The 72,089-nt window shown below is 32.4% G+C and overlaps 7 protein-coding genes and 1 long non-coding RNA gene across 8 annotated transcripts; 3 read left to right on the top strand and 5 right to left on the bottom strand.

The window, feature by feature from the left end:
* Nucleotides 1-29,564: 29,564 nt before the first annotated feature.
* LOC107435358 (patellin-3) lies at nucleotides 29,565-32,258 on the bottom strand. Its single transcript, XM_016046956.4, has 4 exons — nucleotides 30,769-32,258; nucleotides 30,504-30,628; nucleotides 30,225-30,375; nucleotides 29,565-30,043 (listed from the first exon to the last, which is right to left on the bottom strand). The coding sequence occupies exons 1-4, from the start codon at nucleotides 32,035-32,037 to the stop codon at nucleotides 29,789-29,791; spliced, it is 1,800 nt and encodes a 599-aa protein (XP_015902442.2). The 5' UTR covers nucleotides 32,038-32,258; the 3' UTR covers nucleotides 29,565-29,788.
* A 1,132-nt stretch (nucleotides 32,259-33,390) lies between these two features.
* Nucleotides 33,391-37,823, top strand: LOC112489423 (MICOS complex subunit MIC10). Its single transcript, XM_025067908.3, has 3 exons — nucleotides 33,391-33,723; nucleotides 35,785-35,927; nucleotides 37,573-37,823. Exons 1-3 carry the CDS (start codon nucleotides 33,591-33,593, stop codon nucleotides 37,585-37,587), a joined length of 291 nt encoding a protein of 96 aa, XP_024923676.1. The 5' UTR covers nucleotides 33,391-33,590; the 3' UTR covers nucleotides 37,588-37,823.
* Nucleotides 37,824-39,325: 1,502 nt separating this feature from the next.
* Nucleotides 39,326-44,152, top strand: LOC107435573 (LRR receptor-like serine/threonine-protein kinase ERL2). Its single transcript, XM_060817318.1, has 7 exons — nucleotides 39,326-39,489; nucleotides 39,800-39,847; nucleotides 40,392-40,492; nucleotides 40,796-40,898; nucleotides 41,091-41,217; nucleotides 41,841-42,014; nucleotides 43,997-44,152. Exons 1-7 carry the CDS (start codon nucleotides 39,326-39,328, stop codon nucleotides 44,150-44,152), a joined length of 873 nt encoding a protein of 290 aa, XP_060673301.1.
* Nucleotides 44,153-45,148: 996 nt separating this feature from the next.
* On the top strand, nucleotides 45,149-49,246 carry LOC107435357 (G-type lectin S-receptor-like serine/threonine-protein kinase At5g35370). The gene has a single exon (XM_016046954.4). The coding sequence runs from the start codon at nucleotides 45,381-45,383 to the stop codon at nucleotides 47,895-47,897; it is 2,517 nt and encodes an 838-aa protein (XP_015902440.3). The 5' UTR covers nucleotides 45,149-45,380; the 3' UTR covers nucleotides 47,898-49,246.
* Nucleotides 49,247-49,382: 136 nt separating this feature from the next.
* On the bottom strand, nucleotides 49,383-52,145 carry LOC107435575 (putative pentatricopeptide repeat-containing protein At1g31840). Its single transcript, XM_016047209.4, has one exon. It carries the CDS (start codon nucleotides 51,931-51,933, stop codon nucleotides 49,438-49,440), a length of 2,496 nt encoding a protein of 831 aa, XP_015902695.3. The 5' UTR covers nucleotides 51,934-52,145; the 3' UTR covers nucleotides 49,383-49,437.
* A 606-nt stretch (nucleotides 52,146-52,751) lies between these two features.
* On the bottom strand, nucleotides 52,752-55,755 carry LOC107435355 (uncharacterized). The gene is made up of 3 exons (XM_016046952.4): nucleotides 55,259-55,755; nucleotides 53,671-53,954; nucleotides 52,752-53,424 (listed from the first exon to the last, which is right to left on the bottom strand). Exons 1-3 carry the CDS (start codon nucleotides 55,379-55,381, stop codon nucleotides 52,875-52,877), a joined length of 957 nt encoding a protein of 318 aa, XP_015902438.3. The 5' UTR covers nucleotides 55,382-55,755; the 3' UTR covers nucleotides 52,752-52,874.
* Nucleotides 55,756-60,703: 4,948 nt separating this feature from the next.
* On the bottom strand, nucleotides 60,704-64,035 carry LOC107435356 (uncharacterized). The gene is made up of 7 exons (XM_060816946.1): nucleotides 63,735-64,035; nucleotides 63,004-63,072; nucleotides 62,655-62,774; nucleotides 62,482-62,560; nucleotides 61,937-62,067; nucleotides 61,632-61,773; nucleotides 60,704-61,123 (listed from the first exon to the last, which is right to left on the bottom strand). Exons 1-7 carry the CDS (start codon nucleotides 63,975-63,977, stop codon nucleotides 60,963-60,965), a joined length of 945 nt encoding a protein of 314 aa, XP_060672929.1. The 5' UTR covers nucleotides 63,978-64,035; the 3' UTR covers nucleotides 60,704-60,962.
* Nucleotides 64,036-68,076: 4,041 nt separating this feature from the next.
* On the bottom strand, nucleotides 68,077-69,292 carry LOC132803875 (uncharacterized). Its single transcript, XR_009639122.1, has 2 exons — nucleotides 69,083-69,292; nucleotides 68,077-68,535 (listed from the first exon to the last, which is right to left on the bottom strand). It is a non-coding gene; the product is annotated as an uncharacterized LOC132803875 (long non-coding RNA).
* Between the last annotated feature and the right edge of the window lie 2,797 nt (nucleotides 69,293-72,089).

Below are 72,089 nucleotides of genomic sequence, written 5' to 3'. Positions count from 1 at the left end.
ATTAAGATGTTGATTTATAAAGGAATTGTGGAGAATTTACGGGTTTAATTGGATGCAATAAACCCGGTGGTACTTATGAAATTTTCGAGATTTTGAAAATGTATAAAATTTATGATTTTTAGATGCACCATACACGTACTGGTGTTCTGTATACGTGGATATGATTAGCGTGCAGGTGGATGTGATTAGTGTGTATGTGGGTGTGAGTAGCGCATGGGTGATTTATGGGGTTGTCCTGTGGTTGCCGTCGGACGAGGATAGGCTGCCTTTTCATGGTCAGGACACCTGTTTGCAGCGGCATAGTGGGACGCCATGCGACCATATGCCGGTTTCTCTTTTTAACCTCCTGTCTGGCGATGCTTGGGACACTGGATACCATTGACGCCACTGGTATATAGTTTGTGCATCAAATTGTTTTCATGACATGATTTTAAATTAAATGTATTTAATAATGTATTTAGTATTTATTTAAATTTAAAAGTTTTACACAAATTTTATGAAAATGTTATCGTGATTTTATTACCTTATTCTCATTAATGTTTTAAAAGGTATTTGCCTTGATTTTATCATTTAAATCGATTTGGTATTTTAAGATAAATTCTATTATATTTTTATCATTTATTTTAAATAGATGTGTAAATTGATTTTAAATATTCCTTTAATTATTTCATTGATTTAAATAATAAATTTTATAATTTATATATTGGGTTTATTTTTGTTTTTATACCAAATTTCTTTAATACAAGTTTATTTATGATTTTAGTTTATTTTATCTAAAGATATTTTATTTCCATTATAATTTTGGATCCTTAAATTCTTGTATTTTATTTGACTAATTATTTTCTAAATCTTGAGGCATAAAATATCGGGTTTTGTGAAAGGTTTTAAAAAGGGAACATTTCAAACTGAGTGAATCGTAAGGGTTTTGAGAGAAAATATTATTTTCAAATACTTAATAACTAATTAATTATTTATTATTGATTAATCAAGTTTATATTATTGTTATATTATTATTATTTATTTCCTTGATTAGTTGATTGTGTCACTCATTAAGATAATTAGCATCTCACGTTTTTAAATTCCGTTCCCTCAGGCCCAGGTTAGTCGACATTGATCGTTTGGGGGAGAGCTCGATGTCTTGGTTCATTGTCGAAAGTCCAAGAAGCTTTTCTTTTCCTTTCTATCTTGTATTATTTCTTTTTATCTTTTATTATATTAAATTTCATATTCAATTATACTGACAACACTCTGTATACTATTTGGACAATTATTTATTTAATTATGCACTGGTTCTTGTTAATTATTGAAATGCTGAAATTTGTGGTAATACTTTGTAGTAAGGTGGGAGGAATAAGGTGGTGTATATAGAAGTGTATTTTCTGTACAGAGAATTTTGTGGTAAGTTCTACCCTTAGAGGAGATGCTGCCAAATTTTTCCTTGGGAGATTCAATAGTGTTTCCCTGAAATTAGGGCTTGTCTAGGGTTTCAGTGAAGAATTTTGGATGGGTTCTAACAGAAACAACAACAGCTTGAAAAGTACAAGAAAAAAATATGTAAGAATAGTACTTATAATGGTTTAATGCAATTTCAAAACTGGCCAATTTATTTGAGGCACCACCTCAAGAACTTAAACCTTTTTGAGTTTGATGGTAGCTTAATTAGCATGGTTCAAATTTGCTGGTACTTGGAATATGCATTTTTATGATTGACCCTCTAAAATAAAAAGTCTAACCTATATCCAAGTTTGCAGGAGATGCTCTTCAAAGAGAGCATAAAACCTTCAAAACCATGACTATATCTTTATCTCCAAACGATCGAAATAATTCAGAGTTGAACGGTTCTACATAAAAGTGAAAAAAACATAATGAGTAAATAAATAAATAAAGCATTTAAAGTACCCTAAATGTAAAAACAAAAATGTCTGTGATGCAAAAAGTCTAAACTAGCACTCGGGAATATCTAGTAAGAATTGTAATCAGTATGCAAAAAATAAAACATAATCAGCAGTCAAGAATTAAAAAAATAAAAAATAAAAAATTAAATAAGTTAAAGAATTGCAAACTAAGATATTATGTCTCTTAATTATTCTTAAATAAAATCAACAATTTTTTTTTCTATTTCTTAGGCTAGTAATATAGACACTTTGCATGACAATGCTAAACAAAAGCATCCTATATGGTGTTTCTCACCAATATATACTGAAAAGCTAACAAAATTTATTTAGGAGCTTTATACACTTATCTACCAAACATGTCATAGCAGCCCAAAAGGAGATGTTTTTAAATCAGCTAGATGGACCCAATAGCTAGATTGACAATACTTAGTAGAGGAAAAGGAAGATTAGGCATATATTCAAAGAGCAAATAAGACAAAACAACAAAACAGAAGAAAATAATCACATAACCGGTGTAAATAAAAGAACAAAGAAAAAGTCACCAAATCTCGAGGTAAGTTCTACCAATGTATTTTAATTGCTATCCAAAAGTTAGCATACTTCACCTACCAAGGATTGCAGCCGCTGCTTCATTTCCCCCAATGTATTTTAATTGCTATCCAAAAGTTAGCATACTTCACCTACCAAGGATTGCAGCCGCTGCTTCATTTCCCCCAACTCCCCAGCTACCAATTCCAAACCCATTAATCATGACTGTGACACTATCAGTTTATAGAATGTCATCAATATTAAGGAAACACTTTCTAAATTATTTCAAAATAGGAAAGAAATAGAAGAAAAGAAATGCATGGCAGCCGAAACTTGACAACATGATTTACACATTCTTAACATGAGCAGTGATAGATAATAATGATGGATGATGATGATGATGATGATGATGATGATGATGATGATGATGATGATGATGATAAGAACCAAATGATAATGTAAATACCTTCCACCACATGTATCTATAACCCAATGCTCCTGCTGTAGCAGCTGGAACTAAAAGTTTCATTAAATTACAGGGCAAGTAAAAGGTAATAAATAAATAAAACAAAAAGAACAGCAAAGAAACTATCAAGGATTGAACCACATGCAATGGAAATATATATATATATATATATATATATATATATGTATATTTCAGCAAGTAGTTTATGACTGGCAACTTAAAAAACATATCAAGCATGTCTTTACAACACGAAGAATCTAATAGTTACATAGCCATAGCTGACATTCATAACAGGTATTAATTGTAAAAAGGCTAGTTGTCGAGCCATGGCTGCCAATTGATACACCTGACACATAGTCCAACAAATTTGTCGGAAGAACGACTTAAATCTTCCTTTATAGATGTAAGTGTCCGAGAAAATTATTATGATACAAGCAATAACATAATAATATACTACAACAAAAACTGAATTTTATAGCATACAGATATAGCATGCAATTACTAATATAAAACAATAGCATTTTTAATAAAATTTTTAGATGACATTATTTTTATTAAAAAAACATTAAATTGATTTAAATTATAATAATTATTATTATACTTTTTAGTAACATTTTGAAAATGGCCCTAAATCTTATTTTTTGGCATTTTTAAATTTTTATAATAAAATTAATATTTAAAATTCAATAGGATTTTATAATGTCATTAATAATTTTTTTAGACATTTTCAAATGTCACTAATCGATTAATTGTATTAATCTAATGATTTTTTAATGATATTTATAAATGTCATTATTTATCTTTTTAGTGATATTTTGAATTCTCACTAAAATTTTTAGTTACACTTTTCATGATATCTACAATAATTGTCACTAATTAATTAAATATCATTATAGTAAAACTTTAGTAACATTTTAAAGTGTCATAAATTTACTTTTTTGTTATTATGATATAACATTATCGAATGCTATAAAATCTACTTAAAATAGCATTTTCAAATTCTATGAAATGTATTTAAGATAGCTTAAATGCTATGATATGACATTTGTAACTATTTTGAAACATATAATAATATAAGACAAATGCTATTAAATGGTTATTTATAGCATTTAGCATAACATTTAAAAAATACTATAAAAAATAGGACTTTTTATAACATGAGCTGTCATGACATTTCTAAAAATGCAACCATATATCTTTTATAGCATTTTAAACATGCTATAAAAATTAATATATGTTGTAGTGAATATTCAAAATCACCTTCGAAATGATCTTCTGGTTTTTCCAATCATTTGACAATGACTGCCCACAAACTAGAAGTAACATGTCAGTTAAAGCAACTCATAATCTAATCTACTTCTTCGTTTTATATATTCTTATTAAAGATAACAAAACGATCCTAATTCTTCAATCTTCATGGTTCTTGTCGGCAGGCCTAGAAAGAGATAGCTTTTTATTTTATTTTCTTTTTCTAGTTGTTGATGGGTATTGAAATTAACAAGGAAAATATACTTAAAAAATTAAAGAAGAGAAGCATATCTTAGAAAAAATATTAAAGTACCTTCTTAATGAGTTCCTCTAGCATGACACTTAATGGCATAAAAGAAACAACAAATACATTAACCACAAAATATTATAATATAAAAAACTATAGCCAGACCACCACCACCACCGTTGAAACAAAGCCAAAAAAAATAAAAAAAAATCACGAAATTAGCTTTAGTCTATTTCGATCAAGGTGAATGATTTACTAAAAACAAACATCATGAAATTAGCTCTGTTACATAAAAAACCATAGAACAATTACTTGCAAAATTTCCAAAAATCCAAAACCAAGATAAACAATAATGCCTAAAACTAGATATGAAAGATAGGAGAGGACAAGCAAACATCTAAAAAATTCAATCTAAATAATAAATGCTAAAGAATACTGCAAATTAGAATTTGCATCAAAACGTAACACCCTACCTCCACTAGCTACCTTCATTGGTGGACCTGTCATTCTCAGCTGATATTATGCCTCATTTAGCCATCTCCCTCAGTATGGGGTTTCTTGTTGGATCTGTCACTCTCTATTGATTAGGTTTGACCAACTATTTCCTAGATCTTATCAACATGAGTTCACAAACTAACAACATACATAATTCTGAATCAAGGTCTAAAAGTTTTCGATTTATGAAATTTTAAACTAAAATATTTAACCAATGTCAAAATCAATACCAGTTTGTTCTAAAAGTTACCTTGATGAGTATAAATACCTAGGTAGGTGTTTGAATGTAAAGATCTAACAAAAAATCATCACAAAAAAAAAAAAAAAAACAATCAAACAAACAAACAAAAAAAACAAAACAAAATACACAAAAATTCCCAAGAAACCCATAAGCACCACCCCCTGCAGGACTAACCCACAACCCAATACCACCCTAACTGGATCTCGAAAAAACTCGATCTTGTTCCCATTGGAATTTTGTTACTTAAGCCATGCCCTTACATTGCCAACATGGAAACCAACAAACCATCAACAATTCTAACCAAACTATAGCTGAACATGCAATACCCTGATCTAAGAAAACGCTCCAAATTTGAATTTTTTTTATCAAGTTTGACAAGAGTTGATTAGGATTAACCTCGTAGGTCTCACAATTGAATTTTTAGCAAGGCTAGAATTTTGTTTTGACTAGGGCATCATCACGAAGTATGCATCACCATGAGGCCAAGGTTGACTTTTTATCTATATCAATTATGACTTTGACTTTTGTATCATCATATATTGCTTATCGATATGAGTCCATGTACTAGCAGCATCTCTAATTTGGATTTACTGTTGAAAAGTTATGGATATGTAAAGTTGCATTTATTTTTTTGAGATTGACTTTATTGGGTAGATTTTATCGAAAAGTGTGTAAAGGGATGTTTGAATATATCCTTGATGGTTGCCACATGTCACCAATCCATAGGTGACATGCGGCCTACATCTTTTTTTCTTTTTCTCTCTCCTCTCCCACGAAGGCTTCCTCTCTTTCTCTCTCTCTTTCCTTCTCTTTTGAATTTGGCCAAAATTGGCCATGTTCTAGCCACCTAACTACAACATGAGAAGAGCACCATGTAAGCCCACCTTAAGGCAGCCTTGGTCGCAAATTTTCTGGTCAGTTGGCTCGCAGATTTGCTAGGATTGGCGTTTAGAGACCGTCAGTTTGTTTTGTCTAGTTCGCTTGATTTTCGATGGTCTTTGGCCACAAGGCTGGTGTCTACACCCAAATTTCAACCTTTTAAGTCTGAAGATAGCCTCCATTCTTCCTAATTCCTTGCCGTTTAAGAGTTATGTTGAATTGAATTTTGGATAAATTTTCCCATCTATTTTCTAGCCACCGCCAACGAGATAAGCTAATTTGAGCTAAGTATCATTAATCCTTGTCGTACAAGCTTTCATTTGGTATATAATTACCAATTATGGTTGAGTACTTTAAACTTTACCATTTTTTAGCTAATTTCTATAATTACTGTAAAATTAATCTATTTTGGAATTTTTTTTTCTTGGGAATTAATTCTTATTGCATTTAGCATCCTATTACTAAAGGTTAATGAAATATTTAACTATATAAAATTGGGTATCAACAGGAAAATCCCAAATTTTTGAACAACAGGCCATTTGGACTCCCTTGGCGTCTAACTTTGGCAATCCAAAGTAGTAATAGTAAATTTTAAATATTTAGAGCATTCTAATATTATTGGATAATGTACTTGGTATCTAAATACTATTGATAGTATATGTTAAGCATCTAGCAAAACTTGAGGCGAACCCTGCAATAGAGCAAGGATGAGCAAATGTTAGTACTGTGAGCAATATATTTTATAAATTATATTTTGGGGTAATATATATATATATATTATATTAAATTTGGATTTGATATGTTATTTAACAAATTATTATTAATTGGGTATTTTATAAAATTTCAAAAGGTTTCGATGCTTGTGTTTAATTAAAATAATTGCATTCCTTGATTTGTTTTAAATGCTGATCTTTGGTTTTATGAACTTTAAATTATTGGTTTATGCTTATTCAAGTTTATCCAAGTATTTGCTTATATATGGATCTATAGATTTAAGTGATTTATACTGTTAGAGGAGCATTTTAATATGTTATGGTTTGCCCTATCCAGTTTATTAAAGTGCATTGATGGCATTGGTGTTCATATTCATAGAATGTGTAAATGTATTATCATATATTTTTATAAGTATAATTATTCTGTATAACAGTGAATATTTTATGAGATTGGATTGGAGAGGTTTTCATTTTCTTCTTAAAGTAATTTAGGCATAATTAAATGTTAAATTATTTATTCGGGATGATTGTAGAACAAAAGGGGGTATTATTTATATGGTTTCTTTTTAAATGCTTTAGTGCCTTAATTTTGGTATAAATATGTGTATGCGTTTATATGTGTAAGTCATACAAATATAAGTGGTATGTTATTTTCTAAATTATGTTAGAGTTTTGAAAACATTTACCATAAATTTTAATTTTGGTAAAATAATCATATTATTAGAACATGTTCCTATATATATATTTGTTTATTATTTATTAATTTGTGATTTTGTAAGATTATTTTTTTATTATTTATTAATTTATATATATCTATATGTGTATATATGTATATATATGTGTGTGCGTGTGTATATAAATAAATACATGTGATGATTTTGTAAGATTATTTGTTTATTATTTATTTATATATAGATCCTGTCTACGGTACGCACAGTCCGCATGCGGACTATAAGGATTACAATTTCTGAAAAAATCATCATCAATACTATCACAAAGAGATAGTATTGATGATTATTTTTTCAAAAATCGTCGTCAATACTCATGATCTGCATGCGGACTGTCTTCATCATAGAATTTTTCAATATTTATATATGTGTGTGAGTATATGTATATATATATATATATGTGTGTGTGTGTGTCTCTGTGTGTGTGTGTGTGGGCTTCTATAAATAAATACATGTGTATGATTTTGTAAGATTATTGTTTAATGTTTATTTATTTATGCAATCATTTATTTATTTACTTTAATTTAAAAGGATTGAGAGTTAGAAAAGGATTTAATATTAAGATGATTTTAACATGGTCTATTTTCTTAAAAATTATATTCAGGTTTCAAAATTTTTTTTTTTGGATTATTAATTTTTTGGTAATACTTAAATGGATAGAATTACATTTGATTTTATAGAATTTGTAAATTACTCATTATGTTTAATTTTTATTATTTTTATTTGTTTATTTTTTATATATTTATTTGTTCATTTATTTATTTACTTAAAGCATTTATTACAATTTTAAAATGTAATAATGGAAAATTGATTCTGTCGTTTTTCTATATTTATAGGTGACTAGTTGGTTTATAGATGCACCATATAGACTGGTGTTCTTGATATACATTTGATTAATATTAGCATGCAAGTTATATATAATCATCCTTGATGCGTTGTGATAAGTGAGGGTATGAGGTATTTTATAGTTATAGCATTAGCCACCCTCTCTATAGCTAAAGGATGACAAATTATATTAGCCACTTTATAGGACCTAAGATGAGTGAAGATAGGAAGGTACATTACAATGAGAGTGTTAGCTGTCCTCCCTTTAATTGTAGGATCTCAAGTTATTTAGCACTGATACCTTTGGGATTCTAAAGGGGATCATGTATAGGTTTCTTTTCTCCTCCCTCCTTCAATCAAATGGTGTAAGGAAAACCTAATAACACTTGATAACAATGGTATATAGTATGGTGCATTAGGTATCTTTTCGATATATTTTGTAATTAGGTGCATCATACAGTAAAATGGCAATGATCAACAGATGATTGGATATGAACTATGCCTATGAGTGGCCTATTATCGTATTTCTGCTGCTTATGAAATTGTTGGGTTGGATGATTATCATGGGCAACCATTCTTGACCATACTACTAGTATTAGTATACCATAAGCATTTGATATTTTGGGACTATATACTAATACATCATATGGTACATTAATACGTGTGTAACCTAGTTGAGTAGTGAGGAAGTTCGTACAATACCAATAATAGAAATCCAGGTTAGCCTTTGGCAAGTATTTCAGCCTTCCGACAGGTGTATCAGCTTGCAAGTATGTTATTCAAAACCTTCGGTGGACTGTATAGATATATATATATATATATATATACATTTATGTCATTTCTAGATGGTTGTGATGTTATCAAAATTATTGTTGTGATCTCAAGAATTCAATTTAAAGTATTATTTCTATATGTCTATTTTAATTATTTTACTAAACATATTTTACAACTTATTGTTTCTTAATAGCATAAATTAATATTTTTATATTACTTAGACTTTGAGATGTAAGTTGTATGATTTAGGGTCAGGAACCTAGGTTATCTTCATTTATTTTTATTATTATTATTATTACGAATATTGTTATGGTTGTACTCCCCATTACTAGATATATTTTGAACTCGAGGATGGTCTGTATTATTATTACTATTTTTTATATATATTTATATTCTGATACATTTATGGAGTGTTATAAATCTGTGGAATTTTTGTAAGTAGAAAGTATGGGTGGTTATGAATCTATGAAAGTATATGTCTTCTGCTAAGTTAAAACTTGGGGAAGAATCAGAGCCATCTTGGGGTTCTGGTAGGAAACTTCAGGAAAGGGTCCTGACACATGAAAGGTACTTATGATCTATTGTTCATTTATATTTATATTTTTACCTTTATGCTATTATTATCGAAGTCTTGAAAATTTGTGAAAATTTATAGTAAGGCCGATATATATTGTTCAAGAAAGTTAAATTTACATGGGGAATATTGTTTGATTTTCTGTAAAAATTTGGATGGAGTTTTCCCTAGTTGGGCTATCCTAGAGTTGTGGTAGGTAACTTTAGAAGGGTCCTAATAAAACACACTGTGATAGGCAGTTTGAAGCTCGTATTGGCATTCTGGTTAGTTCACTATAAATTCGGCCAATTTTGGTTCGTGTGACTACCCTTACCCATATATTTTAGACCCTCTTAATTCAATACGACATCTTTATCAACCTAATTCCTCACCACTTAGAAGATCTATCATCTTATTGTTTGGCTAAAATTTTTCATTCAATATTCAATGACCACACGCAATGAATGCTGAGATGAACATAATGTCATGTTATCCATTTCATGCACTTTAGATTGATATATGATGCCATTATAGTTCAATTTTATATCCATCTTAGAAATCCTTCTAGGAACCCTAAGTGGTTCGCCCGAACATTACTTATGAAAAGTCTAATGGAACCTCACTTATAATATAGACAAACCAAGCACATGCAAAGAAAATAACACTTCCATATATATAGATAAAACATCAACAGCATGCAAAGTTCACATACTACCAATCATACTGTAGCCCCTCACCACATGTACATATTACGATCACTACTATGTCCATAATTTGTTTTTAGTTTGAAACTCTCCATAAACAGTTATGACTCATATTTTCCTTCTCTTTTATTTATTTATTTATTTATTTATTTTTTTGCTTCCCCTGCAACAAACAAATATTGAGAAATTGAAATATGAAATTATAATTAGTAGATTAATTAAATTGGGAATTGAAAATAGCATAGCAATAAATGCATTTATTAAAAGTTTTATATAGAGAGTGAGTTTGGCACTCTACATTTGGATAGCCAAGCTCCAATATTTATTTTAATTTTTTTAATTTGGAGAGTTCAATGAGGTTATGAAAATGAAATATGGCTTTTTTAAAATAAAGAAGAGAAGGCTTTTAAAAACCTTGTTAGAAATGCTCTAATATGCCAATAAAAGATGAGTTGGGCATTTGGTATTGGGATGTATATATAAAAATTTCGCTTATAACCTTTTATATAACACTATGACCCAAGAAAATTCTCCAAATTTGAATTTTTTTACCAAGTTTGACCAAAGTTGTTTGGAGTTGATCGAGTGGATTCTATAGTTGACTTTTTGGCATTGCAAGAGTTTGGTTTTAACGAAGACGCCATTGCAAAGTATGCATTATAACAAGTTTGTAAACTAGCAGCACACCAAAATCAAAGTTGAGATCAAAAAGTTATGATCTAATCAAGGTGAGGCCCAGACTTATCAAGTGAGACTGAGATTGACTTTTTATTTGCATTAATTATGTCTTTAACTTCGATACCGTCATATGATGCTCATTACTATAAGTTCATAAACTAGTAGCATGCTTAATTTAAACCTACAATTGAAAAATTATGGATTTTTCGGCCAAATCAGTCTAACTATACCTCTTTTCCTCCATTTCTAGACCCTCTGAATCCATCCTGTGCTCACTTTGCTAGGATTCTTTACTGATTGAGAGATCTACATAGGGAAAGTTTTGCCGAGTTTTCCGAAGAAATTTTTAACCAGTTATGGCACTTTTCGACAAAGGTGAGACATCAATATATTCCTTATCTCTAGGGCTTTCTATTGATATAGAATTTATAAATTTTGGATGTCATTTGATAATTTTTTCATTTTTAAATTAATTAATTAAACACAAGATAAATTTGGACTATGTTTGGATAAAAATTGGTCAAATTGGATAAAATAGAAGTTGAATTAGTATAATTAGATATTAATAGGATTAATCGTAAGGTTCAATTTCATAAAATTGGCCTTCGAGTGAAAAGCCTCAATTTTGGGTATTGGATCATAAAGGTTTGCAATATAATTGAACCGCTCGGTGTCTAATTTATGTTATTTTATAGTTGTATGAATTATTTTAAGACATTTGGTACACACCAATGTCTCGTTGTTAGAGCCTGATGAATATTTTGTTGTATTACAGACATCTGTATTAAGTCGGAAGGCGACCCCGCAAAAGAGCAAAAGTAGCATTAGTAGTATTTGTGAATGGTTATATTTTTAAATAATTTGGTGCATTCTTGTGCAATATATATGGTTTGGATGTTTCATATATATTTGGTTCAATTTAAACGTTTATTTTATGCATGTATGAATATTAGTTTTCACATATATGTGTTATCATTTCATGTGACTTTTAATAAGATTTTTAATAGTTTCTAATTCTAATGAGTTCACTATGAACCCGTGAATATTGATATTAAAATATTTTGATAATTTAATTATTATTTTAGCCCTTCTGAAAAATAATTAATTTTAAAAAATTAGATCAAAAATTATATATTTTTTAGCATGTTTAAGTGTTTTATATTTGTAAGTGTCTAAAAATAGTTTATGGTGATGTATATTTTATTGTTGGTATTTATATTTTGGCATAAAATGATGATTTGGAGTTTTTGGAATCTTTGAATAAATGGTTAGATGTGAATATTAAATTATGCTTTATAGTATAATATTGTTTGGAAAAGTATTAATGATCTTACAAAGATTATTTATAGATATTGTATTGTTATTTTAAATTGGTATATCTTATACTACCAGTATCTCTGTAATAATATATTATAACGCCATGATACCTGTAGTACACTAAAGGCCATGAGGTGGATTCATCATATAAGTTTATTATCGTTACGATACATTTTGTATACTATGGGTCATGAGTGGGTTTATCGCACAGGTTTGTATTGTCACAATGTCTTTAGGATGCTAAGGGTCGTGAAGTGGATTCATCGCATAGGTTCCTCTCTTTTTTGTCCGGTGATATTTCGGGATGCCATGCATCACTTGGCAGCACTAGGTATATTGTATGGTATATTGTTTATGTTTCTAAGGATATTATCTGTTTCCTGATACTTATGGTTTTCCTGTACTTTTCATAATTATTTTATAAAATTATGTTTAAATTATTTTTTACTCAATATTTAAATTATGATTAATCAAATTTAAAATATTTTAACTGTCATTAACTTATACTATTTAAGCATCAATTTTATGATATTGATTTGGAATACAAGTTTTGGTTTTATGAAATGATTTTTAATTAGGAAACTTTTCAAATGAGTGAAACGAAAGATTTTAAGATAAAGGTGTATAGAAATAAAATAATATTTTCCTTTTGTACTATGTCATTCACTCAGATATCTTTATCTTATATTTTATTTGTTTTTAATTCATTACTGTAGATACAGGCAGTTAGCAAGTAGTCTACCTTGCACATCATTTGTTGTTCCACGTTTTCCATAGCAGCAGCAATATTTATCTTTTCCTCTTCAATTTTATTTGCTTAGACTTATTCATATCAGTTATATTATATAATTCTATAAATGCTCTTAAAGTGCTCTGACCTAAATTATGAACATGATAGTAATCCTATTATATATGTGTAAAAATAACTTGTTGTATGATGGGTTGTAGATATTGACTATAGTTGTAGACTTGCATGCTGTTGTAGCTCTATCTTTATATACTAAAGTATTATTTTATATTTGCATGTGTTTGTTTGTCTATAGTGAGATAAGATTCCATTGGATTTTCTCTATGGATTGTTGTGTGAGACTTCCCTAGGCAAGACCACCAAGGAGTCTTGGGAAGGTTCTAGGAACAAGTCCTATCAATAGTCACTTATCTTACTAGTATAGCTTGCCATATCTGTTGATTGTATTTCCATACATAGTTAGGGTAGTATCTTGTATTGTGTATGTATATTTTACTATCTTGTATTGTGTATATATATTATGTATCAGTGAATATGAATTTTAGCATTCATTTAGTATACACTTTCTTTTATATTTCTTATTTTCTATTTTCCCTTTCATGATATCAGAGCCATAATTGACTAACGTCATGGCTATCATGCCTATAAACTCACCAATTCCATAACTCATCCAAGTAAGTTTGCCAACGTACAATTTTTTACTCAAGCTTAGAATGAACAATTACTTGATCTGGGTTGACAAATACAACCAACAATTGTAGCAAACAACCTAGAAGGCTTTATTAATGGTGACATATAGCCACCATTGAAACTGATTCAAAAACTATCAAATGGCCAAACAGGAAACAATTCGAGTTCTCAAGCGGTTCCAAACCAAGAATATAGTTTGTGGTGAAGATTGGACAATGCCTTATTAGGATGAATGCACTTTGGAATTACGTCATAGTTACAAACCCCAATATCTAAATGTTCGATGTCCTTTCAATTGAATTCAGTACAGGACAAAACTCATACAGTTGAAGCTTTAAATCACGTTAACCAAGAAGGACTCACTATCAATGGCAACATATTTCTCAAAATTAAAGAAATAGCAAACAACCTGGCTTTGTCAGGAGCATTAGTATCTGAAGATGATTTCATAATGTTTGTCTTACAAGGTATTTCTTTAGAATATGCTGCTTTAGTTACTAATATTAATTCACAACCTATACCTTTAGACATTGAAGAAGTGCAGGCCTACTTCTTGCTTAAGAAATACAAATTTAGAGTGCAACCTAAAGGAGCACACCTTCAGCCCACTTAGCATACAAGAATAATTGTTCAAAGAAAATAGATGTTCAAAACAATGGAATTAAAAGATGGCATGGGTAGGGATGGTATAAGAGGGGGTCATGGTCGTGGGAGAGGAGGTGGTAGATCTAGTCCAAAACTCTTTTATCAATTGTGTATAACACCAAGACATACCACAAGAAGATGCTTTCATAGGTTTGATTAAAACTATCATGAATTGCCACCTAATAACCAGGACACAACGTCATATTATGTATCTCTTGATTTGGTTTCTCGTCCATATTGGATAATGGATACTAGAGCCACCAAACATGTCATAGTGAGCAAGCAAACATCCATAATCAAAATGAATATAACGGTGGTGAAAAACTCATAGTAGGCAATGGTCAAGGTTTGAGAATTCACAAAACTAGCTTTTCATTTTTAAGTTCATCCTTAAATTAAAAGAAATTTGTCAAGTATTTCTATAATCACCTCAGATAATATATGTTATTGTTGAATTTGACAATAATTAGTGTATATGAAAGACAAAGCTACGAGGAGAATACTTATGCAAGGCATGCATAAGAACAGGTTGTACGTGGTGACATTAACTAATGGTCAGCCATTCACCATTATTGACACTTCAAAGACAAAGTCAAATAGTTTCCAAAATTTGAGTTCCATTTTGTCATTAAATAAGTTGTGGCACCTTATATTAGGCCACCTATCTTTGTCTATTTTAAGTCATGTTGCTAAATAATGTAATAAGGTATCTATTTTATATTTTGAGAATAATTTTTGTGAGACATGTTAGTTAGGCAAGGCTCATCACTAGTGTGCTTCCCTTTCATCTACTAAAAGTAGTTTTCCTTTAGAACTCATACCTTCAAATGTGTGGAGACCTACCTCAACTTTTTGCAATCAAAGTTACAGATACTACATTACTTTTGTAGATGATTATTCTAGGTTCACATGGGCATAACTTATGAAACTTAAGTTTGAAGTGACACAAACATCTTTGAATTTTAAAAATATGGCTGAAAATCAATTGCATACTAAAATTAAAAAATTTCAATCATGCTGGGATGGAGAGTTTAAACCTCTTCAAAGTAATTTTTGTTACTTTGGAATTGTTTTTCAACACTCCTACCCATACACAAATAATTAAAATGGTAGAGTGGAGAGAAAACACATACACGTTACTGAAATTGCACTCTCACTATTAGCTAACAATTCATTAACTTTAAAATTTTTGTGGCATGCATGTGCAACAACAGCATTTCTATAAACAGGTTGCCAACAAAGGTTCTCAATTTTAAATCTCCATGTCAAAAAATTTTTAAGAGGAATTTTGATTTTACTTTCTTAAAAACCTTTGGTGTGAATACTATCCTTTCTTGAGACCATATCATACTAAGAAATTCTCATTTCACTCTAAAAGTTGTCTTTCTTTAGTATACTTCAAGTCATGAAGGATATTATGTTTTAGCATGACAAATGGAAAATTTTGCATTAACTTTAATATTGTGTTCGATGATAATTCTTTCCCTTATTGCAAAAATAATATTGAACTCTCACAGTAATCTAATGAGTATTTTATTCTAGTTTTTCTTTCCAAATAGATGACAAATGGTTAACTCATGATGTACAACCCACTAATGGCAATGCAATGCATGGTATCTCCTCATCTCTGGACATATCATCAGAAGGCAATGCATTCTTATTCAAAGACATGTCTCCCCATCCCACTCACAAACCTGATAAACATAAAAATCATTCCAACATGTCTCAATCTCTTCAATTGTAATACCCTATCACGATAAATGCTTGAATTTTGAAATTTACACCCCGTCCTAATAATTATCTGAATTTCCTGATGAATACCTAAATTTTGAAATTTTGGCCAAGTTTGACTAGCTGGATCATTTGCATGTCCTAGGTTTGAACTTTTGTATTGACAAGATTTTGGTTTGACTGGTATGTCATTGCATAAAGCTTGTTGATATGAATTTATAAACTAGCGGCAAGTAATGCCTACCTCCAATAGCAAATCCATCACTCTCTACTTTGCTTCTAATTTAGCCACCACACTCGATATGGGATTTTTTGTTCAGGCTTTCCAAGAGGTCACCCATAGTCCTACTTGAGCATGCTTAACTAAAGAGTTCTTTCGAACACTAAAGCTAATTGCTATGACAAAAGCCTCAGTATTATGGGATTATCTATCATTACATTTAAACTATCCCTAATTTTACACCCAGACCATGTGAGATTAGACACCAAGTAAGCTGCTAATACCTCTTACACTCGCCCACACTGGTCCTAATAATCTACTCATTTGGGGCTTAGCATCCTCGTTGGCACACTTTTGGCTAGATACAGACTTTGATACCATATGTAACACCTTACCTCTACTAATGGACCTATTAGTCTTTGTTGATATTATCCACAATTTTGTTCAGACTTCTTAAGAGGTCACTCATCCTTCCTCTAAAGCACACTTAATTGCAAAGTTCTTTTAGACACTGAAGCCAACCTATGACATCTGCCACTAGCGGACTTGTCACTCTTTGTCAATATTGTCTCCAATTTAACCACCGCATTCGGTATGGGTTTTTTTTTTCAAAGCATCCCAGGAGGTCACCCATTCTATGATTGCTTTTATCTGAGCATGCTTAACTTTTGGATTCTTTCAAACCCAAAAGCCAACCCTTTTAAAAAAAGACTTGACATTATGAAAGTGACTATCATTACATTTGAATCATCCCCTTATCTACACCAAGATGATATGGGATTGGATACCATGTAGTCTGGCAGTGCCTCGTATCCACCCACACTGGTTGTCATAATCCATCCCGTTAGGGCTCAGGGTCCTCATTGGCTTATTTCTGACCAAGTACAGGCTTTGATACCATTTATAACACCCCACCTTCACTGGCTGACCTATCCAGGAGATCACCTATCCTAAGATTAGTCTCTCCTGAACAAGCTTAACTTTGGAGTTCTTTTGAATCTTGAAGCCCACTACTCTGAAAAAGCCTTGGCGTTTTAAGAGTGACTATCATTACATTTGAATCATCCCTTTATTTAACCCAAACAATATGGGATTGGATAACATGTTTCGTGCCAGTGCCCCACACTCACCTATACTAGTCATCACATAACTGCTCTGAAAGAATCTTGGCGTTATGAGAGTAATTACCATTATATTTAATTTTATCCCCCATTCCACTCCTAAATGATGTGGGATTTGACACTTGGTAGCTTTCTAGTGCCTCTTGCACCTACCCACATTCGTTGTCACATGGCATGTTTCATTTCGAGTTACAGTTGGAAAGTTATGGTTCTAAGAAGTTTCATGTATGCTTTAGGGAGTGTGCCTTCATTAAAGAATTGTAAAAATATCCAATAAGTCACTAAAACCCCTATAGACCCCTATCACTCATGGACTGAGCGATGACCCATTTCCTATACAAACCAGCTCAATAATGATTGAACACTTTTTCTGCCACCAACTACCAGATGCATTGGATGACTAGGGACCACATCGTCACTGGCCAGCCATAAGAATTTTAGTCGGAACCTTAGTCGATCGTGCTTAATTCAAGCCTCCGACGTCAGCGATGGTCTCAGTTCCTTTTTCGATGATTTGGCCATTTTTTAGCCAATCTAACTTAACCCATACCTCTCTCCACCCCTAATCAAACCCTTTTAGCTCAAATTCAATCTCCATTTATCAAAATTCTTCATGGTTTGAAAGATTCATCAACATCAAATTTAACCAAAATTTTCGCATGTTCTATGGCCATTGGTGAGACTTTTGGACTAAAATGAATACACAAATGCATTTTCAGCAAAATATAATTTGTGAATTTTGGACATCGTTTGAATATATTTCCATTTTTGGATCAATTTGTTAATTATAGGATAAAATTAAACTATGTTGCGACAACTTAAGACCAAATTGGAGTTGATTTTGTGTAATTAGATGTTAACAGGAAACTTTGGAAAGATTTTTTTTTTTTTTTTTTTGGTTCATAAAATTGACCTTCAAGTGAAAAACCCAATTTTGGGTATCACATTCAAAGGGTTTGTAGTATAATTGGACCATTTGGTGTCCAATGTATATCGTTGTATAATTTTTTTAAGGTATTTGGTACACACCAATATTTTCTGGTCGATTTTTAAATTTTGAGGAATATTGTATTATATTATAAGCATATGTACTGTGCTTGAAGGCTACCCTGCAAAGAAGCAAGAATGATCATCAGCTGTTTCATGAGTAGTTTATATTTTAAAATATGTTAGGCATATTAGGACAATACATAAATGGTTTGAATATTCTATTGATATATGGTTTAAGTCTTGCCACGATGCCTTTAGGATGTTAAGGGTTGTAAGATTGGTTCACCTCATGCTTTCTATTTCTATTTCTCTTCCATTATTGTTTTGTGGTGCTCTATGTTGTCGTGCACTACTTCGCAGCACTAGATATATCATATGGTACATCATTTGTTTTTCAGAGTACATTATTGGTTTCCTATCATATTTGACTTCCCACAATTATTTTGTGCAATTATATTTATATTATCTTATGCCCAATATTTAGTTATGATTGATATGTTTTATGATGATTTAATGGCTATTGATTTATTATATTTAAGCACCGATTTTATGATATTGATTTGGGTTATAGATTGGGTTTCGTAAAATGAATTTTAAAAAGGGAACTTTTCAAAATAATGGAATGAGATGTCTTAAGAGAAAGGTTTACAAAAATAAAACATAATTCCTATTGTACTATGTCACTCATGGAATATCTTTCTTTCACCTTTTACTATTTTAAATTTGTTCTCTTAAGTTCAGGCAGTTAGCGAATAGTCTATATTGCACATTTCTTATCATTTGCATAGTTTTTCACAACTATGGCAATACCTTATCTTTTCTTGTTTTGTCTTTATCTTTCTATATTTGTTCAGATCATCTATATTACCTATATTTATATTTATCTTGGAATACTCTTATATAAAGTATAGACATAGTAATAGCCTAGTATATATGTGTAGAATGGCCTACAGTATGACTAGTTATAACTGTTGATAGTAGATGTGGACTTGCATGTTGTTGTAGCTCTATTTTTTGTATATTGAGATATTATTTTTATATTAAATATGTATGTTGTCCATGGTTAGGGTAAAGATTCACTAAGCTTTCCCTTAAAAGTTGGTCAATGGGACTTTCTTAGGTGGGGCCACCCCGAAGTCCTAGAAGGGTTCTTAGGTCGAATCCTATCATTAGGTCTACCTCCAATCCAATTCCTATTACACCTCAATCTAATCCTCAATCTATACCCATCACTTCCTCACTTGAAAAGTTCAAGTCAAACTGTGATGACAAACAACATGTGCCAAGTTCCTAAATGCATCATGATAGCCAAAATCTACCTAATATTGAACTTCATGTTTATCTGTCATTACCACAACCTAAGTCCACTCATCCCACGGTCACTAGGTCCCAAAAAGGTATTTTTAAAAATAAGATATTTTTGTGTGAAATTGTCTCTTTTATTCAAGAAGAACCATAACTAATGCTAAGGCATTATCTTCACCACCATGGGTTACGACTATGAATGAAGAATATCTAGCACTCATGAGGAATAAAACTTGGATTCTTGCACAACCTGATCCCAAAAGAATGTGGTACGAAATAAATGGGCTTTTAAATTATATGATGGTTCTATTCACAAGTACAATGCAAGACTTGTAGCCAAAGGCTTTCATCAAACTTGAAGAATTCACTTTACAAAGACATTTAACCTAGTTATTAAACCATCTACAATCAAAGTTATTCTTTCTCTTGTCGTGTCTCACAATTAACCCATTAGACAAGTTGATGTCAACAACATGATTTTAAATGGAGTTCTAAAATAATGTTTATATAACATAAGCACCAGGGTTCGTTCATGTTACCAAATCCAATTACATTTGTAAACTTCAGAAGTCTCTATGGCTTTAATCAAGCACCCAAAGCTTGGTATGATCAATTATGTGCTACCCTTTATAAATGGGGCTTTTATAAATTTTAACAGGATAGCTTGTTGTTCTTTCTCTACACAAAGGTCGAATTTTTATGGGTGCTCATCTATGTGGATGATATTTGGGTAACTAGAATTAACGCTAGCTTAGTAAATATTTTCATCTCATAATCCAATAAAAAAATTTCACTTAAAGATTTGGGTCCCATGTCATTTTTCCTGGGCATAGAGGCTGTTTGTGATGCCATAGGTTTTCATCTCACTCAAACCAAGTATATTACTGAGCTTCTTAAACAAGCCCAAATGGATGGATCCCAAACTAACCCTAGACCGACGTGTTCCATAATTCAACTCAGCAAAGACATTAGCTAACCATTCAAAGATGTTTAGCTCTAGCACAACACAATAGGTTCCTTACAATACCTATCTCTCACACATCTAAAGTTGTCATTCATTGTGAATAAGTTAAGCTAACTCATGCAATGACCCACCATTGCTCATTGGACTGCATGTATGAGGATTCTTTGTTATTTGAAAGGCACCTTGCACCTTGGCCTAGATATTCAACCTTCCTCTCATCAACATCTATCTGGCTATACCAATGCTGATTGTGTATCAAGCTTGAGGATAGGAGATCAAGAGGGGAGATATTGCATTTGTCTTGGAGATAATCTCATTTCTTGCTCTTCAAAAAAGCAACCCTGTTGTTGCTCAATATAGCACAGAGTTAGAATATCAAGCATTACCTAATGCTGCTACTAAAGTTATATGGCTTCAATCACTCATTCAAGAATTACATGTAAAGCTATCTTAAATGCCAATTTTTTGGTGTGACAATATGAGTGCAAGACATCTTGCTACTAATCTTGTATTACATGCAAGAATTAAGCACCTTAAAGTAAATTGCATTTTGTTGATGATCGTATCCTTCAAAATAGATTAGAAGTCCAATTTGTCCCTTCCTTTGATCGTATAGAAGACATCTTGACAAATACACTACCTAGTACAAGATTTATCCATCTAAGGTCCAAGCTCAACTTGAAAGAATCTCCTTTGAGCTTTCTGAGGAATGTTAGGATAAATAAGTCGTTATCTAAAGGAAAACAATTTTTGCATCTTTCATATCTTTCTATTTCGGCAACTTGTCAAAGGTAACGTAATAGTCACATAGCTCACTAATACAGCTTGCCATATTTAACGTGATAGTCACATAGCTCACTAACATAGCTTGCCATATTTGTCGATTGTATTCATAGCTTGCCATATTTGTCGATTGTATTTCCATACATAGTCAGAGTGGTATGTTGTACTGTGTGTGTATATATATTTGTGAACTGGTGAATATCAATTGTAGCACTCATTTCAGTGTGATAGACCCTCTTTTTATATTTTTCTATTTTCTATTTTTCTTTTAATGAGGAACAATTACCCATAGTCATCAAATCACAAAAAATATAAAATTGTTACAGCTGTGCTATCACTCACAATTCCTCTCCATAAATTTTTTACCATATAAAAACTGATATATATATATATATATATATATATGGATATTCTACAATGCAAACCATCCACATGCGGATCGCACCAAAAGTCAACGCTTTTTGAAAAAAAAACATTGGTTTTGTTGTGTACGCTGTGTTCAAAAAGCGTCGGCTTTTGGTGCAGTTCCCATCCGGACGGTCCGCATCGTAGAACTACTCTCTCTCTATATATATATATATATATATATATTATAATCATTTAGCACTACGTGTGCAATTTGAGCTAAAGTTCAAAGGAGGTCAATATTTTGATAAGAAAGGGAAATTGAAAGAAATGATGTTAAAACTGAAAACACAAAAAATAAATAATGTTTCTAGACCCAAAAGTTTGAGTATATAAACCCAAATATTTAAAAGGGCTACAGTAACCCTTAAAAGAAGTAGAATTCAAGGTCCAAACTATCATGGTCCATCTTTGAAGTTATAATGAAGTAAGTATATCAAACGTTATCAAAAAAATAATATTGAAAAGTAAATCTTTTTTGGTGAAACATTGAAAAGTAAATCTTTCATACATTTTTCTGTAATTTTGAAAATGTTAGGAATTGATTTTAGAATTACTTTAAAATGGGATTTGAAATTGTAAAATTCCATTTTTCCAGTATTTTGGATTATGCATGTCCAACTCTTAATTATTGTAGTGTAAGAAACCGAAAGACTAGTAGCATTGTGACTGCTTATAATACCCAAAACTATTTTTGATCCGAAATATAAAACAATAATAACTAAAGCAATATATCCTCATAGTTTATTGTCCTTAAAAATTTACAAGTAATTTATTATCACCACATACAACTCAACTATCTACATATATGTATATATAGTCGGGTTTAAATCTGCTTTCTAATATCAAAATTAACATTAGGATTTTTATTTTTAGGATTTAAACTTGTATTTATTAATCGTCAAGTTTGACAGAGTCTGTTTTCTTTAAATAGGATTTTAGCATATCAATGAACCCATATTCACTACTTTTTAAAGTTTAAATTCTAAATCTTGATGCAATCCAATAGTTGATAAAGAAATACCCGATGTTAAAACATTATATCTTTCCGATGTCTAATTGAAATATATTATATAACTGTATATGTTAAAAAATAATAATAATCAAACTATTTATATGCTCTATTTTATTCTATGCTTAGGAGATATATACATGACTAACTTTATTGAATTCATGTTAAACAAAAGAAATTATTACTAATAAAAAATTTTAAAAAAATGTTGCATAAAGAAAAAGAGAATAAAAGAAGAAGCAAAATTAATTCGTCTAATATAACTGCATGAGTACTAAAATAATTAATTATTTGATAGATATACATAAATTAGGAGAGCAATTAAATTTGCTGTTTAATTAATTTGGGGGAAAATGAGAAACATAAGATAATTTGAAAATATTTAACTAGCCAAGTTTTATATTGTACACAAAAGGCTTGTAAGAGATGCAAAAATATTATAAATTTCCAAACTGGATTGCAAGCGTAAATGATTTTTTCTTATTCTATGGAAAAAGGTAGATAATATATATTTCTAGATGATATGCCATGAAGATATATAATATTTTACAATTATTGTTTGATTTGAAGAAAAATATACATCAATTTTACTAATGGTCTTGGATTTCCCTATTTGGCGAATACAATTTGGAAAAGAAGTAAATCTTATATATGTAACATAATAGAATCCAATAAAATCTGATCTAAGTAACGATATTCAACACCTTTGCTACAATATTAAAAGGAAAAAGTAAACAAAATATACATAAATAACTGAATTGATGCTTTTTTATTTTCTTTTACCTACCCTTGACTTATATAAATGTTTTGATTAGGTACAAGCCAAGCTCTTAATTTTCTCTGTAGAAATCCAACTTATAAGCAGAGAGCCAAAAATTAGCAACCTAATTAGTAAGTAAGGATCACTTAAAACAAAAATAAAATTCAAAAAAATGCTTCATTGATAGCTAGGTTTACCAACATTTACACATTTATGAGTTGTTAATGACACTCACCAATGGAATGAAGTAATTAAATTCATGTGCTTCTTTTTTTCTTTTCTTTTTTTTTTTTTTCTTTTTATGGAAATTTATGTGCTTCAAAAAAGAATTGTACATTTTATGGTAGTTACATTTCATTCTTGAATTATAACATATTTGATATTTTGCTCTCTAAACTACAGAAACCTATCATATTTTATTTGGTAAACGACTATTTTTCTATTAGTTCAATCCAATAATATATTTCAACAAATGAATTTAATGAATAGTTTAATAACTTTACAAATTTTTTTATTCTTTTTTATTATTTTTTTGTTATGCAGTGTATATGACCAGTATCGCTAACTTTAATGATTAGAAAAAAATAAATTATATGATTGAAATAAATTTAAAAAAAAAAAAAAGGAAGTTATAAGAAGGAAATTTTTTTTTCCCAATTTGTATAACATAAAAAAAAATAAAAAAAATAAGAAGAAAAGAAAAGAGAGGAAAAGAAAATACATATGGATCGATTAGGAACTTGGACTTTAACCAAGAGCACAAAGGTTCAAGTCTCATCATTGCTTTGGTTGGAGACTTAATCATGCTCGAACGAGTTCATCCACCACTTGGAAGACTTTTACTGAAAAGAAATGTAGCGTTAAGTGCAAAAAATTACTATAGGATATAATGCATTACCCCTATATTTTACATTTTATATCAAGAATAAAAAGAAAAGTTCCTATTGAGTTGTTATAAACCCAAAAGAAGGAGAACAATAAATTAAGAAAGTTTTCTAAATGTATATTTGACTGCCATCTTTATTCTCTTGTTGCTTCATTTAGCATTTGAATGTAAAATTAATTTTGTTGTTCCTTCGAATTGAAACCTTATATATATATATATATATATATAGATATATATATAGATATATATATATATATATATATATACACTTCAAATTCCCTTTCCGTGATAATTTGATGTTGACATTGACATCCTCCCCCAAGACTGCATAGGAAGCTTCCTATTTAATGTTCCCCTCTAGGGCTTTAATCAAATAGTCCCCCTTATTGAATAAAATGAAAGTGACACTAATCAGCTTCATGCCCTACCATCCTTTGCCCTAGCTTCCTACACAGGACATGCAAAACTCATCCTGGCGTTTAATGCTTTTAATGGAATGAGCTTTTGTAGTTGAAAATTAATGTTATTGGCACCAAATTTGTTTACCAATTTATATGATAATAATGTTGGTGATATAACAGTATTTAATTGGTTTATTTTTTTAATTTATTTGTTTATTTAAAAGTTTATTTTTTTATAATTAGGTTGATATAAATATGTCAACCAATAATATTTTAATACGTATTATTTGGTAAACATTTTGATAACATTACTATTATTTTATTGATCGATAAGTTATTTTAAATTAAATATACACTATAATCTATTAAAAGGGTGAATGAGATTAAATATGTATTAAACAAATAAAATAATATCAATTGGTAAATAAGGATAAACATCTTGGTGCATATATATGATAAACTTATTTATATAAATTGTGTATATGTCAATAAATTTCAATACAAAGTCACATTATTTTACGATATCATTTAATAAACAATTAGATGCATATAACATTATTCCTACTATAAACAAGACCAACCCTATAGTTAATAAACAAACAATAAAGTTATTGATATTCTCTCTAGGTTTTTTTTCCCCAATATTTCTAATTCTATACTCTTCCTCTGTTTCCTCCAATGGGAATCCCTTTACGTCAAATTCTATTTTCTATTATCCTTCTCTACCTTGGTTTACATCGATTGAACCTAGAGCTTAACCTCGTCATGATACTACAAAAAAATTATTATTCTCTCACTAAAAGTCAACTTAATGAATACTAGGATAAATTTTGCAAATATTATATATATATATATATATATAGACACATATTTGATAAGTGAAATTTTCATAATATTAATACCATATATATTTTCTTCGTCCTTTATGTGTACAATTCATTAAATTTGGAACACCCACCCACCACAATATGTTAATTCCAAAGGCTACCTATAGAAAAGAGCATCTTTAGTTTGGTGATGTACAGTATTACAATTTTCTTTAGTATTTAAAGTAACCAAAAGAAATTTATATAAATTCAGAAGATAGAAAATTTCAAAGTCAAACGCATGGAAATGATTGCAAAGCCACCCCATGTTTGTGTTGGTTACAGCACATTCAAAGAAATTTTTTATTTTTTATTTTTATTTTTTTTTAAAAAAAAGGGTTTTCTCACCTACCAATTAATTGAGAAGCTACCTAAAAATTGAGAGCTTAACAAACTTATTGCATCCAATGAATACAGAATGGTCAGAAGTTTTAACCGTAAATAATCATGAATCATGGCTTAAAGACACATATCAATTAAAAAGATTTTAAAAAATAAAAAATAAAAAATAAAAGTTAACAACAGCGAGAACGATGAGGCACTCCTAATCATTTACAGCGTTACCACATTGAATGTGCAGTAGCAAGCACTTACCATATGTTATTTTGTTCTTTTTAAATAGGGTAATTAACAATCGCTACTGACACAGTCCACTGAGCAAAACTACTCCTTTGTTTTTACCCCTTTTTTTTTTTTTTTTTTGGGGAATAATGATCCAAAATTTGGATTCCCTCAACCAGAAATAAAAGAGTAATTAACAACTTTAAATTATCCTTCAAAATTTGCACAATTTAGACAATAAATTTTTTAATGAAGCAGTGAATGATAGTTAGAAAAATCAAAATGTTAAATGATTGAAAAGAAGAAATAATTTATTGAGTGTCTTTATTTAATTGATTGTCAATTTTATTACAAAAATGGCAATTCAACAAGTTCTGTTCACAAACTACCTAATGTTTTGTTAAGTGGCCAAATTAGTAATATTGAAACAAAATTATGTGCAAAATGACTTGTATATGTCATACTTTAGATAACAATGCTTAGCGAGAAATTAAAAATAATACTAAAAAAAACACTTTGATTAATAATGGCGAAAGGGGTTTTAAATCAGCACTTGAAAATAAAATAGAAGAAAAGAAAGTAGCTTTAAGAATATCCAGAGATTAAACTAAAAATGTTTAAAAAAATGAAAGAGAAGTTGTACTTTCACAATGCAACAGAGAGAAAATTTGTAATAATTTAATTTTCTTCTCTTCAGAATCTATCCGCTGTACGTGGCAGTCACCACTACCAACTGAAAGAATGCATACTCAAATGCTCACACAGTAACCAAGTACTTCTCCAACTCAAGCCAATGGCTAACGCTTTACTAATTTGGTGCAATATAAAATTTCTTAATCCAGTACCTCCAAACTAAATTCTCAAGTCGCAAAACCAAGAAAAAAGAATGAATCAAATTCAAGCTGTATGAACTAACCCACCAAACATTCTTCTACCAAGTACACTGAAAAAGCTACAGAATTCGATCAGATCCATGAACTTGGAACTTGGAAAGATTGCAAAAATGGATGAAACTGTCTACTATATGTAGAAATAAAATAAAAATAAATAAATAAAATAAACTTTAAAAAATAAATAAATAAATGTATGCTACTACATATATGGAAACCCATATGTACAACAGAGAAACCATATGTAGAAGAGAGAAACATGACATACAATGCCACAAAAGAAAATTAATCATATATTTGAAAGGCAACTAAAATCATATTTTGTTAAATTGCATAAGATACAAGGTACCTGATAAGCCTCACATGCTGGTGGCAAATCACAAAACATGATTCATCTGTGAAAAGATTATTTCTTGACAGATCATCGCAAAGTTTATGATCAAATAAGCAACAATTATGGTGTGACGAAAAGCACCAGTATCACAAAAAATGCTAATCTTTGTACCTACCACATGATTAGAATTTCAGGCGAATGTTATTCTTAATTAACATGAACTATCAGCATTCCCGCAGAAGTTACAGCATAAAAATACTCATATTAGCCTACTCATAAACAGAGACATAAGGTAAAGTAACTTTCTTAGACATAAGGTAGAGAAACTTTCTTAGAATATACACTTCCTAAAAAGCAATCCTCAACTTTTTCATTTTCATTTTGTGGAAGCCAAAAAACATACATAAAAGAAAGAAAGAATGAGACGTGATTCGTAATAGTAGAGCCATGCGAGTATCAATTGCATGTATGCCTTCGTAAAGGACACTCCATGCTGCTAGCCTGTAAATTGCACAGGTATTTGCTCAACAAAATGAAGCTGCACTATTTTCCTGAATATCTGCCTTGTAAAATTTTAGTTTCTCACATATGTTAGAAATTTAATGAATTGGCTAAGGAAGAGAAATACATTCAGAGGATCAAAATGTAAGTGCCAAATTCGGAATCTGTGATAAATTTCCAGGTTCTCCAACCATCAGAATATGGAGTTTGTTTTGATGCCTTTTCCTAGACTTCTTCAAAATCTTTGTACCTAGAAGAAGCAAGAGCAACCTTACCTACTTTTAAGTTTTGCCTAGCTTTTGGTGCAACTTTCTTTCAATTAGTAGACATCATATGAGAAAGAAAGCAATAAAGAGGAAAATTTTGTTTCCTTCCTGGCATCATCATCAAAAGCAACAAAATAATGACACCATTTAGAATGAGAAAAGATAACAACCACCCGATACCAAAGTCAACTATAACAATCACAAAAACAAGAACACTAGGCACAAGAACAAGATTAACATAAAGATGGGAAAAAAATGAAGAAAAGGACAATGATGATGACCAACAAGGTTATATCCTTGATGAAATAAGATCGACTTCAGAAAAATATAAATCACATACTAGGAGCTCAAATTTACCGTGGCAAAACCTCCAACACATTAAATTTACAAGTCTTTGATAATTTAAAGAGTAAAAAAGCACACCACAAATTGGGGGATTATCTGACACGACTAATAAAGAGTAAAAGCAACCAAATAGTTTAAAAAGTAAAAGGCAATGACTATTATGCAAGTCATAAGAAGAACATAATAAAGGCATGCAATCGAGTAGGTACAGACCAAGTTAACATGCACGGTCGGTATGTAAACAAGTCAAGTACTCAAATCAACAAAGCTCAAGGTACAAATTATCAGATGCGCTTCCTTCAGAGGTGGCACGTGGTAACATGATGATTACAAGGAGGAAATAAAAGAAAAAAAGACTTTGACCTTTTATTTAAAAAATATATATATATATATATATCATCTACTTTAGGAGAAATATAACAGAACTCCTGCCCAAAAGAAAAATAACTAGAAATGCTTAAACCAAAATAATTAAGAAAAAGAATGACTATTGACTCGCATTGAATGGTTGAAGAAAATGGATACCAAACGTAGAAATAAAAGTGTTGACAAGAATGTTTATATATCTCAACTAATACAAAGGCATCGAATGCACTCCAATGTGAAAACATATATATATATATATATATATAAGGTCAAAGAGGTTGCAATACAGAAAAATGGACGTTGAGATGCAGTGAAACACACTTAGGTATACAGATTCCATTTCTACCTACTTCCTCGGATTTTATTTGCTTGTTTGCCAAAATTATTCAGAATAACCCCATCAACAACACAAAACTATTCTATATGCAACTCGACTTGCCTTGCCTCTCAGCCAAAGGAGCATAATAAACAAGAGCACCAAAATCCACCAAAATTCCAGTCAACTTTACTAAATTTTCAAACCAAAATATTACAACTCTAAACCTTCGATATGATAAAACTACAAAGCCAATATACAAGCAGGATGACCAAGTGGAAATCTTCCATGCATATGAAGACGGTAAATAAATGAGTTTCTGTGCTTCTTACTCTTCAATTTCCCCCCAAGGACACACAAAATATATAAGAATGCTGCCGATTTAAAATCTTCAGTCAGAGAACGATTTGATCTTGAACCTGTAAAGAAGCCTCTTCTTTTTTGAAGTTGAGTTGTCAATAGTTAGCAATATTTTACCAAGTTCACCAACTTTGAAGCTGTTATGCACCACCGGTTCATCAGTTGGGCCTATCTTTGCAGACTTCTGAATGATAATTGCATATCCATCCTCAGCGTTAGGCACAAATTCAGCTCCATATCTGACTTCCCACCCTACTACTCTGAGCTCCCAAACAATAATGCATTTCTGTAATACATTAATTTCCCATTACTAAATGAAGATTAAACTTCTCATTAAGCAATCAAAATTTATACACCAGCAAGCATCTATAATTTATAAATATGTTCACAATTACTAGTCCATAAGTGTAGAAAGAGTCTAAATTATATTGCTTGCAATACAAAACAAAGAAAGTAGGCAATGGCACCTCATAAATTATGATCTCCACAGTTTGCTTAGTCCCCGGTTTAACATTAACCTCCGTAACAGGATCAGAAATGCTGAATTCTGGATTGCAATCACAGTAATCAACACTCAGGCCACCATATTGAATTGGAACATGTTCAGGTGATATGTATCTGTTTATCAATTGAAACATGAAATTTTGATTAACCACCACAACGGAAAAAAATTGGAGAACCAATTGAACACAAATTGCGAAATAGATAAAAACAAAAATTAAAAAAAAAAAAAATTCTCTACTAACTTGAAAAGGGTGTCTGGAGATTTTGCCGGGCCAGCAAAAACAAACTTGCTTTTGGTTCTCTGAGTCAAGAATGGACTGATCATTGTGTAGAATGCAAGATACCACCAAGGAACATTGATAAACACCTTAAGAAACCAATAACACCAATATATTAACTCCAAATAACATATAGACTTATTACACTGCAACGTCACATGTAATCCTTAAATTGAGATATATATATATATATATATATATATATATAGATAGATAGATATATATATACCTGTTTCGCTACGAACTCAGGATAATTGTCCTGAAGCAATTGGAGGGCCTGATTGGTGGCGATCCTAAGCTCCCTCTTAGCCGGTCCAGGAGAATTCTTGAGATCATTAACCTGAAAGATTGTAGAAATACCACCAGGACTGAAATCAAGCTTCCTGATACTCTTCTCCAAGAACTGAATCCTCCACCTGAGAAACTTGGACCGCTTTTCCTCATCAGAAAATGTCTTCTGGTACAATTCCTTGTTCTGAAACTCCCCGAAAACATTGTAGCAAACAGGGTGGCCCTCTCGATCAAAACCATGCATGAATACCACCTTCTCCAAATCATCGCCAAGATCCTCATCCAAAAGCGAATCAATCCCGAACTCTTTCCTCCAACGAATCGTGTTCTTAAGCATGAAGAAAGCATCTTTCACTTTGAAATCCCTGGCTCTCAGAAACTTGAGAAGAATCACATCCGACCTATCGTCCTTAAGCAGAGGAATCCCCCAGATAGAAACCTCCTCTGCAAAAGCAGCGACCTTCACAGATTCTTTCGCTACCTCTTCTGCTTCCTTAACTGGATTTTCCTCAATTGTGGGTTCTGAACCGGGCGGGTCGGTTTTCGCCGCCGCCGGAGTATCTGAACCGGGTTCAGAGGATGCAGCTGGAGAAACATCTTGTTGTTGTTTTGGTTCTACTTTAGGCTGTGGTTGTGGTTGTGGAGAAGTGAAAACGTTGTCGTTTAGAGCTTCCTGAACGAGCTGCTTCAGTTCTTGAAGAGCTTTCCTCTCAGAATCTGAGAGATCAGCGACTATGTTGCTCTCTTCCTTGAACGAAACCAAAGACTGAGGAGGAAGTTTATGCTCCTCATGGAGAACTTTTTCTACTTGCTTCTCTTTCGCTTCAGCCTCTGCTGTTTCCTTCAGCTCCGCCGGAGACAGAGGCTCCTGTTTCTCCACAACCACCGTCGCTGCCGCTGGGGGTTCAGCTTCAGGCACTACCGCCGCCACTTCCTTCTGGGTTGCCACCGGAAATTCGGATTCCTCCACCGCCGGTGGTGGTGGTGGTGGGTGTGGGTCTTCCTTCTCAGACTCCAAAACGGAAGCCAGAGTAGGTGGATCCTCTTTCTTCTCTGTCTCAGCCGGTGGTTGAGTTTGATCTACACCCACCGAAGATTCCGGCACCGGCGCCGGAGGTGGGAGTGGGTCTTCTTTGTCTGACGCAGTGGTGGGAGGGTGGTCAGAGGAAGGTGGGTGGGTCTGTGATTCAGGAGTTGAATCGGCCATTTTTGGAAAGCAAATAGAGAGAGAAAACGGTGTGGAGAGGGTAAGAGAGACAGAGAGACAAATGAGTAAAGTAAGAGAGAGATGCTGAGCGAGGAAGAAAGAGTGAAAGAGCAACTATGTCAGTCTGTCTGTCCGTCTGTCGGTATGTGCCTGTCGAGTGTTAAAACGCATGCTCAGAGAGAAAGAAAGCATGAGACAGCAACGCAACGTGGTGTCAATGTAAGTAGCCAAATATCTAGAATCCTATGCTTTATCACTAAATATTCAAAGTTTTTTTTTTTTTTTTTTTTTGTTTTTTTAACACGTTCTCACCTACTATGCAAAGGTAAAATGAAAAAAATGGTTTTTTTTCTTTTTCTTTTTTTTTTTTAAGAATTTAAGAATTTTTTATTTACTATGTACTTATTACGGTGACTTTTTGACTTTTTGGTTTTGTTTTGAATATTTGCTCAGTCTCGCAACTTCTATTTTTATTTTTTATTATTATTAATTGTTTTTGGGGGAAAACAACTCCTATTTATTATTCCTTCACTTTTATATGTCATTTGGTAGACCTCACAACTTGTTTTTTATAATTCAATTTTATTAAAATTCCACATAAAAGATATTTATGTTTGGTTTGTTAAAGTGTTAAATTATTTGTCCTTGTTTTTCAAGTTTTTGATTTGATTTATGAGCTAAACATGTATTTTATTGCAAGTACAATTTGAGATAATGGTTTCATGTTAGTTATTTGTAATGTTAAAATAGTTAAAATAATTGTTTGTCAACATAAATATAATTTTATAAATAATATGAAATGGTATTTTCATTTTATTTATTTATTTATTTATTTATTTCGTCTTTAAATTTATAACTAGGTAAGAAACTGTAACTTTTTGTTTTTTGGGGCAAGTAAAGACAAGAAATGAACCATTATTTGAAACAAAAGCAAACTATAGTAGTAAGTAAAAACATTGAAAAAACAAGAAAAAGGGATAAAGAAAGTTAACCAACGAGCACTTTCAGGGGTTTTTTTAGGTGACTTTTTTAGACTTTAACCATTTAAAAATTATTTTCAACATACAGATGAGAATCAATTAAAGTAATAATCAAGTTGCGCGGGAATAAATTATAATTTTCCTAGATGTAAAAATGCAAAATAGAATTGGCATACTATGTTATTATTATTATTATATTCTCAGCTAACTATATCTAGGCCAGTTTCATAATGGGCTTACAGTCGGCTAATTTCTATTATTGGCTTAAAATGGATTAACAAGTGAAAACCCATGAGAGGCCCAACAATTACTGAAAGCCCAAGAACAGGGCCAGCCCTAGAATCGTCGTTGCACGTTGCACGGACACAACACCCAGATTTCTTTCCTCCTCATTTTCCCCTCAAACAAGCAAGCAAAATCCGGAGGAAAACGAAACCCTCTCTCGCTTTCTCTCTCTAACAATTTCCATAAACGAAGCAGCAGTGAAAGTGTTAGAAATCCGAAAACACAAACGAAACGTAAACTGATAATCAAGAAGAAGAAGAAGAAGAAGAAGAGGTCTGGATTGTGGCAATGGCGGAAAACGCAAGAACAATCCCACCTAAGTACGACCTCGATGCCAAATGGGACGCGTGTCTCGATCTCACCGTTCGCCGTTTCGTCTATGCCTCCTTGGGCGGCGCCTTTGGCGGTCTCCTTTTTTTCAGTCAGTTTTCATTTATCTTTTTTTTTTTTTGGTTATTGATTTTGTTTGTCCCTCCTCCGTTTGGCTGCCGAGAAATGATATTTTTGAAGCTTTCATGTTCTGTGTATATATTATCTATCTTTCCGTTCTTGTATTGCATTTCAATTGGGAATCTAGAAGCCCTATACATTGGAATATGGGAATCAATAAATTGTGAAACTGGTTGTCATTAAATGAATGCCTGGATAGAAATGAGGCATTCATCATTTTGCAAAATTGTGGAATATTCTCAAATATTCTTTTGAGCCTATAAGATTTTGATGACATTGATTGAAGAAAAACTGATCTTCTGCATGATTTTTTTGCCTTGCAATCATATATATATATATATATATTCGGCGTATGCATGTCTTCTTGCTCAATAAAATGCTTTTGCTGATTTTCATTTGCAATTGGGCTAGGCATTACTGAACTTGGGATTTTAGAACCTTCAAATTCTCAACCAGTTGAAGTTTTCATCAAGACGCTGCAGGGGTATGTATAGGGGGATAAATGGCTTTATTTGAGTAGCAAATGATTCATGGAAGTTGGTCTTTAAATACTGAGAGGCAGTGGATGGCTATTTATTACATGTATGGGTGAAATAATAAGACCTTCATGTTTTCTAGTGCTCCTTAGTGAGGTTGCCATTGTCATTGGTGTATGAACTAGGATCACTGTTACTATTTCCTTTACAAAAACAAACGAGAATGGAAGGACCCAAATGCTATTACTTGTTAATGCTTTTATTTGGACTATAAATTTATTCGGCGTATGCATGTCTTCTTGCTCAATAAAATGCTTTTGCTGATTTTCATTTGCAATTGGGCTAGGCATTACTGAACTTGGGATTTTAGAACCTTCAAATTCTCAACCAGTTGAAGTTTTCATCAAGACGCTGCAGGGGTATGTATAGGGGGATAAATGGCTTTATTTGAGTAGCAAATGATTCATGGAAGTTGGTCTTTAAATACTGAGAGGCAGTGGATGGCTATTTATTACATGTATGGGTGAAATAATAAGACCTTCATGTTTTCTAGTGCTCCTTAGTGAGGTTGCCATTGTCATTGGTGTATGAACTAGGATCACTGTTACTATTTCCTTTACAAAAACAAACGAGAATGGAAGGACCCAAATGCTATTACTTGTTAATGCTTTTATTTGGACTATAAATTTATTCGGCGTATGCATGTCTTCTTGCTCAATAAAATGCTTTTGCTGATTTTCATTTGCAATTGGGCTAGGCATTACTGAACTTGGGATTTTAGAACCTTCAAATTCTCAACCAGTTGAAGTTTTCATCAAGACGCTGCAGGGGTATGTATAGGGGGATAAATGGCTTTATTTGAGTAGCAAATGATTCATGGAAGTTGGTCTTTAAATACTGAGAGGCAGTGGATGGCTATTTATTACATGTATGGGTGAAATAATAAGACCTTCATGTTTTCTAGTGCTCCTTAGTGAGGTTGCCATTGTCATTGGTGTATGAACTAGGATCACTGTTACTATTTCCTTTACAAAAACAAACGAGAATGGAAGGACCCAAATGCTATTACTTGTTAATGCTTTTATTTGGACTATAAATTTGTGACATAGTCCCAACAGTAGGAATTTCTTCAGCTTGGTCGAGGGTTGATTGCAGTTGGTGTGGTTGCTTATTTTTGTAGAAAGATTTCTTTTCCTGGAATGTCCTAAAACAATTATTGAAAAACCAAGCATAATAACGGGGGTGTTACTGTTGGAAAGGTGAGAATAAGCTGGTTCCAATGCCAAAGTGTAAATGATTTGTTGCAGTTTTTCATAATCAATTAAGTATCAATCTAGATGTCATTATTTTCACTACTTATCTCTCAGTTATATTGGATTTCTTGGGCATTTTATCATGGGTGGATATTTCATCTATGATGCAGGTTTGATGTCATTGAAATCTATATTCCAAGCATAATGAAGTTGATGCCTTGCATTTTGTTTACTGTAAGTTTGTGTTTAATCTCACTAAATAATAATATTGAATTAATAAATCTACTTTGATTTTCATTTTAGGGAGTCCTGCGACTCGCTGGGCATCTATAGCTTTTGGTGCTGGATTGGGACTTGGATCTGCATACACAGAGTGTTCTCGTCTATTTGATGGATCTCCAGCAAAGTTTGCTACTCCTAAGATTACAGAGACTCCTGCTTCACAGGTAGAAATAGTTTATTATTAGATAGAAATTTTGAAACTTAAAAAGTTTGTTTGTTCCTATATTTTCGCAAAACTTCTAAGTTTGTTTTAATAGTTGGTAGGGAGACTAATGTTATTTTGACATAGGTTGACTTGTCTCTTTTGAGAATGAGATTTATTGGTAGTTAAACTATTATTTAATTAATGTGAGTGAGGAAAAACTTGTGAGAAGTTTATTGGAGGTATCAGGATAAAACAGTGGGAAAATATGCTTAGGATAGCTTTAAAGACTGCTAAAACCAATTAATTAATGCATCAAATAAACTGAGAATTTTGAACTAAATGACACGAGTTTTTGATATTTTGTTGACACTTTATGGGTATCTCTTTGACAGCTTGTTTCTTATATTTCCAATGATAGTTTTCATTTCCTGACATTCTTCAACATTTTGGGCATCTTCATGAATCTTGACAGGTTGGAAAGTATTTTATCCACAGGATCCATAACTGTCCTTAAGGAATTGTGGATAATATCATGGAAATGCTGATACTTTTTTTTTTCACTTGAAAATGTTGTATCATGGAAATGCTAATACTTCTTTTTTTTTTTTTTTCCATGAAAAATGTTAAAGGAGTATTTTTCAGCATGTTACCTTTCTCTCTTTCTTTCTCGTCTTCTCTGCAATTTGAAAGTTTTAGTTTATAATATCTCAACATGGAATAGTGATTTTGATAAGCATGATTGATTTACGCCTTTAAGGTCTTGTTGAAACTTCCTTAAATTATATCTTTCTTATTCATTGTTATCTAATTTTTGCAACCGTACTGGTCTATTTGTATGTTCAAATCCTATATGTTTTGTTGGGTTGTATTGAGGCTTGTTTTCTGATCGTTTTGTTGGGTTGTATTGAGGCCTGTTTTCTGATTATTGTATCTATCTAGAATCCTATTTATATGTACTAGTTTAGCAACCTACTAGATCATAGCACGCACACCCTCCTTCAGCCTTTGGATTTGGGATCACTCCTGTGTTTGTTTGGTCTTTAACGTTTTTGGTTGTAAATCTCTCATCTTTTTGTGTTTGGTGGCTAATTAGTAAGTCTATTATTTTCTTGAAAGGGAAATATTTTCTTGCCAAGTGGTATGATTAGATCTTTTGTCTGAAAGCATAGCTAAGTATCTTCCGAAAAAAAACTAAGATATTCCATTCGTCTGAGCAGTCCAATAAATAAACATGAAAATACACCCCTTATATTGTAGAATACACCAATTCCTGATAGATCTGAGGTTATGCGACGTAAATAAGATTCCAATCCTGTTAGGATCTTTCCAACTGGTCAATATTGTTCATCAATGAATCTGTAACTTGTAGGGAATTCCTATTGGTATGAAACATATGTCATCTTGGTTGAAATCTGAAACCTTTCTTGTTGCTGGTTTCCAAAAGTATGATCTTTTATGGAATTTTCTGAAACAAACACACACACACACACACAAAAAAAAAAAAAAAAAAAAAAGATTTGGTAATGGCAGCTGTATGTTCTTGTGATTTGCGCATGAGTTGTTTGAATTGGTATTCCTTATTGCTGTTCAACTTATTTACTTTATGAACTAATATCGTCTAAGAAAGAAATTGATTTGCTTTTTCTTTTTTATGTTCTTTTCAGGACCAACAGGACTGAGATTATATGCTTTGATGTTGACATAAAATTTTTCAGTTTAAGAACTGAATTTTCTAGATAATATGGGTGGATTTTGCCCCTGCTGTATTGAATATGTATTGTTGATGGTAACCAATTTACCTGATATGCTTTGGACCGGTTTTGAGTTCTGTAACCTTTCTGTTCTGAAGACATGTTATTGAGTGGAGTACATCAGGGGAAAGGAAAAGGATGAAATAATTGCTTTCTTTTTTATATATGTTAGAGTTTCTGAAGTTGATAAATTTTACAACTACGTGATGATGCTACTAGCGTTTAGATTGAAAGGATAGTGGAAGATTAAGTAAAGTTCACATGGATTAAGATCAAAAGTAGTTTAGTAGTAGGAAAATTGGGACTTTAATTCGCACTCTCTTAGATCTTCATGTATTTGCTCACAACTAAGAAAATTGACCTATAACTATGATTATCTCTCTTATTTTTGTTTCCATGTTCTAATTAACAGTATTTTCTTCCCTTCTTTTTATGTAATTCTTATTAAGTGAGATCGGGTTACAAGATATATATATATATATATATATATATATTGCAATTGTTTCGTGCTTCATGAGTTGCGGATTGAATTGTATTAATGCTGCTCCAAGACCGAGTAAACAAGAAAGACTTTGAAAAATATGTTGCATTATAATTAAAGTGGAAAAATGGTGACATTATTGAGGAAATGAAGAAAGTGGGAAAGAGGAAAAACCATGAACATTTTTTTATATGCAACCAAGAATGCGAGTAATAAGCAATTTATAATCAGACGATAAATTATTATTATTATTATTATTATTATTATTATCATTATCATTATCATTATTATTATTATGTTTTAGAATGGACAAGCTTTGATTGAAGTTACAAAATATTATAGGTATTATAGATTGTTTGGTTTATATGGTTAACAGAGGGAGATGGGGTTGACTAACTGCGTTAATTGTTGTTCATTTCGTTTTTCCCTACCCAATTTACCAATCCGAGCATGCATTGATGTGAATATTCCCTATCAAAAACGAACGCAAATTGTTAAGCCGCCTATTATTTAAACTATAGCTTTACTAGTACTTTAGTAGTTTTCTGTTATATTGATTGGAAATGAGTTACTATTATTATTATTTTAGTTTTGGTATTAATGATGGAAATGAGTTGGGAATTCTATATGTCACAGTCAAACAATATTTATCGCTCCAACTGAAAAAAAAAAAAAAGAAAAAAAAAAAGCCTTGTATTGAACGTAAAAACTACTAAGTAGGACGTCCAAAAAAAAACATATAAATATATATATATATATATATATATATATATATATATATAATGAAAACAAAGGGTATTTCAACAAATGGATCTTCATTCAAGGAAAAAAAAGAAAAGGTTCGTACACTCTTATACTGCATTTTCTTTCATTTTCTGTATTTGAGATCAGGAAGAGAAAGAAACTATTTATCAACTAAATTAAGAGAAATGTACCAAGAAATTTAAACAACGTCTTTGGAGTATTGGTCTGAGTAAATATTTGAATACTTAAAATCTTTTCGAAGCAAGTACTTGATTTCTTTTTGAAGCAAATACTTGATTATGTTATGCCGTGTTGCCTATGCTATCTACCTATCTTATTGGTTAGATATACATATATATATATATATATATATATATATATATATATATATATATATATCTTGATTGAAATGAGTGGTGGATTTTGTGTCATGTAGACACAATGAGAACTTTAGTCCTTGTTTCATGGCTTTACTTGATCATCAACCCATTTCCAAGTATAGGTAACCTCACCAGTTTGAGTTATCTGAATTTCTCATATGCTGGCTTTGCTGGACAAATCCCGAAAGAGATATTCCGTCTAACAAAGTTCTCTATTCTTGATTAGTATAACTGGAATTCTTGGCACATCTTGAGAGTTCATATCTGACCATGCTTGTTCAGAACCTCACAAAAATTGAAGATCTATATACATTGATGAAGTAAACATATCAACATCTAGGAATGAGTGCGGACAGGCTTTGTCATCCTAATCTGCGAGTGTTGAGCTTGAAGCATTGTTCTCTATCCAGCCCTATTGATCAATCACATGCCAATTAGCTTCAATCTTTATCAGTGCTGGAACTTATAACTATAACAGTTTGCTCTCTCCGGTTCTACATCTTTTGCAAATTTGTCAGTTTTGACTTTCTTGCAGCTCAAGAAATGTGGGTTGTTTGGAACGTTTCCCAAAGAGATCTTTCAGGTATGTAGAAACAATAAAGTTTCTTGACATAAATTTAATGAATTGCTTGATGGGACTTTATCCGAGTCTCCCTTTGATAACTGTATTCAAAATCTGGTGATTTCCTTGACGAATTTTGGAGGAAGAATACCAGCTTCTATTGGTAACCTTCGGCAGTTATGAACCTTAGATCTTTTCCATTGTCATTCAGTAGAACACTTAGCAAAATCTATGACAAACCTCAATCAACTTGTTTATCTTCATATATCAGCTAGCAACTTCACCGATTTATTCCCATCATTTCATATGTCCAAGAACTTGACTGGGATAAACCTCTTTCTTGATCGCTTTAATGGTTTAATTCCCATATGCTCATTTGGAAGGCCTTTTGGACCATGTCTATATTTACTTGCATCATAATTTGTTCCATGGAAATATCACTTCATCTCTGTTTTCTCTTCCATCAATGGAAATGATTGTCCTTTTGAACAATCAATTTAGAGTCAGGTTCTTGAATTTCCAAATGCTCATTTCTCATTTTTATTTATTTATTTATTTCATATAGGATTGATTTGAGTCGCAACGAACAACTAGGTCCTATTTCCATGTCAAATTTCAGACTCAGAGACCTTGAAGATCTCTCACTCTCCTTCAACAAGTTCAATGGTACCATAGGGCTTGAAATGATTTAAGACCTTATCAATCTTTATTCTCTTGACCTTTCCAACAATAATTTATCAGTCAAAACGAGTAATAATGATTCGAATTTCTCTTCTCTTCCCATTTTTTGTGATTTACAACTCGCTTATTGCAAACTTAGAATATTTCCTCATCTAATTAAGAACCAAGCAAAGTTATCCTATTAGGACACTTCAAGCAACAAAATTTATGGGGAGATAATTAATTGGATATCGAAAGTTGGGAGTGGAGTTCTTTACTTTTTGAATTTTTCACTTAATGACTTTGTAGGCATGCAAGAACTGGAACCTTATCCTCTTCACAATCTTCATACCTTTGATCTTAGTTTTAACCAGCTCCATGGGAAGATCCCCATTCTCCCACCACTTACCATGTAGATTTTTCTAGCAATTATTTTACATCTTCAATTCCATCGGACTTTGGTAATAACCTTAGTTTTTATACCCGAATCAATATGCAATGCAAGTGTGCTAAAATTTCTTGATCTGTCCTACAACACTTTCAATGGCAGAATGCAAACTTGTTTGCTTTAACTGAGTCATACATTTGGATTGAATATTCCAAGGAACAACTCAAGCAGCCCAATTCCTGATGCATTTCCTATTGATTGTAGTTTACATATCCTTGATCTTGATGGAAAATTACTGACAGATAGGATTCCAAAACTGCTAGCCAATTGCAGATATTTGGAGGTTTTTAACCTTGGAAACAATCAAATGTTTGACACCTTTCCTTGTTATTGAAAAATATATCCACTTTGAGTTTCCTTTCTATGATGAAACAAATTTTATGGGTGCATTGCTTGCCAAGAAAGCATTGGTGCTTGGCAAGAAATTCAAATTATAAATGTAGCTTCCAGCAATTTCAGTGGTGAACTTCCTGTCCAGTGCTTAAATAATTGCAATATTTAACTAAGGGGAATGTTTTCACCTTCAAACCTCTTATGAGAAACCATAGGCTTTATGATTTAACGCCGTATCCGGAAAAGAAACAGGTATATTGTCTATGAGATTCTATGACTCTTCTACCTGGTAGTCTGTCTGCATTGGCTATGACTTTATGTCCTGAGTTAGGTTCAAAAGACTCCATCCGACATGAATCACTCCTAGTGGGTGATCTGATTCATCAGAAAGAACAATTGTTGAATTACCTGAAACACTGAAACAGGATATTCACCTACTAGGTGGAGTTATGCTGAAGGCGCAAGAGATTTATTGGACTCAATTCCAAGTAGATATCGAGGATTGTATGACATTGTCGGTGCTTGCTATGAAATTTTTTAGAACTGACTGTCAAATATGGTGCTTGATTACAGGTCAATGACATAAGGATTGATGAGTTTTACTATGAAGATGGAGTAACAGCTATCAACAAAGGTATAGGGATGGAGATGATAAAGATAGCTAGGGGATTCACCTCCATTGGTTTTTCAAGCAATAACTTCGAAGTTGGAATCCCAAAAGAACTAGAACTGCTCAAATTTCTCCATGTACTCAACTAGTCCAATGGCATTTTCAATGGTCAAATCCCATCATCTTTTGGAAACTTGCAGCAACTCGACTCTTTAGACCTCTCAAGGAACAGCCTGAATGGAAATTCCAGCATCACTTTCAAACTTGAATTTCCTTTCTGTCCTGAACCTATCTTATAATAAATTTGTTGGGGAGGATCCCCAAAGGTAATCAAATTCAAACATTTACAGCAAATTGTTTTTAAGGCAATGAAGGAATATGTGGTCCTCATTTGAACCAAATTGCATAAAAGATGTGCCAGAAACACTTATTAAAATCGAAGTATTCAAACTATGGCAGTGAGATTAAATGGGATCTTATAGCTGTTGAAATCTGATTTGTTGTTGGGTTCAAAACCATGATCATGCCACTTGTGTTTTCTAGCAAATGGAGGAAATGCTGTTTTGATTGTGTTGAGGACATTGCCTTTAGTATCTTACCTCGGCTAATTTTAAAGAAATTCTTGTCATGGAAGATGGAGACATGAAATTAAGAGGCACAGGAACCAGTATTTGCGGCGAAACAGCCAGAAAGAATGAGAGAAGTAGTAGGAAAAATGTTCACCACTTCCCTTTTTAATCACCATGCAATATTGGCATGAGCTTGAAGTAATAATATATTAGTACTGGATTAGAACTTTTTTTGGTTTCTATAATTCCTTGTTCATGTTGAAGAAGTATTCTTCTTTGATTTGAAATAAAACCTAGCTATATACAAATAAATATCCAATTGCATAAAATTTAGTTCATAAAACCATTTGATTATTGTTTGGTTGCTTCCACAATTATTGATGCATAATATGATGTAAATTGGGAGAGAAAACAAGGGTATACAGCTAATTTTCCTTTTCTTCACCATACAAGTTTAAATTTCTACTGCAATATACATATATCTGGATAAGTGGTCTTTTTTAGAAATATCAATTTGGCCCGCACATCTCGAAAACTGCGATGCATTGCCTTTAACAGGGCAGTTTTTCCCCCGAAAATCAGGACTGCAAGGTAGGCTCAAGATAAATCCTTAAGACCAGAATTGGGGACAGGCCGAGATCGGGGAATAAAGAACCTGGCCTGAACCTGACCCATATATATTTATTTTTTTTTATATTTTATATATTTGGACTATTATATTTTTTAAGGATGTATTTTATTATAATTGTAAATTTGGATCTTGATGTATTTTATTGTATTTTTATTATATTTTCGTCACTTTATTTACATTTTATTCATAAAAAAAATTATATAAATTTTTCAAAAAAAGTTATATCAATTATAAAAAAAATAATAATAAACAAGGAAAACCGCCCCACTGTATCCCTGATTGGGAAATCTCCGACTTCGGTCCGCCTCTAAAGAAATGGGAAAAACCTCAAGAATGGGATAAAAAATTCCCTACGGGATGGAGACGAAATTTTAAAAACCGATCTCATCCCATCCCGTCCCGTTGACATTCCTAGTCTTTCCATATCCTTCATTTTTTACTGTGTTCTTTTGGCCTTTTAGGTATTTTGGCTGTAAGTCTCATATTTTTGGTGTCTGATGGCTGGTTAGCAACTCAATTATTTTCTTGGATACAGGGCCTTTTTTTTTTTTCTTTTTTTTTTTTTTGGGGGGGGGGGGGGGGTGGACAGTGGTATGACTAAATCTTTTGTTGAGAACCTAGCTAATCATCTTCCTTTAAAAAAAAAATCCATATCTTTTTAATTGGCATGCTCCCAACTGATCATTTATCAATAAAATCTGAGGGAAATTTTATTGGTATAAACATAAATCTGTGTAGTAGAAATTTGAAACTTTTGTTGAAAACAGTTCTTTAGCTGGTTGTACATATGATTTTACGGAGTTTTCGGGGAAAAAAAAATAAAGAGATCAATTAAAAAATATATATATGTGATTTGTTTGAATTGGTGCTTTTTCATCACTGTTTTATTGATTAATTTTTGCTTTTTTCTTCTCTTCAGGATCAACAGGACTGGGATCAGGGGAAGGGAGAAGGAAAAATGACTGCTTACTATTTGACATATATCAGAGTTTCTGAAGTTGATATATTTTACAAGATACATGATGATAGGAAGATTAAAAAAAGTTCTTGTGGACTAGGATCACATATAGTTTAATAGTGGAAAATTTTGAGACGTCAAATTCTTAGATCAACATGTAAAAGCAATTACATAAATCGTACAATAAAGAAAAGGTTGTTGTCATTGTAGTAGTTGTTGTTGTTGGTGGGCTTTTTTTTATTTTTTTTTATTTTTTTCTTTAAATGGAAAACATGCTTTTCCCTTATATGACTTTCACATGTATGATCTGTTGAAGGCCTTAGTTTCTTTTCCTAGAGTTCAAACATCACAGATTTGGAACTTTGTGTCTGACCAAAAAATATTTATATGATATATGAATATATAAACTGACCACATGGCCAATGAATTTGCATAATCCATTGATTGATTGTCTTCTAATGATTAACCTTACTGCCTTGATAATAATAATAATAATAATAATAATAATAATAATAGTTAAAATTTATTAATATAAGCAAGGTTTAAATTAAAGCTAGTTCTTTGACTTGTCAAGGAGTAATACAATTACTATATCAATGACGAAGAAAATTATGCAAGAAATTTTAGATTTTTTTTGTGGAAGGGTGATGTAGGGGTTTCTGAAAAAAAACATCCAATTGAAATAAGTCATTAACTACATGGACTTAACCTGAAAAAGATAAATTTCACTACACATTAGAGTTCAAAAAAGTGTGTTTTTAGATCTGGGTCTAATTCTAGGTGATTAATAGGAGGAGTTGAGCGCATCCCTCCTAGTGGTTGAAACTTTTGAGAAAAATAGTTGGTTACTTCTACATCAAAGAGCAAATTCCTTTAAAATAACAAAATAGATCTTTCTTTCTTTTTCCCCTTCTTTGGGACATTAGAATAACAATATAGTTGACTCATTTTTTTCTTTTGTAATATGGTTTTTTTTTTGTTTTTTTTGGGTAAAATTCCTTTGTATTATGTTGGATAAGAACTATGTAGCATCGAATATGACTAACGTTACCCAATGTTATCACACACAAACAAACAAATAATATCTCAAATCTCAATATATAAATCATCTCTCAGTATTATATAAATTAATAATATTGCCCAAGTCTTATACAGAGGCGCTATACAGCAAAAGTTGTTTTATGGTCAAGGAGTTGAAATTGTTGTACATTGTTTTGTTTAAAATATTGAAAAATCAATCCACAAATGATGGCTAAGCACCAGCCAACCAACCCACCACCGGACCATGAACTAACACTCTTCAATCCTCCTCAAAAACCTCTAAAATACTAGCTAGCTTCCATTAATGGAGTCTTTGTTTTTGTTCTCCTCTTTTGCTTCCTTGGCGACCTTCACTTTTTGCTGCTTTGCATTTCTTCCATCTTTCATAGCTTCATCATACCCCATCTTCAAGCATTCCATCTATCCAAACTTCACAGCATCTCACCTTCAATTCGTCGACTATAATGGTGCTTTCTTGGGGTCTGTCAATGGAACTTTTATGGCCTCTATAATTGGCCTTTCACAGAGTCCTTTAAGCTACTACTTGTCCATTATCCATAAATCCACTAACACCATCATTTGGACACACAACCCCAGCACACCCATTTCCGAGTCCTCAACGCTATTGCTCACCATCAATGGCCTCTTCATCACTGATGCCTCTAACAACCTTATCTGGTCCACACCGCCTTTCAACTCTCCGGTTCGAGCTCTGCAGCTCCTAGAGACAGGAAACCTTATATTGGTTGATAACAGGAATGTTTCTCTATGGGAAAGTTTCAATCATCCAACGGACACCATTGTCATGGGACAGAACTTGGACGTGGGGAGATCATTGTATGCTCCTGCCGGACCAACAAACTTGTCGACAGGTGATTACCGACTCACACTTTCTGATAAGGATTTGATATTTCAGTGGAGGGATCAGACCTATTGGATGCTCTCCATGGAGACAAATGCCTTCAAACATTCAAATGAGCCACTGTCATACATGGCCATGAACAGCACTGGTTTGAATCTGCTTGGGGATGACGGATCTCTGGTTTTTCAAGTAAACTTGAATTTCTCAAGTTTCAGGATCGCCAAGCTTGGATCTGATGGAAGGTTTAGAATCATGAGCTTCATAGGAGAGAAATGGGTTGAAGAATTTGTAGGTCCTGAAGAATACTGTCGAGTTCCATCAGCTTGCGGACAACTGGGATTATGCAACATACACGAAGCGTCTTGTTCATGTCCACCAGGTTTCGATAGGAGGTCTGATGATAAAGTTGGTTGTGTTCCAACAGATGATTCATTATCATTGCCTATTGGATGTAACCCAAGTGGGAATTTGAATTCCACATCGATTTCTTATGTGAAATTGGAGGATTGGATGGACTATTTTTCTAATGATTTAGCAGAGCCTGTGAAGCGCAGTGTGAATCTGTCAATCTGTCAAGATCTATGCTCGATGAACTGTTCATGCTTGGGCTTTTTCTATGGAAATTATTCTGGTGTTTGCTATCTGCTTGAAAATTATCTGGGTTCAATCATGTCTAAGAGTACCAGAGAGGATCGTATAGGGTACATAAAGACTTCTTCAGCTTCTTCCACCAAGAACACATTTACAAAGAAGGAAGATAAATTCCCAATGGTGGCCATGGTGTTAATACCTTTATTTGGGTTTTTCTTCTTGCTCACTATCATAGGCATAGCAATTCTCTGGCTAAGAAAAGCTAGGCCTTCAAAGCTAGAAGACGCCATGATTCTGGACCGTCAAAATTCATTATCATCATCATCTGAGCTTAATATAATTTCTATACCAGGCTTACCCGTAAGATTCGATTTCGAAGAACTTGTTTCTGCTACTGAAAATTTCGAGACCGAGATAGGAAGTGGTGGATTTGGTATGGTATATAGAGGTACTATGCCGGATGAAACAGTAGTGGCAGTGAAGAAGATCAAAAACTTTGGAACCAGAGGGAAGAAGGAATTTTGCACTGAGACTGCAATTATTGGAAGCATCCACCATGTCAATCTTGTAAGATTGAAAGGCTTTTGTATCCAAGGAAACCTGCGGTTTTTAGTATACGAGTTTATGAATGGAGGCTCCTTAGAGAGGACTCTTTTCGGAACAGGTCCGGTTCTACAATGGAATGAGAGACTGAAAATAGCGATTGGAACAGCTAAGGGACTTGCATATTTACACAGTGAATGCCAACACAAGATCATCCACTGTGACATCAAGCCAGACAACATTCTCTTAGGCGAAAAAAGTTCAGTGAAAATCTCTGATTTCGGGCTCTCAAAGCTGCTAGATCACCATGATAACTCCAAGCTGTTAACAACAATGAGAGGGACAAGAGGCTATATTGCACCAGAATGGCTAACTAGTTCAGGTATCACTGACAAATCTGATGTATATAGTTTTGGGATGGTTTTGCTTGAGATTGTGAGTGGAAGAAGGAACTGTACATTGATGACACAGAGGAGTACTGGAATTACCAAAGATGCGAATGGATCAAATGGCGAATCCATCTCTACTTTGAGTCTTGAACCTGGATGGGTTTATTTCCCTGCAATGGCACTGGAAATGCATAACCAAAGAAGGTATTTGGAGCTGGTAGATCAGAGACTAGAAGGTAGAGTGAGAAGTGAGGAGGTTGAGAAGTTGGTGAGAGTGGCATTGTGTTGTGTACAGATGGTTCCAGAGTTCAGACCAACTATGGCAGAAGTGGTCGCCATGTTGGAAGATCGTTTGCCTTTGCGAGAGCCCAGGGTAGATGCCTTGAATTTCTTGCTGTCGTTTGGAGGGAGACTCTCAAGGCATGCACCAGACTAGGCAGAAAAAGATGCATTTGATGGAATCTGGTTTAAAATTTCAGTTAGATAAATCAATGCTGTTATATCTCTCACAGTCAATAGGTTTGGAATTTATCATATTAGCTCAAAATCTGGAAATGAAAATGGGAAAAAGTTAAATACAAAATGCATTTTGTTTTCTTTGAAATCGTGATCGGTATAAATGTATCATAGCATCAATTAGGAGCTTTGCTTGGTGAGTTTAGTTTCTTGGTTTTGTTCTTAAACTGGTGTTGAAAGAAAATAACGTTATCTCTATGGCAATTGACAAGCTTCTAATTTTCAACTGGCAATGCAAAATTTTCTGTCAGTCCAAACAGCATTGCGTCACTAGCTACGCAAATTGAAATTATCTAAATATTTATTCGACTTTTACTTCATTACACACTAGGGGAATGATTCAAAGCTGCTTTTTTTTTATAGACTAAAACGAAAGTCAGGTGGTCAAAGATTGAAAAAAAGACAATGGAAACCTACCCAAAAAAAACAAAAAAAAAAAAAAGAAAAGAAGGAAGTCAGAATCATTGTTTTCAATGACCAATTTTCCATTCTTCAGGAATCAAGACTTAATTATTCAATGACTTTTGGAGTTAAAAGAAACCCCACTTTACTTAATGTTAAAGGCAGACTGACCTTTACGGCAGCTTCTATGTCCAACTGAAGTTTTGGATGACTCTCGGATCAAAGAGCATGCAGGGATACAAAAAATCAAAGTCATCGCAGGAAATAGCAGATGAAGCACCACTAGCCGTTCTGATTGAATATACCATCTGCTTTAAGGAATCAGATTACATACATATATATATATATATATATATGTTACCTATATTGTTAGGTTGAGAATATTTAGGGGCTTACATTCTGATCTCCTAAAATTATTCTTATAATTAAAAGTAAAATTTTGGGGCCAAAAAAGCTTCCAACATTCAAAGAATTAAAACAACAAAGAAAAGGGGGTGATCGATGCCATGCATAGTTCTCGATTTTCACTAGCCAGATTTTTTTATTTTTTTTTATTTTTTGAATATAATATATTGTTTAAAGTAAAACTTCACATGCCATCATCCTTTATGAACTTGAAAAGCAAAACCAAAATCAAAAGTATGATACGGTATTTTCATATGAGGTCTAAATCTAGTACAAGAATTTCAAATTAGCATTTGTATACTCGGTTTTCCAGAGGGTTAAAATATATATATATATTAAAAAAAAAAAAAAGGCACTTTGTAATAAAAATGAAAATCTGGTAATGTTCTCTCAATTTTATAAATATTCACACAATTTGCTATTTTAAAAATAAAAAAAAAATGCTGTTCGTTATTCTTTACAAGAGAAAATAAAACTGTTTAAAAATGGAATTAAGCAAGACCTAATCTCTGCATTTACTAAAGCTTCCTACAAAAATTGCCTAATTGGTAGTACTAGATAAATAGAAGATCAAGATACTGACACCAACTCAAAAAAATACTATAGAACTGAGATTATATATATAAAAACCTGTGTTTGCACATATACTTCAACTAATGAAATTCAAGAAGATATCCTGCAATTGTTCTCTGTATCAAATCATCTGGTGTGATGCCGCTAATTAACATTTTGTCATACAACATCATAGCTTCAGCTAATCTTCCAACCTTGCAGTAGCCACAAATCAAAATCCCATATGCTATAACATCAGGCACCAAACGCCTGTCAAGAGCGCATTGAAATGCAAGCGATGCTTTCTCCATTAGTCCCCTTTTGCAAAGACCATCAATGAGGATGCTGTAACTGACTATATTAGGGGACACCTTCTTAAGCATCTCTTCATGAAGGTCAAAGGCATTTTCCAAGTTTTGAGATTTGAAGTAACCATCTATTAAACAACTATACGTTACAACATTGGGTTCGGGACCCCTTTCCACCATTTTTTCAAACATCAACATTGCATCATCCATTCTGTTCTCTTTACAGTATGCATCAATCAATATTGTAAATGTGATAGCATTAGGTTTATACCAACCACATTGCAGCCTCTTAAAAAGTTTAACTGCCTCATCCAACCTTCTCAAGGAGCAATAACCACAGATCATTGTATTATATGTTACAATATCAGGCTCCGGCCCTCTTTCTGTTAGCTGCTGGAAAAGTCCAAGTGCCGCTTCAAGATTACATTCTTTGAAATACATACTTAGGAGAACATTATAAATAGCAATGTCGGGACGTATTTGATTCTGCAGCATCAATTTGAAAATCCACAAGCCTGCAGATGTATTTTTCTGCTTGCAGAAACTATCAATTATTATGCAATATGTTATAGCATCTGGAGTGAAACCCCTCTTTAGTGTTTGGAAGAAAAAAACTAATGCAGCCTTTGATATCCCTAGCTCAGCAAGCCCTCTAATAAGTACAGTATGGGTTACCATGTCTGCTTTTACATTGTACATGCCCATCTGTGAGTACAACCTCACAGCATCCCTTAGTCTTTTTACACTAAACCAACCATGTATCAGCATGTTGAAAGTATATACATTAGGTTTAATTCCCTTGATAAGAGCCTGATAGAAGAGTCCATGAGCAATAGACATCAATCCTTTCCTACAAAGACCATTTATTAGTACGCCATAAATTGTAATATCAGGTTCATAACCAATTTTAATCATCAATTTATAGAGGAAAATCCCATCTTTCAAATTTCCTACTTTGAAGAATCCATTAATCAAACTACTATAAGTTAAAATGGATGGTGTAAAACCACGCTTCAAAATCTGACCCCATATTCCACAAGCTTCCATGATCTTACCATCCTCACAAAACCCTTTTATGAGAATACTATAACTAACAATATTAGGTGAAATCCCCTCTTTCAGCATGGTTTTGTATATATCAAGTACCTTCTCAAAATCTCCATTTCTCACATGCGCATCCATGATTGAACTGAAAATCACTACATCCAACTTAATGCCACTATCCGATGCCACTGAAAGAATCTCATGTCCTTCCTCCAATTTTCCAGCCCTAAAGAAACCATCAATAAGGATACTATACACAATTAGATCTGGCTTTATACCCCTAGCTACCATTAGCTTATACAGTTGAAATGCTTCTTCCAATTTTGTATCCTTACAGTATGCACTAATCAAAACGCTAAATGTCACCACATTTGGTGTCGGACCGACTCTAAGTATTTTATCAAACAAATCATCAGCAACTGCTATCTGATTTTTGTTACAGAGGCTCTTTAAAACTTTATTGCAAGCCACAATATCAAGCATGAAGCCTCTCTCAACCACCCCCTGGTGAAAATTCAAAGCCATTTCAACTTCACCCTTGTTCAGAAAACCATCCACAACAAAACCATATACACAATGATGTTCTCCTTTTACTACTCTACCCATATCTCCATAAACATCAAGAATCTCATCCAAACAATTTGAACCAACAAGAGAACCCAACATTCTAAATAAAGTGCTGGAAGAAATTGGAATACCCAATTTAGAAACATGCTTGAATGTGTCCACAGACAGAGCAATCATCTTATTACGGAAACAACTGTCAATGAAAAAGCTACAAATATCACAATAACCAGGACCATAAATCTTAAAACCCTCAAAGAATAACCGAGAAACATCAAAGTTGGTACCAAATTCCCCAACCATTTCATCGAAAACTTGTCTCGCGGGGCCAAACATCCGGTGCCGGAGAAGCACATGAAGAAGGCCACAATACGAGCTTGGCGTGTGATGCAAGCCCAGACATCGTCGAGACCATTCAAAAAAGCGAATGGCTGAAATAGGGTTGGTTCGGAGGGCAAGAAGAACATGGTGGAGGTGGTTGGTTTGAAGCTGAGAGATGAGAGATGGGTCCAAGAGCTTGAAGTTACCATGAAGGAAGGCGTTGGAGATATGGCGAATCAGGGAAGAAGAAGAAGAGATGGGTGAGAATGTGGAGAAGTGATTACAGAGAGAAGATAGGATGAGAGAACGGTAAGTGAGTGTCAAAATCGGTAGCTTTGGCCTAAAACAAGAAAAAATCATTAGGGTTTTGGCATGATCCCTCACCTGCTCTGTTTCACAGCCTCCTCTGGACTATTCTGTGCTTTCTTTCTGCCTCCCTTTTGTCTCTGCTCTCTCCTCTGCTCAGCTTAGAGACTATTTTGTGGCTTGTCTGATGCCGAGTATTCTATTTATGGATTTTATTTTTATTTTTTATTTTTGTTTAAATTATCTTATTATTTTATCATATAGGTTTGGTTTAGTCAAACGTCCGCAGAAGATGGGGCAATTCAATCCCTCTTCTGTTTTATAAACTGCAAATTTACTAATACAGTGGGAAAAAAAAAAAAAAAAAGATGAAACTAGTTCATTCTAAAAAATTTGGTGGAAGTTTGGTTTAAAAAAAACATGTGGTTATGTATTATGCAATTCAAAACTATATTGATGTTTTCTCTACTTTAAGACCGGATAAAATATATTGTCATTCAAAGCCTTTGAAAATCAAAACCAGTATGATGTCAAAAAAGGTGTACAATCACAACAGCTGAACCAAACGCAGAACGGTACAATCCCACATAACTTGATCACTATTAAGTATTACATAAACAGCACCCAAAAAAAAAAAAAAAACAAAAAACAAAAAAATAACCAAAAAAAAAAAAAAAACAAAACAAAACAAAACAAAAACAAAGACAAAACATATAAGTTATGACAGTTGATGGAGCATCTAATAGTCAATTTGATGTCTAAATTAATCCTAACCCAAGTCTCTATTATCACAATGATGAGGCTTTATCTTCAAACCAAACATGTGAGCTATGAGTCCAGAAAGTAGAATAAATGACACTTCATCATCACCATTAGCAGCGACAAATTTATTAACTTTATTAACTTTCAGCTATAACATGAGTGTACAGAAGTTAATCATATAGCCAATTTTCAAGTTTATCACTTCTTTACAACCAAGCTTCCATATTTCTATCCTACAGAGGATTTACAATTTCACTGTTCTTTGCAACCAAACCATCATGTAACCAATTTCTCATCATCACGAAAGCCCGCTCTGCATCCCCATCTTCTTCAGGAGATTCTGGTCGGTGTACAAAGCCATGACCTCTTCCCTGGAAAATCTCTACCCTTGAACCTCTACCTATTCTTTTCTCAGCATCCTTGAGGACAGTGACGGGGCAAAGTGGGTCATCATCTCCTGAAATAAACAGCACAGGAACCTTAATATTAGATGCTACAGACAGGTCCATCCTTGTACCATAAAAGGAGACCCCGATTCCAAAATGCGTGCCCTGGTCTCGGGCTAGCACCTCAATCACTTTGCCACCTCCAAAGCAAAATCCTATCAAGCCAAGTTTCTTTGAAATTCCTGCAGCCAAAAATTCTTCAATCATCCAGTTTGTTGATGTGGAAATATCTTTTGCAATCCTCTGAGGGTCTTGTTTCGCAATCCACTCTTCAAACAAAGTTTTTGGTCGATTCTTTGCCCATGGATCTCCACGAAATAGGTCAGGAAGAAGTACACTGCAGTTTTGTTAAAGAAGAATAATTATATAGGGTTCAAAATTGTATTCCAGAACATTGTTCTGAAGGACTATAGGAGGAGCAACAAAGTCACATGCACTGGATTTGGTATCAAAGGCAGCTCTTTTTCAAGACGCATGCACAATCTGATCATTCTTGCATAAAATAAGTACCCTTTGCAACTTGCAGAAAGTTAAATATTCATTTGCATATAATAATCATTTAAAGTTAAGCAACATGCCATACTTGTAACCATTGCAAGCAACACGATACGCGAAGTCCCTTGTTGCTGTATCTTCAAAGCCAAAAATATCAGACAAGAGCAGTAACCCAGTTTCATTGTTGTTCTTTACTGCCTTGAAGAGATGAGCTTGGATGTTATCATCACCCTCACCAATAGAAAGTTCCACACCATAGACTAACTCGCATGCTTCATCATTTATGTCATCTTCCACTTTCAGTAAGTTACAGTTTACTTTGCTGGTAACTTTCTTTGCCCTTGATCTCTGAAGATTTAGCTTGCATTTTCCCTGGACAAAACTGAAGCTTTAAAGTCAAGGTTGCACTTCTTCATAAGATAGAGTCATTTATAAAAGATTATAATATTTCTAGTCCTAAATGATTTTGGAAAATCCAATAATAAGATACATATATGCTTGTGCACGTGCGTATACACATGGTACATATGTATACTATAACGTACATATAATAGGCCAACATTTTCTTTCAGCTTTTACAATTTGGTTTTAATGTAATTTCATCCACTGATGTTGAACCATGAAATATTGTTGAATTCTCCACGAATAACACAAATCTGGAAGACTGGAACCAAAAGGAAAATGCACCTGTCCGGTCTAATGTGACGAGAGAGGAAAACAATGGTCCTTGTGAAAAAAACATTAAAAATTGACAGAACTGGCTACTTGCACACTTAATCTTCCTAGTGTCACGTTTTCTGTCCGCTCAAACAAACCTCATGTCAGGTGAAATTTAAGAAATATGTTAATTCTCACTAACATGAAAACCACATCAAGGTGTAGTTTCACCACTAATGACAAATATCTTTGCTTGAAAGTCAGTCATGTAGGAGAGAGCAAGAATGAAGATAACATAAAAATTACATTATAATCAAACAAACTTTTCCCGAACATAAAATTTTTCCAGCATTGGAATTACAAGCTTCACATGATCGTGTTTAAATAACACTTCTACTTCCAACATGCACTAAAGTCGAAACTGAGTCTCTCAACTCATACATCACACTCCTTCAGATTCTCTCTATACTGTCCATATAATCAACAAAAGCATGACACTGGATTACATGCTAGTTCAAATTAAAAGGAATGAAAAGACTGTTGCATTTGCACTCCATTTAAACAGGCGTTGTGTTCACTTAAAATCCTAAATTCGAAAACTTGGAGGACAAAAAACAGGGTGAAAATGACGGAACATTTGTATGGTGCTGAATTACATCTTATAGGGATGTGCGCGATAATACTATCTAAGAAACTGAAATGGGATTTTACAAAGGTGTCAGGGCCTGAAATCCAAACTCATAATATTTCATCAAATCTTACCATTAAACTTATTCTGAACACAAAGTTTATTAAATTTCTATGTCAAAATAAATCAAACCCATCAACTAGCATGTTAATATCAACTAAATGATGAGACTTTCAGAAACATTTTCAGCAAAAATAATCCAAAACACCAAAATGGGAATAAAGGCTTGAAACACAAAAAAAAAAACATAAAACCCAACACAGAAATCATGAATAAAGTAATGAAATGGCGGTACACAATAAAAAGTAAAGGGATGGGATGAGGAACGCACAGGAGACGAGAATTGAAATCGGTGATGAATATGACATGGGTTTGTGATGGAGATGCAGGGACGGTGTCTGAAGGAGCTTAGAGCGAGGAAGAGAGGAATTCTGGCAGAGCTGCTTAGACCCATTTCCCTCTCAATACTGTTTTTCAATTTTTTAAAACAAACATTCTCTCTGCTCTGCTCTCTTAATCAGTCTGTCAGTCAGTATGGGTCTGTCTTCTTTCTTGTTCTACGAATATCATCTTCTTCAACTTCAAATCCAAACGCTGGCCTCAAAAATTATCTCAATCTGACCCCGTTGGCTATTTGCAATTTTTTCATTTGATATCCGGAGGACCCCACACCACACCCGCTTCAACTTGGATACTCTCTTCTGCTCTACATGTCTCTGTCTCTTCCGCTTTTTTTGTTCTGGATAAAAATCTGTCTCTTCTGTTTGAGCAAGTATATACTATTCCCACAAAATCTACAACTCACCTATTTCTGCCAATCTTCCACCATCTATCAATCCGATCTTTGCTAATGGTCGATTTTTCTTTGAAAATAAACAAAGTCGTTTTTTACTTTTTATTTTTTTTATTTTTCTTGATGCTAAATGCCTAATTATTCTAATATTAATCTTTTTTATCATATATTCATTACTAAAAAAGAATCTTTTTTGTCATATATATATATATATATATATATGGAGAGAGAGAGAGAGAGAGAGAGAGAGAGAGAGAGAGAGAGAGAGAGAGAGAGAGAGAGAGAGCTATTCTACTAGAGAATATTACCGTGAGAGTATGGTATTTTTTTATTATTTTTATTTTTATTTTTATTTTTGCTAATTGTTTTAAACTTTTAATTCAAAATATTTCTACTTTCACTGTGGGACAACATTTCATATCGACCTCAGCCAATAGGATATTCCTTTTATTATTTTTTTGGTTAATGGGCAAGTAGAATATTCATACATATATATATATATATATTTTACATTATTCCCTTTGGAAGGCATTGTGCCCCTCAGCATTTGATGCCATGGGACTCAGGCCATGAGCCACTTGACCAGGCCCTAGGCCTATCAGAACTTGGGTCTTGGCCTTGTTCATTGGTCCATCAGCCTCAATCCATAGGCCCTTCATTCTTAGACTATGGGCCTTGATCCTTTAGCCTCAAATCTTGGCCGATGCGACAAAAACTTTGGGCCTTGGAACATGGCCATCCAACATTTGCCCTATTTCTGGACTTGCCAAACCAAGCCTGCCGACACTAGATGTAGCAAGTATATTAACCAAAATTTTATTATCAAACGATTTGAAATTATTTGATTGGATTTACCTTTCATCGATGTAGAGCGTTGTTAAAAGTAAATAATAAAACTTAAAACCATTAGTGAAGTATTGTTATTTACTTACAAGATAAAAAATAAAATTAAAAATGTAGTTTTATCTACCTATAGTAGTCAAGTGTCCTAATATATAATTTACAACAAATTAAGCTGGGTGATAAATTGTCCTGACTCGAGAATATGTCAATCTAATTCTTAAAAGCATTACCAAAAAGTAGAACACAAAAGATATATTTGATGCAAATTGTGACTGAAAAATATCTACCATAAACAAACATAAAAAGGACTTGTAATTGTCACAGCCTTTGCTCCCTAGATATCATACATTTAATATTTCCCATCCGCATTGGCTTGTTCTGTCTCAGCTAATGCCAATGCCTCAACTAATTATTTTATGAAACGAAACTTCAACTTTTCATTACTATAAGAATTAATAGACATATATATATATATATATATATATATATATATATATATATATATATATGTAGTATTTCTCTACATACTACAAAAGTTTATTTACAGTTGAGTTACAATTTCTCTCAAGAGTTTATAATTTCTTTCAATTTCTTACAAAAGTTTAAATTATTAAGTTGTGAGTTTATTATATATATCAAGATATGTATAACATTTCCCCTCACTTGTCATTTTAATCTTTGCAAGTGTTAATTCTTTAAATAGGTAATAATGTAATGATAGTGACATAGGAATCTAGGATTTTGAGCTTTAATACCTATGTTAAAATATTTTGTCATGAAGCTCTTTGAAAATCATCATGGTATCCCACACATGAGTACGCGAGGCCATTGAGGACATGGACAATGAGTTCATCTTCGAAAAGAGGATGTCCAATAAAAGCAAGATCGTCGGTAATAATCCATTAGATGTTCTACATGGAATCATCAATGGACAAGGAATAATTCTTCGTTTTCATCAACGATTCACGTAGATCAAGCATGCGGGTACGTGGCTTATTGGCATATGTCCTCTCAAGCTTCGTCCAGTCATCCAGAGAAGTTGTATATACTGAGACCATGGATAAGAGATTTGGCAGTATAGATCCAATGACAACTTGAAGGATGAAGCTATTCTAGCGTTTCCAAAACTTGTAATTAAGGTTGGGAATAAGAGTAATAGAAGGAGAAGACAAGATTGTTTCCGATGGAAAAGGATTGCTGCCTTCGATAAATCTGAGTATATCGTAACAAGACAATAAGTTTTGAATTGAGTGCACCAGGTCGTATAGTTTGACTTTGTTAATTTGAAGAGGAGATATTCTCCCCTAGAGTGATGACTATAGGTGACAAACTGGTAAAAGAGGAGTTGTTAATTGCAATGGTCCTATGAAGACATTTGGGGTATCGGCCATTTGGACCATGCAGTGGAGAAGGATTTGAGGGGAAAAAAACAAAAAAAAAAAAAAAATGGGGCTACTAAAATTTTTTTATTTTAAAGCAAATGGGCTATGATACCATAAAGAAAACAGTTGTGTAATAATGCATCGCTTTTCTTTTCTTTTCTTTTTTTTGATAAAAATGTAATACTGCATTGTTAATAAACGTATATATACAAAACTTGGGAATAAAGGTGTATATATAGCCACATTATATTCTAAGATTATAACCTACTATATAAGCTACAACAACAAAGTAAACTAAAAGCGAAAGGCTACTAAAATTTTGTTACTTTAAAGCAAATAGGGCTTTGATACCATGAAGAAAACAATTGTGTAAAAGTGCCTCTAAGTGAATGTAGATTGTTACTTATATTGCATAAAAATTGAAGTTTTTTTAAATCTATAGAGCATCAATGTACAATAAATTGTAAAATTGTTTTCTAATAGTAATATTTATAAAAATTATTTATGACTATTAATTAATTAAATATTTTTTTTGTTTTTGAAAGAAAATTGATTTTTTAAGAAAATTTTGCTCTTTAGGAGAATTTAGAATATCTAGCAAAGTTTCCAAAAGTAAAAGATCATGTTGATAGTTTCCATTTCAATTTTTTGGTATAATTTTTTGTTTAATTTTTATATATCAATTTTTGAATTCCCCACCTCAACCCATTATCTCGAACTCGTGACCTATGTGAATGGCTACCAATTAAGCTAATTTCACTTATAATTATTAATTTTAAAAAATTAGATTTTTGTGGTAAAGTGATGAAGTGATAGTTTAAGTTGGTTGAAATATGAGATAATTTATGTTTTTATAGAAACGAAGAATTTTGGATTAATCATGTTATGACATGTATATACAATAAATTCAATGGTTAAAAATGTATTAAATCCGTATAACTTTTAAATTGACAAGTATTATAATATTATTACTTTGATATTAATTTTTTTTTTATATTTTTAAAATTTATATTAAATCATGATATTTCGATTGAAAAACATTGAAAATATGATTTTTGTTTTTTTTACCCTTTAATTTGTAGTATTTTAAGTTACAAAATGTTATTAAATAATTTTTATGACATAATAATAAAATTTGGAATTATTTATTTTCTTTTCTAAACATCAAAATTTATAAATATATATTATTTTTCTACTCAAATATTATATCCATATTTTTATTTTTATTTAAAGATTTGGCAATATAATTCATTAATATACATACATAAATATATATATAGTAGTTCTACGGTGCAGACTGGTCCGCATGCGGACCACATCAAAACCGACGCTTTTTGGTGCTTTTTGAAAAAAAAAAACGTTAATTTTGCTTTGTATGCTGTGTACACATACACAGCAAAGCAGACATTGTTTTTCAAAAAGTGTCTGCTTTGATGTGGTCCGCATACGAAACGTCTGCACTATAGAATTTTTCTATATATATATATATATAGAGAGCGAAATTGTATTAAACATTATATATGCTTCACAAAAATAAAGTTTGTATTAACATTATATATGCATCAAAAAAAATAAAATAAAGCAAAATTGTATCATACCAACAAAATTTTCTTTTGATATAACATTCAGTTCAATAATATAGAGATTAAAATATTATTCGATTTATTTACCGATGTAAGTTTTCTTTTTTATTAAAAAAAAAAAAAGTTTGAGTCAATTTTAGTGCAACAACAAAGTAAAGTTCAATATTTTTTAGCAGTGATTTTCTTTTTACCAGATGGCATCTTCATTTTTATCATTATTATATCAATAGCTCATAAATTTAATTGAAGTACATCTTCTAAATTAAAATAATAAATGGCTCAAGCAAATAAAGTCACAAAATTTTAAATATTAAAAAATATATTAACAATAATTTTACATTTAAAAATCATGATACATTTGGCACAAAACAAGAAGCGTAAAACCAAATTAACACCATTTTAATATTATTAAAATATGTTCCAATTTAAATCCGACAATTTTGTGTATATAGATATATATTAACCGTTGAAGTTTTATTGTATTCATATATATAGACTAATGGATCCAAATAATAATAAAAATCAAGGTCTTTTGAGTCAGACAAAACAAATATGTAGACGATAAACTAGCACAAGTAAACTGAATGAAAAATAATAATAATAATAATTTTGAAATTGATTCTTAAATTATAACGTTAATACAAACTAAGAAATTTAAACCTCGTTTAAAAAAGGAAAAAATCTTGTTTGGGGATTTTAACATGAATAATAATTAATTTGACATAACTATTAACTTAACTAATTAAACAAAATGAAAGATTCATATCATTTTAATTTTTACCCCTAAACTATGAACTTTTTTCTTTTTTTCGTTTTGCCCCTAAACTATAAATTTTCTCATATTATCTCACAAACTATTATTTTTATGTCACGTTAGTCTAATCAAGCATTTTAAATGGATGAATTTGATGAAATTAGCTTACACAACCTATATAACTTTGCTTATAAACAACTTTACGTTTTGGTTTTGCGTAGTGTATAGACGAATTTGACTAATTCTTTAGAGATGCATATATAATTGAACTAAAATGGCATAGAAACAATAGTTCGGACGAAGCAATGTAAGAAAATGTATAGTTTGAGGGGGCAAAACAAAAATTGTGTCATAGTCTACGGGATAAAATGATATTAAATCTAAAATGAATATAACATTCCAATTTTTTCTTTTTTAAATCTAAAATAATTATGAATCTTACATTTCTTATAGAAAATTAACATATTATAACAATCTTACATTTCTAATATTAAATCTTCACATAATATAATTTATTGTATAAAAATTATAAATATAAACAAAGAAAAAAAAATAGCCAGAGAAAAAGAGTACAAATGTATTACAATTTACATAAGAAGCATATTTTCTACGTTTTAATTCTATATACCCCAAATCCGGAGGGAATATTAAAGCTAATGACTATTGCAAAATCCCATAGGTCACTTTGTCTCTAACGACTGTATAGCAAGTTTGGCCGCAACCATGGAAATATTTTCTTTAATTAATTCTAGAGAATCATCTAGCCTTTGAAGTGTGTCTTTAAGTTCCATTGCCCTTAACTTCTTATTTTGCAACTTCTGTAGTTCTGATTGAGTTGATCCTGTCAAAGTTAAAGATCCAAATCAACTTGTAAGTTCCAGATATCCGTTGTAAATTCGAAATTTTTATATGGTTTACAATCAAATTTTTATACGGTTTAGGATTCTAAACACAACATGCTACAAGCTTGCTCATACAATTTTCTTCTCTCTCCAATAATCATTGACGCTCATCTGAATTCCAGCAAACTTGAGCTATATGAGGAAAAGAGATATGTAAAAGCACGCTTGTCGAGTCAAAAATGAAATGGATGCTATGGCAAACTTATTATACTACCTTCCCCCCTACTGGCTCCATATACAGGGAAAGTTTGCAACAATTCATTAGCAACAAAAATTAATATTTAAACTCAAACAGAAACACGTATCCTGACACCAATCTGAGAGCCTCAGTACTTCCAAACTTTCATTATGCATCACAGACTTTGTCGGTCAGAGAAAGTCAAAACAAAACTATTTAATTTACTGTGCATTAAAAAAAAAAAAAGATGGAATAAAATGGAAAATTACCTGAAACAGGTTGAAGTCCTACGAATGATACACGCTCAGGTAATGATGGTATGAAAGCTTCATCACAGTCTATAAATGGCTCCTTTTCAGCCCATACCAAAGAGTTTGCAGTAGAAGTTTGCAACAATGCCTCCTTGGGAGCCTGATTACATTGGAAAAATACTAAAAATTTCATACATTCACCATGGAATGGTAAGCTTGTAGAAATATTATGTTAGGTACAATGCATAATAACATATACCATAGTGCTTGCTCGAGAAGAGAAATATAATTAAGAACTGCACTTAAAGAGGAGAGAAAGAGACCTTCAACTTGATTTCCAAGCTATTCAAGTTAGAAAGAGCCTCCTTCACTTCTATGACCTTTGAGCTTATTCTGCTTGGACTGTCAGGAACTTTGTCATGCTCCGGTACAACTACGCCTTGTAAGTAAGGTTCTGCCTGCACAAATGCACATACATAATGTAACCCGGACAAATACAACTCCAAACAGTTATGCTATGTAGAAGATATTGATGCAGCATAGTGGTGCAGGGAAAATAAATTAAAAAAAAATAATAATAAAATAAATAAAAAAAAAAGAAGAAAGAAAGAAAGAAAGAAAGAAAGAAAGAAAGACCCAGAAGAATTGAGAAGAAAACAAAGATAATAAGCATATATAAGACAGATATAGACTCTATTCCTTCCTAGAAGAACTTGCCAATATGATCAGCTCCATTGTCTCCAATATTTCAATTAACAACATATTTATTGATCTTGCAAGTTATTGAAACTGTTAGAGATTTTTTTAATCATTCTTCAAGAGCTATCAGTTAGAAGATGAAAATATTTTCCACCAATCCTGTTATTACTTGCCTGCAAAAAAGCTACAAGCTTGACACGACCAACTCCTCTTATAGAGACTAATGCACCAACATCTAATCTTTCAACCTGCAGAATACTGAAACCGATTTTAGTTCATGAAAATACATTAGAATTTAGACATAAGAAGGTTAAGAAATAACTCTAAACTTTCGAAGCTTACATTTTCTATACAAACTAAACAACCATATCGCGCTGCAAATGACGGCTCAGTAGATGAATCATTTACAAGGATAGGATCCAACACGAAATGCACAAAAAGCTTCTTCTTTCTCATCAATGACTGCGACCAATAAAATTAGTTGTGGTTTAGACTGCTTGATAGTTTAGCTTGGCTCGTTAGTGTTAACTTCTAATATTAAGATCCTTATAACGAAACATATTATGACTATGGTGGCAAGTCACCATCTATTCCAATAGTTTGAGGCTTTTAGCATGCATGTATGCCACATTTCCCCCATTCACCAAATGAAACGACATTGCTATTGAACAGTGATAAGAATGTTTAATACCTCCTCCAGCAATGATAAATATCTTGCTTCATATAAATGCAGTGTTTTACTCTCTGAGGGAACAAGAACCTGAAAATAACAACAGTCCAAAATTAGATGCACAATCTATATAGCCAAATTTCTAAATATTTGAAATTTCTAACTTCAATATCTCTCTTTTCCTTCTTTTGGAGGGGAAAAGGGTACGGGAAGTAAAACCCACTTGACCAATTTGCTTTATATAATCCTTAAAAGGTTGTTGGTTAATTTCATCCACCCTGAGTTTTGACATAAATATAATTTAATCCTCTGTTTCCAAAAATACCATCAAACTCTCTTCAGGTTTGAAAAAAGTCATCATGGCACCCTCAAACCCCTCTATGAGTGCTAATTATAATTTTCAAAATATGAGAGATTAAAAAGTAATTAGTACAAACCTCAAGGGGTGCGGATGAAGTATATGATGGGGGGGGAAAAAAAAAAAAAAAAAAGGAAAGAGCCCCGAAGTGATTTCCCTTTTATATATATCTTATCAATTAACAGAAATAGAACAAGAATTACATTATTAATCAAAGCATGACTCCAAATGCATAAACTGAATATAAAAGACAGGGCAAATCCAAAAATGCATGAAATAAATAAGATTAAAAATGCAATTTAAAAAAAGAAAAAAAGAAAAAAAGTGAAATTAAAATTAATAAACATAAATAAAGCAAGAAAGGTAAGGTAGGTGAATGGGAAACCGAATGAACCTCGTTGACGACAAAGGGGAGAAGAGGGAGTTCTAAGGAGGTCGCAGCAAGGGAAACCACACGGCGCCGTTTGGTGTTGGCGTTGGGAGAAGAAAGGTGAGGGAAAGGGGAGAGGAGGAGCTGGTGTGGATATGGGTTTCGGGTAAGGAGTCGGGTTCCGGAGCTTGAGATGGAAGAAGTGGGATTTCTGAGATTGAAAGCCGTACAACAAGGCAGTTGCAATGGTTGTGGATAAATGTTCATGCTGATATGATAATACTCTCTCTCTCTGCCACTGGCACTTCCTTTTTGTACTTCTTATTTTGGGCTCAGGCTCACGTAATCATAAGGTTTTTCCCATAAATAATCACCTTACAACTCCATTTTAGAAAAATAGCAAAATTTTTTTTTTTTTTTAAAACTAGCCACCTTGGGACAAAAATACCCTTGATAAAATTGAAAATTACACAAAAGCTTTCCTTTCTTCTACACAGCCGTTCGTTTGTGGGGGTGGAGTTTATACAAAACTGTTCGTGGGGTTTCTCTAAACTCTTTGCATCTCATCGCCTCTCACTTTCATTTTTTTGTATTTTCTCATATCTCAAACTAAAATTAGGTAAAAATTTTATCTTTTTTCTTATTAGATGAAAGTAAAGAAATATGTATTTTTTTTGTTTTTTCTCTTTCTATTTTTTCTTGTAAGTTTTATTAGTTTAGGGTTTTTTAAGCTTTTTATTTGATATGGGTATGCAAGAAATTGATTTATGAGATGTTCTATGTGATTTTAAAGATACTTTAGGTGGCATATGGTTTGAAAATGGGAGAAATTTTGTGTAAAACTGAAAAATCGCGAAAAACAGTAAAAACGGAGGAAATTTGGCGAAAAAGATGAATTTCCGCCAATTTCCTCCAGTTTGTCAGTTTTCGCAAATTTCCGCCAATTTTCTGCCAATTTTCCGCCAGTTTTCCGCCATTTTTCCGCCAGTTTTCAGTCAGTTTTCCGCCAAATTTCCGCCAGTTTTCCGCCAGTAGGAAAAAGCTATATTTGGCCCGAAAAAAAAAACAGAATCAACTTTTTTAATACAGTTAATATGTTTGTTTAATATTATTCAAAATTTTATATATTTATTGATTTAGTTTAACGTTATTCATTTAATTTTGTAGTCAAATGGAAGATGATGACATTGTAATTGCGGTTTTATACAATGGAACATTGGTACAAAATGATAGTGGTGATTGGGAATATCGAAATGGTAAAAATGTAATGGTTTCCGTCGGCAAGAGATGCACAAAATCAGAGTTAGAGGATGAGATTTTCAATTCTATTGAGATAGATCGAAATGAATATTTGCTAAAGCTAAAATGGATATATAGACGATGTGCAGAAAAGTTGGATCCTACAGAAATACGATGTGATAGGGATGTGAAATGCTTTCTTTAAGAAGTGAGGAATGGAGGGATGACAATGATGCGGCCTCCATTGTATGTTGAGGTGATTTCAAAAGTTGAACATGTATGTAGAAATGTTCATCAAACAGCATTTGCTTCGGATAGTGGGAGTAATCTTCATTCTTTTTCTTGTCCTCCAATTGGCGGTCGTCTACCACAAGCTTCCGGTACTGAACCAATTCAGGCTACATCTCAGAAAATTATGGTTCAAGAAACTCAGTTTAGAGATCAAGTTGATGTTCGTGAGGGGGCCTGGACATCATTTAACATTCACGAAGGAGTTGATGTTGGAGGTGACTATGCTGAACGGTTTCCTAACGACGAGGAGTATGAGCAGTTGCATCATATTGATCATGATGAGAATTACAATGCAGCAGGGGATGATGTTGGTCATAATGATGTAGATTTTGATCATGAGTTGCCGGATAATGATAATGATATGCATCCTGAAATGAACAATGAAGGAGTTGATGATGTTAGGGTTCATCGTGCTACAAGTGACCACATATCATCGAGCAACAGAAGTGGTTCTATGGCCATATTTTCGTCAAAGTTCACTGGCTGTGAGAGCATAGTAGTTGGACAATTATTTCGCAACAAACGTGATCTACAGAATAAACTGAGTATCTATTGCATGCGAGAAAATAAGGAGTTCAAGGTGACACGATCAACTACACAACGGTATGAGGTTGTATGCTTGGAAAATACTTGTAAATGGCGACTACGTGCAACCACATTTAAAAATGGAGAAATATTTGTTGTGAGAATTTTTGATAATGTACACAGTTGCTCGTTAGATATCGTGCATCGAGAACACAAGCAAGCCAGTAGCCGGGTTATCGGGCAATGTATCAAATCTAAATATGAAGGTATTGCACGTGTTTACAAACCCAAAGAAATTCAACATGATTTTTTGCAGAAATATGGGGTGAATATAAGCTACAACAAAGCATGGAGAGGTAAAAAGTATGCACTTAACAGTGTTAGGGGATCTCCAGAGGAGAATTTTGCTAAGTTACCTGCCTACTGTTTTAAGTTAGTGTCGAAGAACCCTGGGACTGTTACACGTATCAAAACAGACGATAATAACAATTTTGTATATTTCTTTATGGCGATTGGAGCAAGCATTAGGGGATTTAAATCCCACATAAGACCCGTATTGGCTGTTGATGCAACTACATTGAAAGGGAAATACAAAGGGTACATGTATATTGCATCGGGCATGGATGGCAATAAGCAAATATATCCTTTGGCTTTCGGCATTGGAGATGGAGAGAACGAGCAAGCATATACATGGTTTTTCCAAAACCTGAAGGATGCCATCGGAGATTTTCCAGATTTGGTGTTTGTGAGTGATAGACACCCCGCTATTGAAAGGGCATTACGCAAAGTTTTTCCCAATGCATACCATGCGTTGTGCACGTACCATATAAGCAGAAATATTAAAGCAAATGAACATGCGAAAGATGAATCAATAATACAATATTTCATGCTCGCAGCTAGTGCATATTTGGTTGAAGATTTTGAGTTTTATATGGGGCAAATTGAGGCAAAAAACAGTAGAGCTGCCCAGTACATTCGATCATGTGACCCTACAAGGTGGGCACGTTCTCTTTGTCCATGTAGAAGGTACACTATCATGACCACCAATATTGCAGAAAGCTTGAATGGCATTCTGCTAGATGCTAGAGAGATGCCAATAGTAGCATTAATAGAGCACATACGGGATTTACTGCAAAGGTGGTTTTATGAGCGACGTACTGCAGGTGCAAAATTGACAAAGCCTGTGACTGACCATAAGGAAGAGCAACTCAAACTACGAAATTTGGAGTCCATCGGACTACGTGTGAAAGCCATTAATATGCATGAATTTCTTGTGGAAGGTGGGAGTTTAAGGGGTACAGTTAATCTCCAATCAAAAACATGCTCATGCAAAGTCTTCGATCTTGATCAATATCCTTGTGATCATTGTATTGCCGCTTGCAGGGACCGAAAAATTGCTCCTTATGGCATGTGTTCTCATTACTACACCGCGGATGCATATCGTGCAGCTTATGCTGAGTCCATTTATCCTTTGTTAGATGAAAAACAGTGGCATGTCCCGGATGACGTGGCAAGTCGCATTGTTCTTCCACCAAGATGGACACGTAGGCGAGCCGGTAGACCAAGGATGCAACGCATACCATCCGAAGGTGAAGATGTTATTGGACGTAGATGTAGCCGATGCGGTGGTGTTGGACATTATAGGCAGAGATGTACGAATCCATTGTCTTATGCTTCGAATTAGAAAGTTTTAATTTAGTGTTATGGTTTAATATATTTTGATAATTATTTCATATCTTTTTTTTTTTGAATTTAATCCTAAATGAAAAGATGCTTTCTAGAATTGATTTTCAATCTTTAGTTTACATATCATTTTATGAAATGTCCAAATGATTTTGAAAATAAAAACAAACATATATCAATTTTATTTTTATTTAAAATGGTTATTGATTTTAAATGTCACTACATTTTTTGTTAATTCCATCTTCATCTTATATAATATTTGTCTCCACTCTCAATTTTTTTTACCCTACTATTAACTTATATAATCTATTAGAAATTGATTTTCCAAGTGGAGGAAATTAGTTTCTAATAGGAGTAAAAATTATTCAACGATTTCCGCTTGGAGGAAATGTTTTCCAACAGGAGGAAAACTATTTCCGCTTGGAGGAAAATTTTTCCACCTGGCGGAAATTTATCAAGAGGCTTCAATTTTTCTTCATATGGGATTTCCGACTGGAGGAACGTTTTTCCTCCATTTTTCCTCCAGTAGGAAAATTTTTCGGCCTATAGGAAATATTTCCGACAAGCGGAAAATTTTTTAAAATTTGCAATTGAGCTCTTAAGGCGTTTGTGCATAACCGAATTCTAATAAATAAACATGGCACATTTCCTATAAGGTCAATTACTTATCATTACATCAATACCACATTGTTATCTTTGTTAAATGAACATTATAAGCCACCATTATATTTACAATTAAAAGTCAAATATAATAAATAATATGCATCTATAAACATGAAAAAAGGAAAGAAAAAAGCATCACCACGCAGCTCATATGCTAAGTTCTTTGTTGTAAACCTCATATGCATACTTCTTCCTAAAGAACTCCATGTTATCTTGTGTGAATGTCAATGGTAATCTAGCATGTAAGAATTCGATGGTCTTGAGTGTAAATATGCCACAGTCCTCTAACTCTGATTTTGTGCATCTCTTGCCGACGGAAACCATTACATTTTTACCATTTCGATATTCCCAATCACCACTACCATTTTGTACCAATGTTCCATTGTATAAAACCGCAATTACAATGTCATCATCTTCCATTTGACTACAAAATTAAATGAATAACGTTAAACTAAATCAATAAATATATAAAATTTTGAATAATATTAAACAAACATATTAACTGTATTAAAAAAGTTGATTCTGTTTTTTTTTTGGGGCCAAATATAGCTTTTTCCTAGTGGCGGAAAACTGGCGGAAAATTGGCGGAAAAGTGGCGGAAAACTGATGGAAAACTGGCGGAAAACTGGCAGAAAACTGGCGGAAAATTGGCGGAAATTTGCGAAAACTGACAAACTGGAGGAAATTGGCGGAAATTCATCTTTTTCGCCAAATTTCCTCCGTTTCTACTGTTTTTCGCGATTTTTCAGTTTTACACAAAATTTCTCCCATTTTCAAACCATATGCCACCTAAAGTATCTTTAAAATCACATAGAACATCTCATAAATCAATTTCTTGCATACCCATATCAAATAAGAAGCTTAAAAAACCCTAAACTAATAAAACTTACAAGAAAAAATAGAAAGAGAAAAAACAAAAAAATACATATTTCCTTACTTTCATCTAATAAGAAAAAAGATAAAATTTTTACCTGATTTTAGTTTGAGATCTGAGAAAATACAAAAAAATGAGAGTGAGAGGCGATGAGATGCAAAGAGTTTAGAGAAACCCCACGAACAGTTTTGTATAAACCCCACCCCCACGAACGAACGGCTGTGTAGAAGAAAGGAAAACTTTTGTAGATAAGGGTCCTTTAGTCCAAACGGGTAAAATATTGGTTAGTTTTTAAAAAAATAAAAAAATTTGCTATTTTTCTAAAATGCAATTGTAAAGTGGCTAGTTATCGAAAAAACCCTAATCATAACTCTAACCATAACCCACTTTAAGTAGATTTTTAAACTAACCGAAACAACTAAACTCTCTACTAACGAGCTATATTTTATAAGACTTTACTTGTACATATTATATTTTATTATATTATATAAATGATTATATCACATTTTTATAATATATTTATTTTAAAAAATATTTATATTGTTTATATGAACATATTTGATAAATTAATATTTAATAACATTAAAAAAAATATAAACATATTTAGTAAATTAATTTTATTTATTATTGTCATTTTATGATATAGAAACATCCTTATTAAACGTGTGGTAAAATGAGTGCATCAGCTCACATAACCAAATCTCTTTTAATTTAGCATTTTTAATTTGGAAGAATTGCATTTTGATTTTTTTTTTTTTTTAAGTTTAAAATGTTGTAATTTAGATTATCAGATTTCACATATTTTTTTTATTCAATTTAACTTTTTAAAAAGGTATGTAATATCTCCTTTCCACTTTATGAATATTAAAATGTAATTTAGTCAAATTTGTTGGAATTTAGATTCTCATGTTTTATAAATTTGCAGTTTGTACCCTTTAATTTAAATATCGTGTTAATTGTGGTTGGCCAAAATTATAATTGAACTCAAATGTAATAAATTAAAATTTAAAAACTTTAATTGTAATATTTTAAAGTTATAAATGTAATCTACCAAACTATATGATGCTAAATTACATATTAAGTTCAAAATAAATAAATAAACCGAATCCAAACATAAATATAGAATTACATTTTTTGATAAATATAAATAAATAATTATTTGAAATCAGATATATACAACTTTTCTAATATCTTGGATATGCCCACCTCTTAATGAGGATATAGTCCATAATAACATTTATCTTATATATATATAGTCGTTCGCTTATTAGGACACCCTAATAGCATTGAGTACAGATTTTGCAGTTATGCAACATATTGCAAGAGAAAAACCCTTTGCAACATGTTTTGTGATATTGAAGTCTGCATTAATTCTATTAGAACATTCTAATAAAAGCCTAATCTCTCTCTCTTTCTCTCTCTCTCTCTCTCTCTCTCTCTCTCTCTCTCTCTCTCTCTCTCTCTCTCTCACACACACACACACATATGTATTTATACACACGTATATGTTAATTGAAAATTTTAATTACCGTTCAAGATAAATTTTAATTTAATAAAATAAATAAATTTTATTTAAAACTGAGTATATATATATACTATAAAGTTTTTATTTTTTTCAAAGGGAAAAACAACTCTTTAGCCATTATTATGTAGAGAAGATAGATATAATTAAGATTTTGAAGGAATTAAGACTTGGAGCAAGACGGAAGATTATTAGGTGGTGGGAGAATGCTTGTTCGGCTGGTGGGCCCATTCTTCACTATAAGCACAGTGTTCATTCTCCAGGTAGCATGAATTTCCTATTGGCAATGCATAAGCCATGCTTCTGAAACACAACCCTCCAATATGGTTACAAAATAATTACTTTAATAATTTTATTTTCCCAAAAAAATAGAAAGATGAACTTTTGAATTAATATTGTTTTCAACATGAGATTATTAAAGGCACAATAAAGAAGAACATACCAGGATAGCAGCAACAAATCCGATTGTGGCCCATCCATTCTTAGGAACACCAATAGTGTTGACTTTAGGTGGATCAACCAAATTAGAAGACTTTGGTGATGTTTTATAGTTAAAATTTCACGAGCCTCTTCCAATCAAATAGAAACTAAAACCATGTAGATGTATTGGGTGGTTCTCTGGAGCCAGAATATTTGTTCCTTGAAACACTATTTCAACTTGCTCCATATAGTTGATTAACTTCCAAATAGTTTATTAACTTCACCTTTGTCCCCAAGCATGGGTTCATGGTATTGTTCCCTACATCTGCTGTGAAGTTGAAAAAATAAGGTGGTTTATTGGGAAAATCTGTGGTGTAAACCCCATTATTAGAGCCCATCTTTCCTTGAAGCCCAATCAAGCTTTTGCAAAGACACTTATATAGGTTAATAACATTTACATATGGAATCTACAAGATGATTATATATAGGTTAATTAGTCTATCAAACATATACTATATGGTAGTTAGGGCCTAGTAATTACAAGATTACCTAGTACACCCACCTGTTACTAAATTCTGAAATCAATATCAGTTGATCCTTAATAGCTCATCATTTCTAATTCCATTTTCTTACACTAAAACTTGTCAAACACATATAGCTATTTTGAAATTTATCATCACATTGCAGTCAAACTTGAGGTGAAAATTTTGTGATGGGATGTGTACAATAATTCTGTGGTGTATTAAGAAACATTTTCAATTTGAAATAGTAAACCAACAGGAAAGAGCTGATACCTGCAATATGCTTGTAATATATCAATGATTGGGGTCACAAAGCTAATAGTGTTTAAGCTTGAAGAGAGCCTAGTCCCACTGACCTAGAACAAGAAGCAATGGGGCAAAGTTCTTGATTCACAGAAACTGAAATGAACATTTAGCAGATTGTTGATTATATGTAATTTATAATAAAAAAATAAAAAATAAAAAAATAATATTATTGTTAGGATATTCTATTCTATTTGTTTAGATCTAATGCGCTACCTAACTCATCTTATACTGTCAGATATTGATGTAACACAAAGTTAAATGAGATAAAGAATAAATGTATAAAATTTTTAATTTTTTGCAAAGAAAAATCTATTGTTATTTAAATACTATGTATA

This window comes from Ziziphus jujuba, chromosome 5 (assembly GCF_031755915.1).
Source record: "Ziziphus jujuba cultivar Dongzao chromosome 5, ASM3175591v1".
NCBI classification, from domain to species: Eukaryota; Viridiplantae; Streptophyta; class Magnoliopsida; order Rosales; family Rhamnaceae; genus Ziziphus; species Ziziphus jujuba.
Note: the sequence above shows the minus strand (reverse complement) of the source record. Positions and strands in the feature narration are given on the sequence as shown.

What these genes read in the sequence shown, in the direction of transcription:
- LOC107435358 (XM_016046956.4), bottom strand. Translation starts at nt 32,037, where the DNA reads ATGGCCGATTCAACTCCTGAATCACAGACCCACCCACCTTCCTCTGAC. An exon ending in TCTCCAGACACCCTTTTCAA is followed by an intron (nt 30,376 to 30,503) that starts GTTAGTAGAGAA and finishes ATTGATAAACAG; the next exon opens with ATACATATCACCTGAACATG. An exon ending in TGGAGATCATAATTTATGAG is followed by an intron (nt 30,044 to 30,224) that starts GTGCCATTGCCT and finishes AATGTATTACAG; the next exon opens with AAATGCATTATTGTTTGGGA.
- LOC112489423 (XM_025067908.3), top strand. Translation starts at nt 33,591, where the DNA reads ATGGCGGAAAACGCAAGAACAATCCCACCTAAGTACGACCTCGATGCC. An exon ending in TGGCGGTCTCCTTTTTTTCA is followed by an intron (nt 33,724 to 35,784) that starts GTCAGTTTTCAT and finishes TTTTCATTTTAG; the next exon opens with GGAGTCCTGCGACTCGCTGG.
- LOC107435573 (XM_060817318.1), top strand. Translation starts at nt 39,326, where the DNA reads ATGAGAACTTTAGTCCTTGTTTCATGGCTTTACTTGATCATCAACCCA. An exon ending in TTCCCAAAGAGATCTTTCAG is followed by an intron (nt 39,848 to 40,391) that starts GTATGTAGAAAC and finishes TATTTCATATAG; the next exon opens with GATTGATTTGAGTCGCAACG. An exon ending in ATTCTCCCACCACTTACCAT is followed by an intron (nt 40,899 to 41,090) that starts GTAGATTTTTCT and finishes GAATATTCCAAG; the next exon opens with GAACAACTCAAGCAGCCCAA.
- LOC107435357 (XM_016046954.4), top strand. Translation starts at nt 45,381, where the DNA reads ATGGAGTCTTTGTTTTTGTTCTCCTCTTTTGCTTCCTTGGCGACCTTC.
- LOC107435575 (XM_016047209.4), bottom strand. Translation starts at nt 51,933, where the DNA reads ATGATTTTTTCTTGTTTTAGGCCAAAGCTACCGATTTTGACACTCACT.
- LOC107435355 (XM_016046952.4), bottom strand. Translation starts at nt 55,381, where the DNA reads ATGGGTCTAAGCAGCTCTGCCAGAATTCCTCTCTTCCTCGCTCTAAGC. An exon ending in GATTTCAATTCTCGTCTCCT is followed by an intron (nt 53,955 to 55,258) that starts GTGCGTTCCTCA and finishes AGTTTTGTCCAG; the next exon opens with GGAAAATGCAAGCTAAATCT. An exon ending in GTTGCTTGCAATGGTTACAA is followed by an intron (nt 53,425 to 53,670) that starts GTATGGCATGTT and finishes ACAAAACTGCAG; the next exon opens with TGTACTTCTTCCTGACCTAT.
- LOC107435356 (XM_060816946.1), bottom strand. Translation starts at nt 63,977, where the DNA reads ATGAACATTTATCCACAACCATTGCAACTGCCTTGTTGTACGGCTTTC. An exon ending in GTTTAGTTTGTATAGAAAAT is followed by an intron (nt 62,561 to 62,654) that starts GTAAGCTTCGAA and finishes AGTATTCTGCAG; the next exon opens with GTTGAAAGATTAGATGTTGG. An exon ending in TGTAGCTTTTTTGCAGGCAA is followed by an intron (nt 62,068 to 62,481) that starts GTAATAACAGGA and finishes TTGTGCAGGCAG; the next exon opens with AACCTTACTTACAAGGCGTA.